The sequence below is a fragment of the Mustela putorius genome, unplaced genomic scaffold, assembly GCF_011764305.1.
Source record: "Mustela putorius furo isolate JIRA1106 unplaced genomic scaffold, ASM1176430v1.1 tig00000193_pilon_pilon_pilon, whole genome shotgun sequence".
Taxonomy (NCBI): domain Eukaryota; kingdom Metazoa; phylum Chordata; class Mammalia; order Carnivora; family Mustelidae; genus Mustela; species Mustela putorius.
Genome location: NW_025421309.1, coordinates 1,485,059 through 1,539,431, shown reverse-complemented (window position 1 = coordinate 1,539,431; position 54,373 = coordinate 1,485,059). Strand labels below are relative to the sequence as shown.

The 54,373-nt window shown below is 54.1% G+C and overlaps 2 protein-coding genes across 5 annotated transcripts; both read right to left on the bottom strand.

Annotated features, from left to right (window-relative positions):
• Window positions 1-10,927: 10,927 nt before the first annotated feature.
• On the bottom strand, window positions 10,928-29,296 carry TMEM119 (transmembrane protein 119). Of its 4 annotated transcripts, none has more exons than XM_004779084.3 (3): window positions 21,254-21,410; window positions 15,849-16,614; window positions 10,928-13,292 (listed from the first exon to the last, which is right to left on the bottom strand). In XM_004779084.3, exons 2-3 carry the CDS (start codon window positions 16,600-16,602, stop codon window positions 13,288-13,290), a joined length of 759 nt encoding a protein of 252 aa, XP_004779141.1. In that variant the 5' UTR covers window positions 16,603-16,614; window positions 21,254-21,410; the 3' UTR covers window positions 10,928-13,287. The 4 variants fall into 4 exon arrangements, with proteins under 4 accessions (XP_004779141.1, XP_004779140.1, XP_004779139.1 ...); XM_004779083.3 differs by lacking the exon at window positions 10,928-13,292 and adding an exon at window positions 14,488-15,035 and having other exon boundaries at window positions 21,254-21,409; XM_004779082.3 differs by lacking the exons at window positions 10,928-13,292; window positions 21,254-21,410 and adding an exon at window positions 29,198-29,296 and having other exon boundaries at window positions 15,039-16,614.
• An 8,079-nt stretch (window positions 29,297-37,375) lies between these two features.
• Window positions 37,376-46,444, bottom strand: SELPLG (selectin P ligand). The gene is made up of 2 exons (XM_004779085.3): window positions 46,299-46,444; window positions 37,376-39,286 (listed from the first exon to the last, which is right to left on the bottom strand). The coding sequence occupies exon 2, from the start codon at window positions 39,279-39,281 to the stop codon at window positions 38,073-38,075; it is 1,209 nt and encodes a 402-aa protein (XP_004779142.1). The 5' UTR covers window positions 39,282-39,286; window positions 46,299-46,444; the 3' UTR covers window positions 37,376-38,072.
• Window positions 46,445-54,373: the final 7,929 nt, after the last annotated feature.

Below are 54,373 nucleotides of genomic sequence, written 5' to 3'. Positions count from 1 at the left end.
CTAGGAAGTTAGGAAGTGAAAGAGACAGGATCTGAACCCAAGGCCATAAGATCCAGACTGTCGGGGCTCACTCACTGCTTCTCTACTCCGTTCCCTCCCCTGCCCTGAGTACTGCTAGCACAGGTATCGTGACCATTCTAAATGGTAACTGCTGTTACTCTTGCTTCTGTTGCTGCTACTTCTACTGTTACTCTTTTTAAGATACCAGAACTCAAAAAAAAAAAAGATACCGGAACCTCCAAGCTTCTACCCTATGGTGTCTTCATCACCAGACCAGCCCTCAGAGTCTGACCTTCCAAATACCGCAGAGCCCTCGTCGGGCTGCCCTGGTGCAGGACACACACACAGAGGACTTCTGTCCCACACAGCTTGTTGGTCAAGCTCCCTCCACTGTGCTCGGATGACCACAGGGCATGGCTCTCCCCAGGGCCCAGCCTCAGATACCACCACCACCCTCCCCACCCAGCTATCTTTGGAAAACTCTAGCTCCCGGCCTTACCCCAGAGAAACCCAGCTCCCAGAATAACTCCAAGAGGCCCCCAGGGTGAGGACAACCATTATTGTCCTAGAGCTTCTGGTGCCAGAGAAGTGGCAGGAGCCTCCTGCCCTGCTCCCAGTGCCTTGGGCCAATGCGTCGCAGGAAGCCCCAGTGGGGAAACTGGGCCGGATCCCCCCTCTGCCCAAATGCTTCCACACCATATGCAACCCTGTGTCGCTGGCTCCTTTGAGCAGGACCACAGGGCCTTAGGGAGCAGCCCTGGATGGGGACCTGGGGACATGGATTCTGATCCCAGCTCTGCCATGATCACTGCATGTGAATGTAAGCAAGTACTGAACCTCTCTGAGCCTTGATTTCCCTTCCTGAAAAATCAGCAGAAAACTAGGTCCTAAGTCATAGAATTGTTGAGAGGATTGAATGGATTGTCACAGGTCAAGTTAAAAAAAAACACAGAGCTGGGCATGTAGTAAGCACTCAGTAAATGTTAGCTGCCATCCCTTTTACCATCAACCTCACAACCACCATCGACATCATCAGCATCACCATCATCCCCTTCATCATCACCACCATCCCCCTCATTATCGCCCTGATCTCCATCATCATTTCTATCATTGTCATCTCTATGATCACCACCATTATCACCATTACCATCATCCCTATCATCACCAGCATCATCACCATCACCATCCCCACCATCACCACCAACCCCAACATCATCACCACCATCATTATCATCCCCACGATCAGCACTACCACCAACCCCATCATCATCACCACAAGCATCATCACTACCACCATCATCACCAACCCCATCATCACCACCACCATCCCCATTATGACCACTATCATCATCATCACTACCATCATGACCACCATTATCATCATCACCACCACCATCCCCATCCTCATCACCACCATCACCATCACCATCACCACCATCCCTTCCATCACCACCATCATCATCACCATTATCATTGTCATCCCCATCATCATCATTACCAATTACAGCAGCAGCAACAGTGCCATCACCATCCTGGTCATCACCATCATCACTGTTCCCATCATCACTGCTATGAACTAAATTGTGTTCCCCCCAAATTCAGACATTGAAACCCTAACCTGCAATATGGCTATCTGAAGATAGGGTCTTTAGGGGGTAATCAGAGTTAGATGAGGTCATAAGCATGGGTGGGGCCTTACAAGAAAGGTCCCTTTGCATGCTTTCGGAGGAAAGACCATGTGAGGACGACATGGCCATTGACAGGCCAAGAAAAAAGCTCTCACCAGAACCTGAGCCCTGTCCAAACCCTGATCTTAGGCTTTCCGGCCTCCAGAACTATGAGAAAATAAATTTGTATTGCTTAAGCCCTGTGGTCTGGGGTATTTTGTTATGGCACTGCAGGCCGCCTGATACAGCCGCCATTATCATCACCATCATCACCACCATCATCATCATCACTGTCATTGTTACAGGTCAGATTCCCCAGGAAGCTGACTCTGAGACGGAATTTAGCAAGAAAAGTATTTTTTCAGGAGTGTTCCTGGTATCAATACCTGTGGAAGGGTGGTAAAAAAGCAGGACTGGGCAGAAGGAGGAGATGGGTAGTCACGTACCCCCAACAAAAGTGCCTGCCGATCCTATGGGGAGCTCTAAATCGGGCAGCCCCTCAGAGTTGGCCTGCGTCTGAGCCCCTGTCATTTACAATCTCTAGAATTTATCACCATATTGGGCTCAAGTCTTCATCTTCCCATTCGTCTTCCAAAGGAGATGTGCATGTTACAAGAAGAGGAGCCAAGTGCTTACCACCAACGAGTAACTCATTAATGGTGGAATTCCAAGCCTCTGTTGGGTTTACTATCTGGGGGCAAAGGAGCTTTGTGGGAGCTTCTCACACTGTCCCACTTGCCCTGCAGCCTCAGAACCCTGCTCACTTTCCCACAACAGCGGGGCCCCTGGGACCATCTCCCTTCGAGTGGGTACTCGTCTACTCTAACCCCAAATGCTGGGGATACCACAGCCCCGCTTCCTGGCAAGATTTCTTGGGCGGCCGTCGCAATCCGTCTCCTCTTGACCTTTCCCACTCTTTTTTCTATGGAGCTGAACCAAAGGATGATCTGCTTGTGCAGGCAAGTCCCTTTCTGGCCAAGCTGATGGAGCTGAGGGCCTCAGGGAGAGGGCCTGGGTCAGGGCCGCCTACACTGCATGGCCACGGGCAAGTGTGGGCCCCTCTCATTTAGAAACCCATCGGGGCCTGTCAAAAGGCAAAATGAGGTCACATGATTAAAGTGCTCAGGAGAACCAGGCACACAGTAAGTGCTTACTAAATGCTCCTTCATCCACAGGACAGGCCCTTAGCAGGCACCACAGAGCAAGGAGAAGCCAGGATTCATGCCAAGCAACAGCTTCCCACTGAACCTCTCTCTCTGGCCCCTGAGACCCCACCTGTCTACATTTTGCCTCTGCCATCCCTCAGACCCACCAAGCTCATTCCTACCTCAGGAACTTTGCACTTGCTGGCCCCCTCTGCCCAGGTTCCCCTTCCCCAGAGCTTCCCCAGGCTGAGTCCTCCATTCGGGTCCTACCTCCTCCCATCCACTCTGGCTCACGTAGAAACCCATCCATGCCTACTCACTAGCTCATCACCCTGTTCGCTTTCTCCACCATGCATGGCACTCTGGATTCACCTTGCTCAGGGAGGGTATATCTCAGGATTCACCATTCAAGCTCCAAAGCTTAGAACACTAAATGTGTACAATACGAGAGGTGCGCCCCTAGGCCAGTTCTGGCCACAGGTCCTGAGAAACATAGAAGGGAAAAGAGATCCATTCTCATTCCCTGGGCAAATCTTTCTCCCGCTCTGTATTCGCAGGGTTTTTTTTTTGCAAAAGGAAGAGATTGGACCCAATGACTCCCTATTCCCTTCCAGCTCAAACAAAAAGATTCCACAAACTTGGACAACTTCTCATTTTAGCCAATAACCAACTCAGGCCAGAACATGATTCATCTCTGCCGATTTCGCCTAGCAACCGGCCCTTCTCCCCACACCCCGAATTAACCCCCCCAAGAAAAATTCCTCCCCCACCACATACTCGCCCCGCCTCCCCCCACCCCTCTTCTGGCATCCTGGAGAGGAATGCAAGGCTTCAAGATCCCCCGTCTGTCCGCCACCAACATTTTAAGGCAACCTCAAAATGTCTCAGGCTATGTCTGGAACAAGCTGGGGCGGGGGTTGTTCCCCCCGCCCCTAGGGATTAGTACAGGAAACAGCAGCAGAAGTCAGGCAGGCAGAAAGCGCTGACCCAGCACAGGGAGATCATTTCTATTCTGATGCCTCACCCTCCTCAGGCCTTGAAAAGTGTCTGCATTTCAGGGAGGAAGAAAGGAGAGACCAGGAAAGTGAGCAGGGTGGAGGAAGGCTCCCTGCCGGAGACAAGCCCAGCCCCATTCAGATGCCTAAGGGGTGCCTGCTTCCAGGTCCCCACAGTGAGAAAAAAGACTTGTCTCATCTTAGCAGATACCGGGAAGCATTTAATAAACTTCAATACCCGTTTGTGACACAAAATCTTGGCAATCTAAGAATAAAAAGGAATTTTCCTTAACTTGAAAAAGGATATTTACCAGAAAATGAAAAGCAAACGCTTTGCCCACTGGAAAACTTTGGAAGAACTACATTAAGATCGGGCTCCAGGCAAGGATGTCCACCACCATCACCTCCACTGGCATCACCTCCATGATTACCTCCTCAATCATCACCTCCTCAACCATCGCCTCCACCGTCATCACCTCTACCTTCATTACCTCCACTGTCATTACCACCACGATTATCTCCACTGTCATCACCACCACCATCACCTCCTCAACCATCACCTCCACCATCATCACTTCCAGTGTCACCATCACCTCCACCATCACTTCCCCCACCATCACCTCCTCCATCATCACCTCCTCAATCATCACCTCCACCAACATCACCTCCACTGTCACCTCCATCATCACCTCCACTGTCATCACCTCCACCACCGTCACCCCCATCACCTCCTCAACCATCACCTCCACCATTACCTCCACCACCATCACTTCCTCAACCATCATCTCCACCATCATTAACACCTTTATCACCACCACCTCCATCACATCCACCATCATCACTTCCAGTGTCACCTCCACTGTCATCACCTCCATAGTCATTACCCCCTCCACCATCACCTCTACCATCATCACCTCCACCATCACCTCCTCCATCATCACCTCCTCAACCATCACCTCCTCCACCATCACCACCACCATCACCTCCACCAACATCACCTCCACTGTCACCTCCATCATCCCCTCCACTGTTATCACCTCCACTGTCACCTCCTCTGTCATCACCTCCACCACCATCACCACCATCACCTCTGCAACCATCACCTCCTCAACCATCACCTCCACCATCATTACCACCTCTATCACCATCACCTCCTCCATCACCTCCACCATCATCACCACCTTACCTCCTCAACCATCACTTCCTCCATCACCACCCCTACTTCCTCTACCACCATCTCTACCTCTACTATCACCTCCACGTCCATCTCTTCCTCTACAATCACCACCACCTCTGCCACCATCACCACCCCTGCCTTTACCATCATGACCACCTCTGCCACTATCCCCTCCACCTCTACCTCTACCAGTCAATACTGATGACAGCCAGGGAACCTGGACTGGAGACCTGCATCAGCCACTACTTTTCTGGGTAACTTTAGGTCTCGGTTTCCCCATTTATAGCTTAAGTGGTAGGACTGTACCTACTGTTTACAAACTATGCTCCACTGAGCACAGGGGGCACAGGGAGGCAAACATGTGCCCTCTAGTTAACCCATTCCCCCTTCCAAAATGCAGCTCTTTCTTTTATTCAACTTCGGTTAAGATCTTTGGTAAGAGTTTATTAGAACAAAGGATTCTGTGGCTGAAAAGAGTTGAAAATCAGTGGATACACATCAGTACAAGTGGGGACTAAGGATAGAAACAGGTAATTAGAAGCACTCTGTAAGGAGAGCTCCTTCCTCACCAGCAATCAGACAGCCGTACTTAACCCAACAATGGAATGCCACTTCTCACTCATCGGGTAGGGAAAACACAACACCAGTGGTGTTGTCAAGGATGAAGGGAAGCGGGGGCTCTCCTAGACCAAGATAGGAATGGAAACCGGTGTCGCATTTTGGACAAGGCATATGGCAGCACCTGTGAAAGGCGAGGCGTGTACCTCCCACCCGGCGATCCCACTGGAAGACCCAACCGGCAGGACAGCCCCACTCATCTGCAAAGACAGACACGTGCGGGATCCCCTCAGAAATGTGTAAGAACACAGGGCCACCCAGCTCTGTGACCTATGACCGCCTGCTGTGGCCCCCACATCTACCCAGAGGAACCCCAAAGTGGCTCCATCCTGGGGACACCCAGAGCCCCTGAGAGGAAATCTGGGCTCACACCTCAAAAGAGTGACCTGCTTGTGCAAGTGTATCTCACCAGGGCTGCTCCCTGGAGCTCAGAGCTCACCCTCTTCGTGTAGACCACAAAGCACAAGTGTGACCTTGGACCCAGCTCACCTCCACCAACAATTCGCTGAGCAGGAATGGTTTCCTCATCGGCTGAATGAGGCTAATCAAAGCGACTCCATAGCGATTTTTCAAATGAAATCATTTACGTGAAAAGCCAGTTGGGAAATATTGACTCTGTCAGGATTGATATTTCCATGTTCCAGGCCCTTGCCCCCCTACAAGCAAATTCTCCCTGAATATTCTCTCACTTGGCAGGAGCGCCCCCTACCACTACTCCCCCATGGGCACTTACACGGACTCCCTTTTGTCACTTACTAACAACGCTGCCATGGGGTCCGAGCATAGGCCGGCTTCACAAGAGCCCTTCCAGGGCGAAGGGCAAGGACACGTACAATGTTGGTTGACATGGCCACCGGACCCTCCAAGAGGGTTGTTCATCTTCCCTCCAGTCTGCTGAAACCCAGATCATGCGAAGATCAAATCTGGACAAAGATAAGATGTTCTTATTTTATAAGAGATCATGAAAAATTCACAGTGTTTCTGTTTCCCCCAATAACTCGCCCGGTCCTTCCAGCCAGAGCTCTGCTGCAGGCAAGGTGGCGAGGAAAGTGGCCCGCGGGCCCACCCTGTTCAACTTAGGTGTGACAGAAGAAAGGACTTCCCAATAGGGAGGCGTCTCAGATGCTGGAGACAACCAAAGGTGCCCCACAAATTCCTCCAGGGAACTCTTACAATGGGGAGAGAGGGGTACGTTGAGCTCCCTGGGAAGCATTAAAGCGGAGGGTGGGGAAGAAGAAAAAATCTCCCAAGACCTTCCCCTCCAAGAACTGAGTGGCTGTTTGTACTTCGGGGAAAATGGCCTCCTGCAGGCTTTCCCCTAGGTGCTGACAATAATACCTCCCACAGGATCCCAGAGTTTGAAGCCCACCAGCTGGCTGAAATCCAAAGCAAACCTCCTTTTTCCCTTTGCCAGAGACACAGCTGAGGACCAGGGAGGGCAACCGACTTGTCCCAGGCAGCAAAGACAGGGAAGGAGTAGAGCTGGACGACTCAGAGCTTCTACCTCCCGAGGGCCTCCCATCTTCAAGTTCACGTCTCTGGAGAGCCTCAGGGCTGTGGGCTTGACCTCCAGACCCGGTGGACTCTCCGGAATCCCCACACATGCAGCATCCTGGGCAGGACCAAGGGCCCCAGGGTCCCAAGAGGCATCTGTCTGCTTCTTCACTCACCGTGTGACCTGGGGCTCTCAGGACTGTAGGAACAAAGGCGCCTGCGAGGTCCTGCTGCCTGGGGCTCCAACGCATGTTCTGCCAGCCCAAGGCAAGTGTGCGCATGGCCCTGATGAGCCCTGAGGGTCGGGGGCAAGCCCGGGGCTGTTGTCAGCCCTTTTTCCTCCTTTCGGCAGCCAGACCACGGTTGCCACTGTGATAACACTTGCTCTCCTAGCTGAGCTCCAGGGCCATGTGCAAGTGTGGGCGCCTTGGCCTTAGGCCTCTGCTCCCACACTGTTGTCCTGCATGCCTGAACTCATTCATTCACTCATTCACTCATTCACTCACTCACTCAGGAACAGGATTGCAGGCAGTGGTTAGAGCACGGGCCCTGGGGGTCCAAAAGCCTCAGGAGGTTCAAAAGCCAGCTCAGGTCCTTTCTGGCTGTGTGACCTTGGGCAAGTTGCTTTACCTCTCTGAGCTTCCACTCTTCCTCTGTAGAAGGCGGATATCTGTGCCTCACTCAGCTTTGTGAGGACCCAGTGTATAGAAAGCGCTTAGTGCTGTGCCGGGAACACAGTGGATACTCAAGATGTGATGGACACTGGGTCTGAGAGTGGGATTGAAACAGCGACCAAGGACAGAAGTAGGAGTGTGGGGGCCAAGTTGTTCAGAGAGCCTCATTTCAACCCTCCCTAGGGCAGGTGCAGAGATGTCCTGCCTCCCAATGTCACCCTTCCTCTCTGCTCCTCAATCAAGGAGCAACTGGAAGGAAACTCAGCACTCCTTGCTCAGCAATCATTGAGTACCTACTGGGTACCCAGCTCTGTTCTGGGCACTGACCCGCAGTGCTGGGCAGAGAAGCCGTAGAATTTCAGAGATCAGAATGGCCTGTAGCAGCCTCTTCGCTGCTTGCCAGCATTAGGAACGACAGAGATCCTTAGAAGAGTCAACAGAAATGAAAACATTTTTCCATCCTGGGCCCCGGGCCCTGAGCTCGAGGAGCATTTTCTTGTCTGAGTCTCACAACAGGACAGGACCTGTGCTCTCACAGGTGAGGCACTGAGGCTCCGAAAGGAGAGGGATGGGGTAGGGCAGAAGCTGCCCAAGGTCACACATCCTGGAAGTGGAATTGGAACTCGGATTTGACTCCGGGTCTCTTGGAATGCAGACATCTTATGTCCTCCCCCCTGCGCCTGAAGCAGTCTTCTGCCCAGAGTCAATGCTGAGAAGTATTTTGCTTGTTTTATAAATGGGAACCCAACAGAGAGGGGAGGGGAGATAGTCCAGATACCTGGAAACTAATCCAGCTGGGTACCTCCACCCCCAGTCTTTCCTGCTCCCCACAAATAGCCCTGGTGCCTGCCCATGATGGGCCCAAGTCCCTGAGCTCCCCGAACCACGTTGCCAACCACGTATCCAGCCACACTCAGCCAGACAATGTCTAAGCTCTCACTGGGGTCACCACACCTCAGAAGGGAGGCAGAGAACAGCTGCCCCGTGACCTCCCGGCCCCCATCAGGTGCCAAATCCCTGCAGAGGGGCACATGGGCTTGGGGGGGGGGGTGATCTCTGCCCAAAGGGCAGCATGAGCCTGTCTCTTCTCTCGAGCCTCATCCTTCACGCCCTCCTTGGGGTTCACGGGACTTCCCTGGCTGCTGGCCTTGTTCTGCTTTTACCAACATTTCCAGGACCCTCTGCCCTACTCCCACCCCAAGAAATAACTAATTTTTTTTAAAAAGATTTTATTTATTTATTTGACAGACAGAGATCACAAGTAGGCAGAGAGGCAGGCATGGGGGGGGCAGGCTCCCCGCTGAGCAGAGAGCCCAATGTGGGGCTCGATCCCAGCATCCTGAGACCATGACCCAAGCCGAAGGCAGAGGCCTAACTCACTGAGCCACGCAGGCGCCCCATCAATGATCTTTTGATTCTGAAGCTACTATACTTAGATCTGGAAAGAAGAGGTGACTCTCAGAACAGCGAGACACTTGAAACCAGACCTTTGCCCTTTTTCTCCGGACATAACACTTCACAGTTTATAGCTAACAGCAGCTTCCATTTATTGAGCACCATTGGGAGGCCTGTTCTAAGCACTGGAATTGAATGAACTCAACTTCCATCGCCTCTTTGACCTAGGAGCCATTATTCCCATTTCACAGATGAGGAAACTCAAGCCCAGAGAGGTGAAGTGACTCGCCCAAGGTCACACTGCCGGGTGGTGGCTGCGTTGAGATTTCAACCCAGGCCGTGTGAAGCCTGTACCCCTAACCACCACCCCGCCCTGCCGTCCTGCACATCATAAAGTACATTCACAGCATGGGGTTGGGGGGAGCCGGGGAAGGGGGTGGAAACAGGGCAAGGGCTGTGGTCCCTGGACTTTATATGTGAAGAGCCTATAGTTCAAAGTGACTTGCTCAAAGTCATGCAGCTAGGAGGAGCCTAACTGGGTCTCCTGGTTCCTTGTCTCTGTGTCTCACTATCTCTCCCCCCTCCCTTGCTGTCCCCAATTTTCCTCCCCTGCACAATCTCAGTCCCTTTCCCCCCTCCAAACCCCCTAAGTGAGTCCGGTTCTCCAAACCCTAAGGCAGAGGTCGCAGGTGGCCACCCACAGACCTGGACCCTCCAGTCTTCCAGGGCACACCCGGGGTGTCCCTGTGGGGCCCCGTCCAGTGGCAGGATGCCCATGCTGGGCACTGCAGAGCCTCTGACATCAGGGACCCTGGCAAGAGCAGATTTATGAGCAGCACTATTTTATACTTTGCAGCTGCCACTGTAAACCCGGGACCCGTTTAGGGAGGGGAGAGCAGCTGCAGAGGACCCCTGGGCCTTGGAGCCAATGCCAAATCCTTCCTGCTATTTCTGAGCAGCCGGAGGAATCCTGAAATTAAAACCACTTGAAAAAAGGACAAATCCCTGTCCCACTCCACATCAGCCTGCTTCTTCCCCAACACCAGACGCAGAGCCAGAGCTAAACAGAGAAGAGCTAGACACAGCACAAGACTGCCCACCAGAGAACTGGATTCCTGGTCAGCTCTGAATGGGTCCCAGTCCCTGTCTGGTCCTCGGATGTCTAAGATGAAATGCAGGAGGCTGGTCTAGGTCAGGATTTCTGAGACCCTCTGAGCTTCAGAAGTTCCCTACAATAAGTGATCTCAAATATTCCCACTTCGAGGTTCAGTGCTCCCACTCCTGGCTGTGTGACCTTAGACAAGTTACTTGACCTCTCTGAGTCTGTTGGTTTAATCTGTAAAATGGAGAGAAATAACAACCTTCTCATTAAAAAGGTTGGAAGGATAAAATAAATGGACATTGGTAGCTCCCAGCAGTTTTATTTGTAACAGCCACAACCTGGAAAACCATGAAAACGTCCATCAGCAGGTGAAAGAATAAACAAATTATGGTATGTCCATTCAAGGGAACTCTACTCCACAGTAAAAAGCAGTGAAATATTAATATACACCATAACATGAATAAATCTCAGAACAGTGCTGTGTGCAAAAAGCCAGACAAAAGGAGTACGCTGTGTGGTTCCATTTTTTTAAAAAATATTTTTATTCACTTATTTGTCTAAGAGAGAGCACAAGCAGGGAGAGGGGCAGAGCGAGAAGCATGCTCCCTGCCTAGCAGGGAGCCCAATATGGGACTCAAACCCAGGACCCTAGAACCCAGGACCTGAGCCAAAGGCAGCTGCTTAACCCATTGACCACCCAGGCGTCCCTATATGATTCCATTTATAAAATTTCAGAAAATAAAAATGAGTCATAAGGACAGAGGGCAGATCAATAGTGGTCTAGGGACGGAGGTTGGGGGGGAACAGCCCACAGAGATTGCAAAGAGGTAGGAGGAGATGGTCAGAGGAGATGGATATGTCTGTTATCTTGACTGACGATGGCTTCATGAATTTACTCATCTATCCAAATTATCAAGTTGCACATTTTAAATATGTGCAGTTACTGCGTGTCAATTATGCCTCCATAGAGCAGAAAATCTGGCGTCAGGAAAGCGCCAGACGCGCACCAGAGTGCATTTATATATGGCAGCCCTTCCTGTTACCAATCACCGTGACTGCATCTAGATGATTCTTTGATTCATCTCCTCCTCTCATTTACAGCCAATGATTTGTTCTCAGTACCTGGCACACAGTAGGTGCTCACTAGAGTCTGAGGCTGGGAACCAGAGTCTCTGACCCTGGCAGCTGCTCTTTGGGCACTTTGGAACCTATGTTGCTGATTAATACCCGCTGGGACAGACTCGGGGGGCCCGAGGCTCTATGCATGAGCACAGAGACAGGAGGGCCCCCCGGCACTGGGCAGTCACGGCCAACACCCCGAGGGGGAGGGTGGGCCCTGTGATGAAATGCAACAGACACCCAACACCAGTATCAAGGCTCAGCCTTTGCACCCACAAACAGGTTCTTAACATGAAGCAGGAGGCTCAGGGCGAAAAGCCCCACTTAAGGAGCTGGCCAGGCCCGGGGTTCAAATCCCAGTTATGCCCATCTGTGTGACATGGGCCAAGCCTCTGCACCCTGGTTCCTCATCTGCAAAGTAGGGGATCATGAGATTGCTCATGTCTCTGTAGAGAGTGTGGGGAGGGTTAAGAGGGGACACGGGTGCACTGGCACAGAGGGCTTCCCTCAGCCGCAGACGCATGCACACATGCGCACTTGCAGGGCACCTACTGCGTGCCAGGACCTGGCCCCGTGTTGGGGGGACAGTGGTGGACAGCCCCCCAGGCCATGACAGTTGCCCTGCCATACCCTCGGACACTCTGATGTCATCGGTCTGGGTGAGGGGGGTGCCTTGCTAATTCGGTCGGTAGAGCCCGCGACTCTTGAATTTGGGGGCATGAGTTCGAGCCCTGAATGAATCAATGAATAAGGAAGGAAGGAATAAATAAAACAAATAAATAAATAAATGGTCTGGGTGGCGCCCGGGAGTCACGACATTACAAAGCTCTCAGACAACCCCAGCCTGCTGGCTGAGACCCCTGCCAGGTAGAGTAGGATCATCTCTTTATGCTCAAGGAAATGAAAGCCCAGAGAGGTGAGGCCATTCACCCAAGGCTGCACAGCTAAAAAGGGGTAGAGCTGGCATGGACACTGGCAGTCTCCCCCTCCTCAGTCCCTACACCCCAGGCCCAAACTACATAAACCACCCCAAGAGGTTCAAGACGATGTGCCCTGAGACCTGAGTTCTGCCCCTCCTGCTCCTGCCTTAGACATCACCCCCAGCCAGCGAATGCCCAGCCCCTCGGGCTGATCAGAGAAAGTCACAGCACATGGAAGAAGTCCCTCCAGCACCCCACAGACCCCCAGCACACTTCCCCAGAAGGCCCCCATTTCCACGCTGAGCTAGAGGCTGTGTCTTTAGGTGATTTTGTTCCCCCTGCCCCTCGTTTTCTAGGGAGAGAAGCAGCAGGCCTGGCCCGGGAACAGACCCCCAGGCTGAGGGCAGCTGTGTGGTTTTACAAGCCCTGGGACAGTGGGGGCCTGTTCAGACCTGGCAGATTCCCGGATCCCTGGGAACAGTGGAGCCCCCCACACCCACCCTCCAGCTCAGGTCTCCCCCTTGCCCAGCCCCAGCCTATACAGGCCCTCAGCCCACCTCCCCCCAGGCTCGCCCTCCGCTGGTGCCCCGCCAGATGTGTGCCCACAGAAGGCCCCTCTTTAACTCTGTCAAAAATGTGGGAGCACCCTGGAGGGCCTGTAAGCAGGAGTGAGGCCTTGGTCTCTCCTGCGCAAAGGCTTCATTCATTCATCCAAGCAGCTGTCCAAGCCGTGGAGGACTCACTCCAGAATCAGACGATGGGGCTGGGATCCTGGCTCTGGGACCTAGGCAACGGACGCCCCCTCTGCGACATGAGAACAGCGGGTCCCTCTCCCCGGTTGGGAGTCTCAACGAGTAAATGACATTCAGGGCTCAGAGCAGGGCCCGGGATGTCACAGATGTTCATGAGCTGTGAACAGTTAGGAGTGGTGTTGAGCGCAGGGGAGTCTGGGTGGGTGCTGTCGGGGAGAGCAGGGGACTTCTAGGCTGGAAGGTAAAGGAGAAGGGGGAGTTAGCTGGACAAGGAGTGGGGTGGAAGGGTGTCTTAGGCAGAGGGAATAGTAATTGTTAAAGCTCAGAGGTGAGGGAGAGGTTGATGCCGGTTCAGAGCTTGAACTACCTCCTGAGTCCCCGCCCCCATCAGTCCCACAGGACACGGGCCGTAACTAAGGCCTCATACTTCATGTCCTCCAGCGGACCCTGTTGACAATTACTGGGGAGCCACTGACCTGGAAGCCGCTGATTGCAAAGTCATCCGTGCCTGTTCCCCAGGAATCTCTAACATCTGCTTCTGTCTTACCTGAGTTTTACCTGCTATGCAGAAGGTCATTGCATACCCCAGCCACCTCCAATCACCTAGGACCCTGCAGGAGCGGTCACACACAGAGAGGTTGAGTGATTTGGTCAGAGCCACACAGCATTCAGGGATTTACATTGGATTTTCCCTACATTCTTGGGCGGGAGCCGGTCTGGGCTGAGAAAAGGAGGGCCCTTCCCCGCTGCGAGAGACAGAGGCCATTGTGTGTTATGAAACTCAAACCCCGCCCCCTCTGAAGGGATGTGGGGTCAGCGGAGGAGAGGGATTGGGGGGGGTGGCCTCCCTGCCCCCATCACTCCGGGGGATCCAGCCCATGCTCCCAGCCCAGCCACATCTGGATTCCAGCTGGCAACTCCAGGGAAGGGGGCGGGGGGCCATGGCCTCAGGAACTTGCCATCAAAGGCAAGGAGGAGCCTGGTGAGTGAGGAGACACAGGCCAAGGCCGCCTCCCACCCCAGGCCAAGGGTGCCAGGAGTGTGGCATTGCCTGTGAGCCCTGTTCTAGTCCTCTGCCACTCTGCCAGAGGATGGGAGACTGAACCGGGAGACTGGGCTCGTGTTCCCCGGAGAAGGAGGCGGGTAGATCTCCTGTAGCCACGGTGCATCACAGAACTGCTCTTGGAGGCCAGGTCTGCATGGCCGTAAGCCCAGGGCTGGACTCAGCCTTGGGGGCAAGAGCTCCTGCCACATTCCCAGGGGGGATCCCGTTCTGCCCTCCTTTCACGAATCATCTCATTCAGCTTCTTGGGCCTGCCTAATGCGTCTCCCCCAGAAAGCTACCCCACGCCATGGAACAGCCCAGAAGAAATACCCCGCCCCCACCCCCATGAGCAGACTCATTCCTCCCTCAGAAAACCAGCAACACTCAGGCCAGAATAAAGGTTTATTGTGCTGGTTTGCTACATCTCAGCACCTAAAAAGTTGTGCAGAGGTTGGCAGGGGTGTGCCAGATGGAGGGATGAGGAAGAGGAACACCCCCAGAGCCTCCCCAAATCAGGACGGAGCGCAGGCTCCCTTGTCAAAGGTTTAAAAATGCTGTGAGCACAGGCTGCCAGACAACACACGTGAGCAAAGGGTTGGGGGCCAGGGCTCCCCTGCTCTAAGCTGGGCGTTAGGAACCCTTCCCTACCCTTTCTCACTCCCCCTAGAGTGGGGCCCCCTCACACACAGCCCCCTAGCTTCTGGGCAGCCTTGGAGGCCTGACAAAAAAGGTTCAATTCATTCATCCCATGCCCGTAGCAGTAACGGGATGAGAAATTCGTCCCCAGACAGAGATGCTTGGCAGAGCTTGGGCGGGTCTGAGCCCCTGGACCCACGCCCCTAACTCCAGAGCGACCGCAAACTGGGGGGCACCTTCAGGAACATTTGGGGCAGTAATTTCCAGAATGTGCTCTGCGAGACTTTACTCTGTAGCTGTAAAAAAAAAAAAAAAAAAAAAAAAAGTGCTCTGTGGTTAAAACCAGATTCCACAGGGGCGTTTACTGAAGTATTTGCAGAGCCCTGGGGTGCTCTAAGAGGGGATACAGGGAGCAGAGAGGCAGTGTCTCCTCAACTCACTGGCCCCCCAAATCCTTTTTCCACTGAGTAGCTCGGGGAACCCAGCCCTGGACAGGCTCACTTAGGGACCTGTCGTGATGTGTGCACAGGCCCCTTGGAAACTTCCTGCCTCCCCAGGCCCATTAATGCGGTCACTATCACTGCTCCCAACCCTAGGGGCCTCAGCAGGTCCCATTCACCCTTGTCCCAAACTCCTAGTTACTCTGACGTGTCTTCCCTACCTCCATGGAAAAGCGACAATGTTGGCACCGTCACAGGGGACTTGCGGCCTATGTTTGCCTGAGTGATGGGGCCAATTGTGTGGGATGCAGCATCACAGATATAATGGGGATCCTTCCCATTCCCCCTCCCCAGAGGCGCTGTTTGGAATGCAGCCCTTTGGGGCCACATGAGCAAACGGTCCTGGAGCCTGGGGAGATTCTTGGGGTACACCAGAGACCAGCATCTCTGCCTGCTGTCAGGGGTGGCCAAGGAGGGGTGTCAGGGAGCCGTAAGGGACAAGGGCCTTTCCACACCCACAGAGGTGACCACAAGGGGTCCAACAGTCAGGGCCGGCAGCCCCAGAGGCCTGTTAGACCTTGGGGACAACACTGCAAGCACAGGGGCTCTCAGGGGGATCAGCGGCACCCCTGGCATCCTGCGCTAACAAAGGAGCCTCTCCGGGCTCACCTTGGCCTTGACCGGCCTCCCACACTCCTTCCTCTACCACGGGGCTTGGCTCCTCCTGCCCCTCCGGTTTTGGTTTCTCCTCTGCTGCCGGGCTCCCGCATCCCTGGGCCTCCTGGTCCGCCTCCCGGCCTCCGCTCTCCTCTCCCTCGGACTTGCTCTCCATCCGGGCTCCGTCTCCGCCCCCCAGCGCCGCTCTGGCGGGCGACTTGAGGTTCTGGGTGGCAGCGAGGATGTCAGCCTGGAGCTGCTGGGATGAATCCAGAGCCTCCTCGGGCCGGCCATCGGGAGCCCGGTCGGGGACCTCACTGAAGGCCCGCGGGCCGCCGGCCCGGTCACTCTGGTCCACATACTTCTTCTTGGGGAAAGACGAGGGGTAGTAGGCCGAAGCCTTGTGCTTCTGGCGGGTGATGAGCGCGGCGCAGACAATGAACATGAGCAGGAACACCAGGGAGCCCACCACGGCGATGAGCATCACATACTGGCGGAAGAAGTCCACGATGCCATCCAGGAAGTTGGTGGGGGGCTTGGGGCCTGCCAGGGGCGTGGGCGGGGGCCCCAGCGACGTGGGGCTGAGGGCCGGCGTCCGGGGCGGTGGGAGGCTTGGGGACGAGGCCGACGAGCCCTCGGCCTCCCCGCTGCCCCCTGTGTCCTCCAGATAGGCGGCTTGCAGGGTTGCAGAGTAGGCCACCATGGGCAGCGCCCTGAGGAGCAGCAACAGAGAGACCACCAGCCTGGGCACTGCCGCCGACACCATCCTGTCGGAGACCTGTGGGCAGCGAGGCAGGAGAGAGTGCGGGGTAGAACTCTGGGGCGTCTGGGGACACAGAGCAGATCCTAGCCGGGGCCGCTTCCCTGGACCCCGTTCGCTCTACATGGGGTCCTTGTCTGCCCCTCCACTTCATCCTGAGACCATCCCACTGAGGCACCCCACTTCGCCCTAAGGCCCTGGAGGGTGGGGACTGACTCTTATTTACCTCAGCACCCTCAGGGTTTCCGGACCCTATCTGGCATACCGTTAAGTGCTCCATAAATGCACCTTGGCTGAATTAATAATAATTTACCCTTTCGTGGCTTACCAAGTGCCAAATACTATTTTGAGTTTCTTAAGTAGAATTACACCGAATCCTGGGAACCACCCAAAGGGGGGAGGTACTATTATTATCCCCAGGTTCCAGGTATGGAACCTGAGGCTCAGAGGAGGGAAGTCACTGTCAGGCAAGAGCAGGGGTTTGGGGCTAGGCACGGAGGGTGAAATTGTCAGTCGGGCTGGGAGTAAGTAAGAAATGGAGCAATGGAGGCAGCCGACCCCTTCTCTTCGGAGGACCCTCCCCACCCGCCCCTGGCCCTTCTGTGGTCCCAGTACCCTTCTCCAGGAGACTCGTGCATTTTGAAGCTTCCAAACTCCATGAGCTCAGCAGAGGGCTTGGATGTCAGGAGCGTGGCTAACCCTTACGTCAAGGCACAAAGCAGGGCCTGGAGGCCTGGGAGGGGGTGGAGGGACCCTCGTGCCTGAGATGAAGCTGGAGCTGAGTCCACCACTAAATGGGAACCAGATGAACCCCGCCCTCCCCCCTCTCCCCTGCTGGAAGGCTGCTCCCGCCATGAACCCCCAGACCCCATCTGGCCTAGACAGCCCGGCTGACTAATACATTCGGCATGGTCCAGGTTTGCGGAGGAAGCTGGCTCCTAAAACATGAGCTCTCCCCACCAGCCCGAGGGGGGCTGGGCCCTCAGACAAGCCCAGAAGCCCTTCTCTGTGCCCCCTGGTGGTCTGTCTGTCCCTGAGAACCCCCTTCTGACCTGGGTGGGGTTCGAAGCATCAAGACAAAAAAGCCTGGGGATCCCCTGTCTGACAGTCTCTCTGAGATGGGGGAACAGAGGCCAGAAGTAGAGCCAGGTCCTGGGCTAGATGGGGAGGGCGGGTTCCTGACACCTGCGCTATGTGTCCCTTCAGGGGCCCAGTCCTCAAGGCCTGCTCCCTAAACCTGCTGGCAGCCCCGGCCACACAGGTCACCATGGGGACTTGGGGAGTGAGGTAGTTATGATATCAGGACACTGAGTGGCTTCTTCCAACTGACCTGAGGCCCCCCAGTTAAGTAGCACTAATGGAAATTAATTGTACTGACGTCAATTTGGATACACTGGCTCAGATGACCAAGAAAACCCAAAGGTAATTAATTCCAGGACATAAAAAGAGGCAAAACTACTCAGAGGTTTGTTTTTAATGAGCTGACAATCCTGGGCTCTGACGGTGGGGGGGGGGGGGGATGCCCCCACCCTCTTTGCCGGGGCTCAGCCCTAGAGAAGCCCTAGAGCTCAACCCTGGGGTTCAATGCTGTTGAGAAGCTGGGGGTGCCCAGACAGACAGTGACCTGTCCAAGGACACACAGATGGTGCCTGTTGGAGCTGGGATTTGAACCTTCCTCTGGGTGAGTCTGAGCGTCCACATACTGGCATCACACACATGTACATACCTATGGACACACACACCTCACACAAACATACTCATACACATGCACAGACATACACACCACACACACCCATACACACATGCACACACTCACAGCATACACACACACCTATGACACACACACTCCCCTTCTACATGTGCACACACCCACATTCACACATATACATACTACACACATACACACACAGACCCGCACACAGACAGACAGACACACCCCCCCACACGTGCTGTCATGTGCCCTGGGGTGACCCCCAAGTGAGCCGGCAATCCCTGGATGACGCCATGCATCAGTTGGAAGGGTCCCTCCTCACACCCCACACTGAATGTGTTAGCAAAGGTCCCTGCAGATGGCTTTGACCTTTGGGGTCTTTTTTTTTTTTTTTTTGACCTTTGGGGTCTTGATCCATGGGTCACCTCACCTCCCTGCCTCCTGCAAGTCAAGCTTGAGAGAGATCTTCAGTGGCGGGGGCGGAGGCTCCTCCCCACCGATGACAGCTATGGGCGGACTTGGGGGGCTCCCCCTGGGTCCAGCTCTGCAGGCAGCTCCCTCTGGGCCTCGTTGTCCCTGCCCATAAATCGGGGGGTCGGTGGGGAAGTGATCACAGAGCCACACGGGCTGGGGGAGATGACAGGCAGAAAGCATCTGGCACAGGGAAGCTGTGCTCCACAGGAAAGGTCAAGCTCGAGAGCAGCCCCTTTTCGACTCCAACAGAGCCCAGCACCAGCCCCATCTTCCCACCAGGCAGGCAGACAGTTACCTTCACTCTATCTATAGACTGGCCCATCGCCCCCCGCCCCGGGCGGTAAAAACCTTTACACCTGCTGAGTGAAGGCTCAGCTCCAGCCACCCCAGAATGCAGGGTGCATGTGTGTGTTTGTGTGTGTGCACAGACACACAGACAGACACACAGATACACACACACAGAGACACACATAGACTCACACAGAAACTCACAGACACACACACAGACACAGACACACACAAAGATATACACACATACACACAGAAACATACACAGACGCACATACACAGACTCACAGAAACACACAGACACACACATAGAGACATACACAGACACAGATACACACAGACTCACAGAAACACACAGACACACAGATATACACACATAGAGATATACACAGACACAGATATACACAGACTCACAGAAACACACAGACACACACACAGATATGTATGTACACACAGAGACATACATAGACACACACACAGACATATAAATGCACAGACACACATGCACACACACATGACAATGAGCTGGACACAGAGAAGGGCCCCCTTCTCCCTGGACCCTTGGGGTGAAGGACAGAGGCTCAGGAAAGAGGCCACACAAAGGTATTACTGGCTCTTAGAGGCCAAGACCCTGACTCTCAGTCCCCCACACCCCTCAACCCGGCTCCTGGGAAAGGTGTAGGCAGAGCGTGGGGAGCTGGCCAGACCTCAAAGGCAATGGCTGTGTGGCCCTTCATGATGAGCCCCTGCCCTATTTGGCCTCAGTTTCCCCTCCGTACAGTGGGCACAGTGGCCCAGGCAGCCCCGAAGTGATGAGTGAGCCCATCAGCTGTCTCCACCTCCTTCTGGGAGACAGTTGGCCTCTCCTCCCGAGACCTAATGTTTTCCAGGGCCCAGAAACTCACAGGCCACTGGGAGCTGGGGTCATTTTAGCCAAGAGGAAAATCAGGTCTGAGACCGGGAATGGGCGGTCCAGGGTCTAACAACCAGAGGAGAGTGGGTTGGAGCTATGAGTCCTGGGGTTAGCATGTCATCTGTGAGCCTCAGCTTCCACATCTGTGCAATGGGTCTAAGGGCCACCTCCCTTGACTGTTGTTAGGACAGGAAACAGCAGTGCAGGATGGGAGGGGGTATCAACTCTTAGGCCCCACATGACGGTGGAACCGGACCTCCCTCTAGAGCCCATCTCACTCAGGGTTTGGGGTTTTGGAGATGATGAGCCCCCCCCCCCAGAGGTCAGGAAATATGCCAATGATGCAAATCCACCCCCAGGGCCTAGGAACCTGAGGCTGAAGAGCCAGAGCCTCTGCCCCACCCCCACCCAGAGACTGGTGGCCAGCGGGGGAGGGGCAGCCCACGAAAACCTGGCTTCAATTAGTGGCTTTTAGGGGAGGAGGGTCTGGCTGAAGCGTTACCCACCCCCCCACCCACCCCCACCCCGCCCCAGGACAGCCAAGGACAGGGACTCAGGCCCCTGGAAGGGAGGCCTAGAGAGGGATGGGGAGTCCTGAGGCTCAAAATATACACCCACACAAAGCAGCAGCAACAGGGACACACAATATACAGACACACAATATACAGACACACAACACAGACACACTAACCTGTCTCACAACACACACACACACTCACACTCATACTCACACTCACACAGCAACAGGGACACACAAAGCCCAGACACCTCAGAAAGTCCGCAGAGCCCACCAGCACAGACACACAGAGGAGGCACAGCAGACCCACAACGGACTGATTCTCTGGCTACTAGAGCACAGACATAGTCCCCTGACACACACTGGGGCCCCCACAGACCACAGACAGCGGACAACGTGGGCCACACGACCCTCCTGCTGACCCTGGGACAGCCACCCTGGTATCCACTTTTCGAGAACACAGCTGCTCCCTTTAGGCCACAACTGCACGCATGTCCCCATGCACGCGGGAACACACACACACACACACACACACACACACACACACACACACACGGGCGTGCTGCCCCACACACCGGACACATTCCACCACCAAAACCCTGAGCACAGAGCCCAAGCATGCACACACAGCCTCCAGCACACGCACTGGAGGCACTGGAACTTAGAGAAGCCGGCAAAGTGAGGGCACCGGCTCCCAGTCCCCAAACCCCCAGCGCCCCCAGGCTCCCGGGGAAGAGGGGCAGCAGGGACTCACCAGTCCGTCCTTCCGCGCTCAGGCCTGGGTGCTCCCACCAGGTGGAGCGACAGAGAGTGCCAGCTGCCGCTGCTCCGGCTGGCGCCGCCGCCCCCCTCCTGCCCCCGCCTCCCGCCTCCCTCCTCCAGCCTCCCCGTCCCGGGCTGCTGCGGGGCCAGCTTGATTCCATTAAGAGGGTTTGGGGTGGGGACAGGGGAGGGGCAGAGCTGAGCTCGGCCACACACGATCCACCCCCTGCTCCCCGCTCCCGCCAGCGCCCCTCCACTGCTGGGGAACTCCAGATGGGGCACTTCCTCCCCCACCCAGGGTCCCCAGCGCTGGCCCAGGCAGACAGACAGACAGGACAGACAGGGCTGTCCTGCAGCACAGCCCCTCCAGAACAGCAAGCTGGGGGGCTGCCTCCCTTCTGAGGGGGCCAAGGTCAGGGAGGTTCAGGGGCCCCTGCGGGTGAGCAGGAAAATCCCCCTGCCCTGGTTCCAGCTGTGACTCGGGTTTTCCAGAGGCTGGGGTGCAGGGTGAGAGCAAGCGCCCAGCTGGAGGGTACGGGCCTGGGCAGGGAGCAGAGCCCAGCCACCCACTGTCAGGCCCTGGTCCGGCTCTTCCCTTATCCGGGCCTCAGTTTACTTATTTGCCAGGTTGGGCAGGAAGCTGTCTGGGCTCCCTCTGGCTCTGACACTCTCACATCCGTGGCCTGAAGCCACCCCAGATGGAGAAGCCACAGCAGGAGCCAGGGGCCCCATTTCACAGGTGGGCCCAGTGAGGCAGGGTGTAGTACAGGGGCTCAAGCAGGAAACGAAGGCAAGCCAGTAGTAGCCGCGGGCGCAGGGACCGCTGGCTGACCTGAGCACTCCGGAGGGTCAGCGGATCTTTGCATTCATTCATTCACGCACCCCTTCATTCGTTCGCTCAGCACACGCTCCATGAACATCTATAGCGTGCCAGGCGCCGCGCCAGTGAGTTTCAGAGGTAAATCAGACACATGCCAGCCCCCGAGGAGCTCTCACGCAGAGGCATTATTACTCTCTTACAAAACAGAAAAGGGTCGATAGCAGGAGAGGCATCGGGCCAAGAGCTTGGGGAACCCCAGAGCAGGCAGAGGTCCCCTGAGAGGAAGAGGCAAGGAAGTTGTCCTGGAGGATGTGGCTGTGAGCCAGCAGAGTCTGGACAGGAGACCCGGGAGAGGCATCCTGGGTGGAAGGACCTGCATGGATGAAGGCAGAGGGACCAGAAGGCCATACTGTGATTATCTGAGGTTGGAGCATGAGGTGGACAAGAAGGGAGAGCAGGTAGGGCTGAAGACAGCGAGAGCCAGGCTAAGGTGTCAGAACATCACTCATCCATGAGGCAGTAGGGAGCCACAGAAAGTTATGGGGCAGGGAGAGTGCCTGAATCCACAGCTTCGGCCCACCCTTCAGGAACCAAGACTCCAGATTACTGTCATTCCTTCCAGCGGTCCCAGCAAGCCCTACTCCTCCAGAAAGGGGGACAACAGCTGTTTGTTTGGAAAATAAAACCGGAGTTCCTATTTTTTCTCGGGATCACCCCCAAACCCTGCATCCTCAAGGAAACAGATGACTGCCCACCAGGGGACGCACACTGACACATGCACCCCCAGGTGTGAGATGCCGCCCCCACACAGGACCGCATGTTGCCCCCACTGTACCCACTTTCCAGGTGGCCAGGGGATATCCAGGGCACCAGGGGAGGAGTCCCTCTGCTAAGTCTGAGGGGCACAGGGGCTCTGACCCCAAGAAATCAAGAGTCAGGGGACGCAACCCTCCCAGGCAGGGCCTGCCCCCAGTTGGGACAGCCCAGATGCCCCAGCCTGAGTCAGGGTCCTGTTCTGTGCTCCTCTTTTGGTAGCAGGCACACAGACCTGGGCCCAAATCCTGCCTCCACCGAGTCCTGCCTCCCACAGAGGCTCTGTTTTGTCATCATCTGTAAACCGAGGAGAGAGAGTCTCTTGCTCACAAGGCTGCTGGGAAAAGTCAGAGGAGCGGGAGGGCAGGAAATTGCCTGCATGCCAAATGTATGAGTCTCCTACAGTTGCTGTAACAAATGACCAAACTCAATGCCTTAGATCAACACACATTCACTATCTTACAGTTCTGGCCGTCGGAAATCAGAAGAGGGTCTCACTCAGCTGAAAGCACAGTATTGGCAGAGCTCCATGCATCCTGGAGTCTTCGAGGTGGAGGGAATCTAGAAGCCGCCTACAGTCCTCAGCTTCTAGGCTCGTCCTCTGGAGGGGGGCTGAGTCCTCAGGCTACTGTCTCTCTGGCTCTCTTCCAACCTCTCTCCCAATTTCAAGAACCCTTGGGATGACATTCAGCCCATGTAGGTAGCCCAGGATGAGCTCCCCATCTACTCTCCTTAACTTAATCCCATCCGCAAAGCCCTTTGGCCATGCCGGGTGACACATTCCTATCCACAGGCTCCAAGGATGGGGATGGGGCCATTTCTGGGGGAGGGTCATACTTGGTCTCCACACTGAGATTGAGTATTATTACTTGTTTCCTGCACAGATGGAGTCATCCCGCCAAACCCACCAAAGTGCAGTTTTCCTCCCCTCCATGAATGCTTGGGGAAAGGTGGGAAAGCCCATTGGACAGATGTGTAGACTGAGGTTCCCAGCAGAGTGACCTCATCGGGATCCAATGCAAGTGGGGACCTAGACCCCTTTCTTCTTGACCAACCCCTGTGTCTTACCTGGAAATGAAACTGCCAGGCCAGGGACCCTCCCACCACCAAGGGGCCCATTCCCCACAGGAAGGCCCCTGTGCTCTCAGACCTATCAGATGCGACAGTACACATGCACACGCACACAGAGACACATGTGCTCTCCTGAAGCCAAATGTCCCAACCCTCACTGTGAACACAGCAAAAATGTCGGTCCCTGGGAGAAAAAAAGACCCCTGTGCTCCAGCCCTAGCTCATGCGTCAACTGTGGGGGTCCGGGCAAATCCCTGCCCCTCTCTGGGATGCAGCTAAATGCGGGGTTGGACTCCATGTCTGCCACCAGACTGCCAACATTGAGGTTCCTATGTTCTAACATTCTGCCCTTCCTCCGTTCTAGAAATTTCTCTTGACATTTGCTTTATCTCCAGCCAGGATCAGGCTCTGGGAGACAGTGACAAGCAAACACAGGCACAGAGCTTACAGAGTCAAAGGAGACCTGCAGTAAACAAGTAAACAAACAGAGAATATCTAACTGCACATTGCGCTAAGAGTTTGGGATGGGGCAGTTCTGGTGCTGTAGGGGGTTAGTCTGGTTCCAGAACTCATGGGATCCTCCATAAGGAGGTAACAGCAGAGCTGCTCATGAAGATGAGGAGGAGGTGGTATCTAGCAAGGCAAGGGTGCAAGAGGATTCCCAGCAGGGAGAATAGCACATACAAAGGCCCTGAGGTAGATGGTACCCAGCACCTTCAGAACAGCTCCTGAAGGTTATTATCGATTAAGAGTAGATGAGCCATAATAATACATTATATGTTAATAAAAATAATTTTTTTAAAAAGCCTGATGATTCACAGACCTGTACCCCTGGGGCAAATAATACATTATATTTTAATAAAAATATATATATTTTTTAAAGAGAGTAGATGAGCCAGGTCCGCGGGGTCTGTTTTGTGCATGGCCATAATGCCAGCATCTAGGACAGTGCCTGGCATACAGCAGGTACTCAATAAATGCTTATTGATATGTGCTCGACCATTCTGACCTCCCCACTTGCATTCCCAGGTTTGACAACCATACGCTCTGAGAGTTTGTTCTTGTCACTCTCTCCGTCTCTCCGAGGGTCTCACATTCTACACTCTCCAGTCCTGGGACCTGCTGTGGGGCCCAGGCATGGTCCCTGTGCCCCACACCACCACGGCTCCAAGGGGCGCGGGCAGGCCTGTGGCACCAAACAGGCCAGGCCACTTGTTTGCAACCTATAATCCAGCCTCAAGGCAACTCAGAGACCCCACCCTGTGCCCGCCATGCAATTAAAAGCTTGCTCCTGCCCAGCTGAACAGCCGTGGCTGAGGAGGCAGAGAAGGGGAGGGAAACCCCCCACACCCCGAATCTCTGCCAAGGTCCTCCCCAGTGGAGCCTGGGGTGGCCTGGCCCACCACAGCCCCCAGCTCCAGCCTCTGCTAGGTTCAGAGCCACCTCTAATTACCCAGCCCTCAGGCCACTGGGGCCTGCCCTCCTGGCAAAAATATCTGAAGCCTTTCATGTGGCTGGAGAGGTCTAAGCTGTGGCCCCTTCACAGCAAAGTCTGGGCCTTTAGAGGGATACTCATGGCGTGGCCTCCAGTGGGATGCTCCAAGGAGGCAGAATCATTTGGGCAGGCCAGAGCTCTAGGTGTGCCGTGAAATCTCTCTGGGCCTCAGTTTCCCCACGCATAACCTAGAGAGGTTCACTCACTCCCCAGCTATTTACTGAGCACCTACACATGCCAGGACCTGTACCAAGCACAGAGAACCATGATGCATTGTCCTGCATGCCTCCCTTGCCTGACCACACCCCTGTGTATCTTGTAGCTCAATCGTCACCACCTCCAGGAAGCCCTCCCTGACCCCATCCTCTGGAAAGGGAGATCAGCAACCTCCTCCCTGCTCCTGCACCACTCAGTGCTCCTGCACCACTAGGCTCCCCACTTGGAGCACTGAGCTCACTGGGCCGTCATGGCCCTATCGGCATAGGACTCTATTCAATCAGCTTCTGAAATCCAGAACCAGGGCCTCTTATCCCCAGTCCCAGTGCCTGGACACAGCAGGTGCTCAAAAAATGCCATCCACTGGCTAAATGGTTTTACAGATGGGGAAACTAAGGCCCAGGGAGGGGAGACACTGACATTATTTTGCTCTGCACCAGCTCCTGCATGGGGGACGAGAGAGACCAGGCCCCTTCCTCAGGGAACCCCTAGCAGAGGATATAGCTGAGACCGAGGTCAACTGGCAAATCAGGAAGATAGCTCAGCACTGCAGAATGCTACCAAGGACATAGAAAGGATATGGAGTAGCTTAGAAGCAGGTGGAGGCAGGTGCCTGGGGATCTATTTTAGTAACTATCTATGGTCAGCGTCTCCAAAGAAATTTCTAAACTGAGGCCTGCAGGGTAAAGAGAAACTGGGCACTCGAGGAGCAGGAGGAAGAGCTCCTTGGGCCAAGGGAACAGCAAGTGCAAATGTCCTGTGGTGGGAAATGGCTTGACATGAGGCCTCTTCCAAGAAAACAAGACTGGGTGCTGACCTGATAAGACCAGGGGGTAGTTAGAGCTTGGAAATGGGGGGACCTGCATTAGCTCCCAGCTCTGCACCCCACACACTGTGTGACCAAGTCTCAGTTTCCCTTCCTGAATCAGGAAGGGTCAGGGGAAGCTCTTCCAAGCTCTGTCATTCAGTGATACTGAGTAAATTCTCCACTCATTTCCCCTTGTTTGCCCACCCCAGCCAACAACCAGACGCTCACCCACTATGGATAGGAGAGAAGAATAGCACAGTCTCTTTGGAAAGCAATCTGGCAATTTCTACGAAGTTAGCCGTCTACTTTCCAGATGGTCCAGCCATCTCTTTTGTAGGTATTTACCCAAGAGAAATAAAAACACATCCACACAAAGACAAAAATGTCCTTAATTGCTTTGATCCCTAAAAGCAAAAAATCTGGAAGAACCCTAACGTCCACCAAGAGAAAAATGGATGCATAGATTGTAGGATGTCCATACAGGGGAGCACTTCTCTGCAAGGCAGGGAAGAGGCAGGAGACCTCGGCTTAGAGAAGTCCCGTAAACACAGCAAGCAGAAGACCTGGACCCAAAAGAACGCGCTCTGGGTGATGCCATTTACATGACCTTCTGGAACAAACACAAAACTCAGCTATGAGAACAGAAGTCGGAGGAGCAGTTATCCTTGGGGGGCTGTTGGCTGGGGAGGGGCACAAAGGGACCTCCTGGGCTGGAATTGTACAATATCTAGACCCAGGTTGTGGTTACGCAGGTATGTGCGTATGGAAAAATCAAGGTGCATGCTTCAGCTGCGTGCGGTTTACGTAGGTTATGACTCAATTAGAAGTTTTCTTTAAAAAAAAGAAAAAAAGACCTCTGCATCCCTCTATTTTTTTGAGGGGTGCAGGGGGAGCCTGTTGGATCTCTGGCTTCCTGGGGCCAAAATGGCCAGTGGCCGGCCAGCTGCAGTTTGCCTTATAAACATTTACATTTCCCTACGTGGCTCATTAGTCCCGCAAAGAAGCCAGATCTGAGGGCAGGAATGTAAACACGGGCCACCAAATGTCTCCTCTTCCACCTACTGCCCACTGGGTGCCCTCCAGCAGATCTCTCCCCAGGAGTCCCCGCCACCCCTGCCCCACCTGCTATGACATCACAGGAAGGAATCAAGAAGATGCTTCTGAATTCCTTTGCAGCACTTTTGGAAATGGGGCCCCTGCCCAACTTTGAGCAGAAGGCTGCTGGCTGAGAGGGAGAAGTGGGGAGGCTTGGGGAGGCTTGGGGCTGAACTTCAGGGGGTCTAAAGACATCATCAGTTCATCACCCACATTTCTCCTGCTTTCTTTTTGCCCACCTTACTGTATACTAGGACCTTCTGTCCCATCTTCCTTCTCTCCCTTTTTTTCCTCCCTACTTCCCTTCCTTCTCTCTCTCTTTTACTCTGTCTCTCTCTCTCAATATATACTGAGCACATACTACATGCCAGATGCTTCCCAAGCCCTGGGGCTACAGCAGAAAACAATGCAGATAAAAATCCCTGTCCTCACGGAGCTGACATTCTAGTGGGACAAGGAAGACAATTAAAGTGGTAACTTAGTAATGTTTATATGGTCTGGCCAGGAGAAGAGTCAGAGAGAGGGTGATGTTCCAGCAAAACCCTGAGGGTGAGAGAGACTGACCCAGAGATGATCAGAGGAAGATCATTACAGGTGGCAGGAAGAATGAGTGCAAATGTCCTGAGGTAGGGGGTACCTGGCATTTTCAAAGAGTGGGAAAGTGTAAGTGTCTGGTGTGGCCAGAACAGAGTGTGAGGAGACAGTGGGAGGAAATGAGGTCAGAGGGCACCAGGGCCAGATCACGCAGGGCCTCTGCGGGTGTCGGCAAGGGATTGGGATTTTACCGTAGATGCAGATGGCCAACCACGGGTTCCTATGTCTACAAAACCCTCTACCACTTCTCTCCTTGCATCAGACCCTTCTCCACACTCAAGGACTCTAAAAGGTGGTTCTAGGTCCATATGAGGTCCCCACGAAAGCCACCCTGATCCCCAGCCCTCCCTGTGGCTCCTTCCACCCTGACCACCAGCTTCTGACTCCACTGGGGCCAGAAACTTGGCTGGTGAGGGCTCCTGCTGGGCCACTCCCTCCTGGCAGCTGCCATAAGTCCATCTTCTGCAGCCAGGCCCGGGGACATCCTCACCGAGAGGGTCCTTCCCCAACAGCCATGTGGGAAAGGGCCACAAGGAGGGTGACAGCAAGGAGGTACACCCAAGACCACCTGCCCTTCAGGGACCTCTGGGTTCTGTGGCTTTGAAGCTGGGCGACCTGGGGTAGATTACTCAACTCCTCTGGGCCTCAGTTTCCTCATCTGTAAAATGGGAGTTATAGTAATTAAAAAAAAAAAGCCCACATCCCTAGGATTATTAATAGAAATTAGTGAGCCTCGGCACCTGGCACTAAATAAAGATGCTAATAATAATAATAATAATAATAATAATAATAACAGCAACCAAGTGACACAGGATGGAGAATGAGAATCACACCATCTGGACAGCAGCGAACACAGAAGCCTGGCATACCCCAGGCGCTCCATAAGGCTACTAGATGGAAAGGGGCAGAGCAATTAGCCCCACTCCCCTACCCCACCCGCCATTAGGCCAATCTGCAAGGGGTGCCCCCATCCTTGGAGGGGTGTGCATGCAGGCCCGAGACTCCCCTCCACACTCCTACCCACCTCACGCAGCCGGGGCTCCTGGGAGCAGGAGTGGGGCCTTCTCGCCGGGGGTTAAGTCAGACCTCCCTGAGCAGGGACACACGTGGGCGCTGGCGGGGGGGGGGGGATGGGCCCCAACAGCTGGGAACATCTGGTTTGAATTGTCGGTTGGAAGCCCTGGCCAGGCAGCCAAGGAATTTGCGAGCTAATTTTAGGCCAAACGACAGAGAGCTCTGCAGGGCGGGGGTTTGCTCCCCAGACCACAGGGGCGGGGCTTCGAGGTTTAGGGGGGACAGGGAGGCCTCCATGGTGTGGCTCAGGTGGTCCAGGCCTGCCCCAAAGCCAGGGACCATCTCTCCCCAGATGGGCCACAATTAGGCACTGACAATGTGTCAGCTACATATGTGGTTACCTCCTTGGCCTTAGGGTTAGCAAGGATTCATCTCCCCATTTCACAGGTGTGGAAGCTGAGGCCCCCAGGGGTTAGAGAATTGCCTACCATCCTGCAAACAGTAAGCAGTGGAACCAGGATTTGAACTAGGACTGCCAGACTCCAAGCCCTACACCGAAGGGTCCCTTGGTCTCTACCCACAGTGCTTACATTTTTGTCAGTCCCATTGATTTGCCTCCCTCCCCACACCTTCGGAAATCCTCCCTTGCTTGTGTGTTCATTCAGTAAATGTCCCCTGAACCTCTACTGTGTTCCAGGCACTGGGCAGTGACGAGGGGAGAGTGAATGCGAGTGATAGGCACTGCTGCCCTTGCACAGCAAAAATTGGTATCTCAACTTTCCTGCAGACCGTCATCAGTGCCTTGAAGGGAAAAAGGGGGTTGTTGGAATGAAAACCTATGGACAGGGCTGCAGAGAAGTCCTCTCTGAAAAGGTGACATCCAGCTGAGACCAGAAGGATAATACAGTGCCAGCTATGCAGACATCTGGAAAGAGAACGTCAGGTAGAGGAAACAGCAAGTGCAAAGGTCCTGAGGCAGGAGCATGTGAAGAAGAAAGAGCAAGTGAGCACAGTGAGAGGGAGAATATTGCCCTACACTTCCTAAACTCTGCAGGAAATCATATGAAGCCTCTCCCTTCTGGGGGACCCAGTGGTTGGACAACGGGGTCCCAAGAAAGAATCACCCCCAGAGAGCAGGAGGGCAGCCCAGAATCAGCGCTGGAGGGGAGGGTGGTTCACGTGCACATGGCTTCCCTGGCAGGGTTGATGTGCCTTGGAAAGGGCTCTGTGTCTGTGACACTTTGGCACCCTGGTCTCCTGTCCAGAGGCCTTTTTCTTCCTCCTTTCCTGGGGAAGTCAGCCCTGGGCCTGTCCCACCGCAGGGCCCAGGGACGGCGTTCTCACTCCCCCAAACTCAGATGTGGGCAGCATCTCTGCAGGCTTCTGGGCACAAAGAGTGGGGGCAGCTATAGCTCCAGCCTTCCAGCTCCCAGGAGGCTACTCAAGGTTGCTGGCACACAGAAGCCCCTCTGGGTTTCCAGAAAGCTCTGAGAAGGGGCCCTCTGTGGGGACAGCAGGGTGTGTCCATCTCAGCACTACTGGCCTTTTGGACCAGACACTTCTTTGCTGTGGGGTGGGGGGGCTGTCCTGGGCACTGGGGGAGGGCAGTAGCAGCAGCCTCAGCCATGTGCTCGATGCCAGTGCCAGGAGCATGACCCATGTATCTACAGACATGGCCAATGTCCCCGGGGAGGGCAAAGTCGCCCCCAGGTGAGGACCGCGGGCTCAGAGTCTTCCCATGTGGGCAGCAATAAGTCGAGGATGGTTTCCCCTTCCAGCGGGGAAAGCTGGGACCCCCAAGTTCCCAGCACTTATGGATTTGTTCCATTCGCTGAACAATACAAAGGAAACACAGAAAAATCTGAAAGGAACAAAGAAAATTCACCTCTCATCACACAGCGGGTGGCTCGCCTCTCAAAGATTTGGTGCACCTCCTTCTAGTCTTCCTTCCACTCTCGGTAATCCTGCTGGCTGTGATTTATGGAGCACTTCCTCGCCTCCAGCCCCGTCTCATTCAGCCTCCTGACACCCCCCCACCCCCGTGGGATGATACTGTTATTATCCCATGTCCCAGAAAAGAAGACCGAGGCTCCGAGTCCACGTGATATTACATCACAGGCATTTTCCCCTGCTGTCCTTCGAAAACACTTTCATGCCTATCCCGGCTGCTGGAATATTCCACAAACGCTGCCCCTCACCTGCTTTGTGCCAGGGTCATGCTGGAGGTTAAGTCCTGATCCCTGCCCACAAGCATGTAGCATCCCGGGCCAGGGAGGGGGCTGTGTGCAGAGTCAGTGCAGGAGCCAGAGGCCAAGGCTGACAGCCAGGTGGCGGGGGCAGAGCCACCTGAGGAGCCCGCCTGACCTCATGGCCAACCGTGTTTGGACCCTGAATCCGCACACCACCTTATACACAGTGGTTTCAACTTTTGTGAGCTGCCTCAGGGTGCAGCTGAGCTACCCACGGGAAAATGCATTGGGAAGTGTTGTTTCACAGGAGCTGTGTGTCATTCTGTGCTCAATCCCCTGCCACCCGTGGGGATTGAGAGCATCCTGGCCATTACTAACCAGTGCCATGTTGGAAAAGAACCACACTCTCTTCAGGGCAATCCCATTCCTGCCCCTGGCTTCAGGTCCCACCACCCCTTTGCAGTCCCTGGCACAGCAGGACACCAAGGATGGGCACCCAGTGGCTGCTTCCCAGCACCTCCCGTCCTCCACTGTGGGTTCACCTCCAGGGTGGACTCCGCTCTGTGGCAGAGGGAAGGTCAGTCAGGTCAAGGGTATGGCTTTGAGCTCTGGAGATTTGGGGGGATTTTCCCAGCCCTTCCTCAAGGAGCCAGCTTCTTGCCCTTCCAAGCAAGTCTAAGAGTTTAATCCCAGATCTGTGATTTTTTCAAGCTGTGTGTCCTCAGGCAAGTCATGGAACCTCTCTGAACCTCAGTTTGTTCATCTGTAAAACGGGGTTAAAGGTAGGACCTACTTCACAGGCTGAGGATGAAATGAGGAAACACAGACAACAAATCCAGCACAGAATAAGCTCACGGTTGGCACCTGGGAGTGAGCGGCTGACATTACTTCTCCTGCCTCTGTAAGGTTAATGGCACCCTTACCATTCACTGTGCCCGGGGCACTTGACTGTGCATAAGTTAGACTGGGAGGTTCGGAGAGGCTACGTGGCAAAGATGATACATGGCATCATCTTGACTTCTGTCTCCTTCCTGAGCCTTCTAGGGCATGAAAGACCCACAGGACCTGGCCTCGTGAGACTCCCACCTGAGCGGGAGGAACAGGCAAGGGAACAGTGGCCACTCAGTGGTATGAGCGGCCACGCAGACACCCATTTTACAGATGGAGAGATGGAGGCCCAGAAGAAAGGAGAACAAACTAGAGTTACCTTTTGGCCAGGCAATCTAGTCTCTGTCCCGGGGCTCAGGGCAAAGAACCAGGAAGAGGAGGGACAAACAAACAGGGAGCCCAGAGGCGAGGCTAGATCAACCGTGAGCTCAGAAAATGCCTGGGGGGGCCTGGGGAGCTGAGCCCCAGAGAGGGGTAGTAAGGTGGTGATGGATCAGAAGCAGGAAGCATGTGTGAGGAGGAATGAGGAGTGACGAGGTCAGTCTGTCCAGATCATGAAACATTTAGGCCAGCAAATGACAAGACTGGAAACATCTTCTGTCGTCGGGCACCAGGGAGTCGGGGACGGTGTCTGCGCACAGGAGAAGCCACTGAAGGGAAGGAGGGTTGCATCTAGGCAGGACACCAGTGGGGTGACCCCAGAAACCGTGGTATCTTCCGGCCTCCCTGGGGCAGATGTCCAAGCCCTCCCCCAACACGTGTGCTCCTTCATCCGAGCCGACCCGCAGGCATGCCCAGGCTCAGGAACCCGCTGCCTGCCTGCTTGTTCGTTTGCTTGCACCGGAGTGAGCTTCCCACACAGTGAAACCCATCAGTCAGACGAGAAGAGTTGAGGAGGATCCCGTGCGACCAGCACCCAGACCAAGATCGAGCACGTCCCCATCACCTCACAAGCCTCCTTCCAGGCCTCCTAGATCATCGCCCAAAAGGGTGACCACTGAGCTGATTTCTACCACTCCAGATCGGCTTTGCTTGGACTTTTTATCATGGAAGCCACATAACATTCAAATAGCTCTTTGTGTCCAGACTCTTTAACTCACCGTGTGTTTGAGATTTGTCCCCATTGGCTCATGGATCAACCGCTCGCCCCTTTGTATCCCGAGTAGCGTCCCACTGGTCACGCGTCCATTCACCAGATGATGGATCTTTGGATTGTTTCCTGCTTTTTGGCTACTATGAGTAAAGCTGCCATACCCATTGCATGCAGGTCCCTGTAGGGACACACGTCTTCATTCTTTTGCAGAAATGCCTAGGAAAAGGATTTCGAAGTCTCCCGGATATGCACCTTGGGGCCGATACACAACATGGGGAATCCACATCTAACTTAAAAGGAACCCGCCACACTGATTCTGGCGTGGCTGCGCCCTGCTGCACTCCCGCCAGCCACGTGGGGAGTGTTCTGGCTTCTCCCCGGCCTTGTCAGCACATGGTACCTTGGGCCTTAAATGGTAGTCCCTTCCGGAGCCACGGGGTGACATCTCACCCTGTGAGGCTGTCATGGGCTAATCATGTCGAACACCTTTTCCACCAGCCTTCTTGACCCTTCTGCCTGGAGATGGACCAGACCGGAGCCTGGAGACTCTTCAGGGCCGAAGCCCATCCCACCAGCCAGCCTGCTCCTTCCACTGATGATGCTCACGTAGGACACTCGAGATTTCCATTCTCTTCCCTCCTCCTCACCTGCCGGTGCATCACCAACTCCTACCCTTCCTGCTTCACAGTCATCTCTCGATCCCCCACCTCTTGTGCCCCCCACGCTGACTCAGGCCCTCTTATCCTCACGCAGCCTTGTCTACCCTCCCCCTCCCCTGCCGCCACTCTGGCTCCTTCCTGCCGCCCGAGGCTCGACCATTCTCCCAAAGCCCCCACCCTGCTCTCTACACTGTCCTCAGTCCCTGGGACATTCTCCTCTCTACAACCACCCTCAACAATTTTGCACCTGTCCAGCCTCGAACATTGTCCTGACCCCTCCCCAGCCCACACCCAAGGTCTGGCCACATTGCACATGCTCACAGCCCCCAGCACCCCTTCTTTCGGGCTCTGGGCCCCACCACGATCTTCTATTTTTCTAGGTGATCTTTGATGATCTCTAGTTCTCCCTCCAGGCCAGGAGCCCACATGGCATCCCCGAGAGCTAGCATGGTGCCCGGCACAGGAGGGACACACCATGATATCTGAGTTATGTGGCCTGGCTGCGTGGCAGATGGGGCAGGAAAGAGAGGGCAAGTCTGAGGCAACTCTGCCCAGATCAGCTGCCGGATAAACCACCGCAGGGCTGGCAACCCAGCCCGGGAGACCCAAGAGACCTACAGTAAACTTAGTATGCATCCCCCTCTCCCGCCCCCGTCTCCTGATTTCCTGTCTACCCTCCTTCCTTCCTTGCCGCCAGAGCTGAAGTCAGCAGAGTCTGCTTTCTTAGCAATGCAACCTGCTGGCGCAAGTGATCCAGCCTCCTGAACCTCAGTTTCCCCAGCAGAAAAATGGGATAATAATTACAGCCACGTCCCGGGAGGCCTGAATAGATCATGCAGCTGAAGTGTTCAGTGTGGGCCTGGACATGCACTAAATGCCCAGGACATGCCGCCTCCACTCCGCAGCCCTCTCCCACTGCCATCTCCCTTTGGGTCCTGGACTCCCAGCATTACTGCAACCTGCTCTCGTCCCTGTCACCTTCGCAAGTACCAGTGCCTTCCCTCAGCCACCAGGAGATGCAAGGGTGATTAATGGGGACTTCCAGAAGTCAGGACAGGTCAGCAGTGGGGAGAGCTTCAGGCACGGCATTCCCCCAGAAGCCTGCTGTGACCTTCAGGACAGCATGACATTGTGGTAGGAACAGGGTTTTCTGATTCAGGTCTGGGTTCCAGTCCCAGATCCTGTGTGTGACCTGAGATAGGTGACTGCCTCAGTTTCTTCTTCTGTAAAATAAGAAGAATACAAGTCCTCCTTCCCAAGCTGTCTGAGGGGACTCGTGGGCATGTTGTTGATGTTCATGCTCAGAATATATGTGCCCAATGGAAGATGGGTGACTCAGGCAGTGAAGTCCAAGGTCAAGGGGAGGTCGGGCAGGAGGAGGGCACAATGGTACGAGGGAGACAGCCTATAGCCATCTCCAAGGGCCAACTGTTGGATTTTTCAGAATTTTGTGAGCCAGTTGTTTCATAAGTTAAATTATATATAAAAAAAAAAAAACCCTCAATACTCAACACTCATCACTTCCTAATTATTTTACAACATTCTGCTTTTATCTATGTTCTTCAGAGGATTTACCTTTGTTGTATCATTTGTTTTATGCATAGTTGATGTCTCAAAATCAGCCACGGGAGTATTTCCACCAACGATGTTGGTGTGCACCACAGATCACCGCTTGGGTACAAATCCACCCCAGGAGCCCTCGTTCTGGGTCTGCAGCCGGTCTCTATTTCTGCAACCCCTGCTACTCCCAAACCGGGAAGCTCTGGGCTCTCAACAGCTCCAAAAGCTGGTGGCGGGCGCCTCCTGGTGGCTTCTTCGAGCACCTGTCATCCCCAACGCCCACTTCAGTCCGATGGCCTTAGGGAAAGCCACCAAGGGGCTCTGGGGCAGCAATGTCCTCCAGTGGAGCGGGAAACGTGGGGACCTGCTCCCTGCCCAGAAGTACGGGGTGACACTGCTCAGATGTCCCCCTAGTCCTTCGGCCTTGGTCCCCCGCTCCATGATGTCGAGTCCCCCATCACTTTCTCATCACTTCCAAAGGGCAAGTAAACCCATGTTTCTCCTGATGCATAATCCTGCCTTTTCCAGGGTCAGCTGCCCCGGCCCAGGGTAGACACCCCTCTCCCACCAAAGTGCCCTGAACGCCTTCCTTGCGTGTCACACTGGAGAGTTGGGGGCAGGAGCCGACATCCCTCCACTTCTGACTCGGCCCCCAGGGCCTGCCACGTTCCCTCCTGCCGGGCCAGTCTCCCATCCCATCTCCAGCTGCAGCCGATACCTACCGGGACTCAAGCCTGTCTTTGAACTCTCTCTGCAGGCCACACCCTGAAGCAAAGGGATCTGTGGCTCCCAAGGAGGCTGCTGGAGGTATTTTTCTAGAAGAGAAACAGTCCACCAAGATGAGCTGTATTCCCCTCCCAGAAGGTAGAACAGAGTGCTTGTCACAGCAGCTCCTTTTTTTGATCCCAGAGTGATGGAAAAGCATCAGGAGGCGGAAGATCCCAGGTCTGAATCTGGGCTCCCGCCACTCTGGAAGCTTTGGCACACTGGTCCGACCCTCGGGGTCAGCGTGGATCCAAAGGCGGTGGCGCAGGCACCGGCAAGCCTAGCTTGAGTAGGGCAGCCAGTGGTCCTGATTTGCTGGGGCTGCAGAGTTTCCCCAATATGGGACCCCTAGGGCTAAAATCACAATGTCGCACACTACCGGGGTGCTCGCTTAAATGCTTAAATTGGGGGTCAGCAAACACAGAGCCTGCCGCCTGCTTGTAAATAGAGTTTGATTTAGAACCCAGCCCACCCCATTCATTGGTGACACGCCGTCCAGCACCACATTCGATCTACGAGGACGGAGGATGGGGTTGAGAAGTTGCAGCTGAGACCACGTGGTCTCCAAAATGTAAAATTTTTTTGGTCTGGCCGTTTAAGAAAAGGTTTGCTGGCCCCAGACTTTGTACAGAAACCTTATAGGCTGCAGCTGTGCTCAGCCCTGTGAGGGGTGAGTGTTCAATGGGAGACAGGCCCCCTATAGAAGCCAGAGGTCATGGTGGGTTTCCAGGGAGGATGGCCTTGACGTTTGTCTGAGATTTGAGGGGGTGGGGGACAAATTCTGTAGGCCAGAACTAGGTCACGGGGTGAGTTGAATAAAATAGATTCAGGGAACAGCCTCCGTGTCCCCATGACAGCCTAAAACCTTCCCCAGCTGCCCTAGGATGTACCAATATGTCCCAGTGTCTAAGAGACAATGCTGAAGGCAACTTTAGGCCTGGACAGGGGGCTTCCTGGAGGGGCTGGGTTGAACAGCAAAGGAACAATCCCCACCAGAAGGAGGCACCCTGACACCCTGAGACATTCAGGCATCATTTGTTCATCAAATATTTATTAAAGGCCTGCGCTGTACCAGGCTCTGGGCTGGGAAGTAGGCCACGTCAGTGAGTAAGACAGAGCCCTCCCTAAAACGTGGGCACAGGGGCAGACGAGAGAGGGCAGGAAAGGGGTTATTCTGTCCCCAGAAGGAAGCTCATTGGTCCACACAGCCTCAAAGAAGCCTCTCCAAGTACACCCCAGACCTCGGGCCAGGATCTCACCCTGGGCTCCCTGGGGAGACGCCCAAGAAAAGCCAAGCTGCCCTCAAGTGCAGGGGTGATTGCGAAAGGCCTGCGGAACCTGGCACCCCTCTCCCAAATGCCCATTCCCGTACAGTGACCAGCGCAGCCAGAAGACTCTGGGTCTTCCCTGGGTGCTAGGGAAGGAGACCTCAGTGGCTGGAGGCATTAGAGGGAGCCCAGACAGGTGGGAGGTAGGGCGGTGGGGGGACCTCCCCAGCCTCCACTGGAGGCAGGAGGGAGACCAAGGCAGCTCGCTCACCAGTCCTGCTTTGGCTACAGGAGTTCAGCCCCTTTGGGGCCTGTGGGGCAACCCTGTCCTAAAGATCCCCATCCCTGGGGCCCCCAAGGAAACCAAGACCATGGAACAGAGCCTGGGTGCTTGGTGGTGGCCCGGTGGGCCCTGGAGGGAGTGATGAGGCCAGGGTCCTGCTCAGGTGGACGAGCGGAGGAGTTAAGGGAGGAAGCTCTGCAAGGTGAGGTCGTCCCCATCTCGGCCCTCCCCAGGCTCCGCCTTTAGGCCCTGGCTCTTGGCATGGGGCAGGCCCCCATTGGCCGTGGCAGGGGGCAGCTCGCCCCCCTCAGGCAGCAGGGATGAAATGCAGACCATCTCGGTGGGGGAATAATTGCGCACGGGGTACGTGTGATTCTTGCGGGAGAGGCGGACGGCCAGCACTACGGTGCACACGAGAAAGGTTGTGGCTACCAGGGCCAAGATGAGGATGGCCAGTAGGCACTGTTTCACAGGGATGCGGTCTGGGGCCCCCGTGGGGATGGGGGCCACGGAGCTCTGTGGGGAGAGACGCTGCCTGTTTTTCCATTGTTCAGTGAGAACAGCGGACAAATTGCCCGCTGCCACAGTGGTGCTGTTTTGAGGATCAGAGGTCACAAGAGGGACGGTGGTTAGGTGCCCTATGGTGGTGGCTGGATCTGTGGACCGGGGCTCTGTGGCAGTTGGCTCCGTGGACAGGGCGTCTGTGGCTTCTGGCCCTGTGGACAGCATCTCCATGACAGTAGACTTCATGGACGGGGCCTCTGTGGCAGTAGGATCCGTGGACAGGGCATCTGTGGCTTCTGGCCCTGTGGACAGCATCTCCATGACAGTAGACTTCATGGACGGGGCCTCTGTGTCCGCAGGTTGCGTGGTCAGTGCCTCTGTGGCTGCTGGCTCTGTGGACAGGGCCTCAGTAGTGGCCCACTCTGTAGACAGAGCCCCCTCTGTGGATGGAGCCTCTGTGATGAGAGGTAATGTAGTGGCCGGTTCTTTGGTCAGTGGGTTCAGTGTGACAGGAATGCCTTGTGTGGTCAGTTCCATGCTCATATTCCCCAGGGTCACCCCTCCTGCATCCAGGCTAGCCGACTTCCCTGTGGCCACCTCCAGAGTGTCTGGCTCAGGATTTCCATGCCCCAATGTTGCCAACTCCGCCAGAAGTTTTGGGGTCAGGGCCAAAGACGCAGGGTTATCTGTAAGCATTTCTGGAGGGCCTGTGCCTTCTGTAACATAGTCATACGAGTCCTCTTCCTGGTCCTCATCCACCTGTCTCCGGCCCCGGGCAAGCAGGGCATCTGGGGCCTCCTCAGTTCCATTCTTCCCTATCCCCCACAGCTGGAGGCTGCTGTCAGGGCCCAGCAAAATCAGAAGAAGGAGGACTTGCAGAGACATGGCACCTGGGGGGAGACATGGACAGAGGGACATCAGGACAGCCTCACCCCTGGGCTTGCCAAGCCCCCTCTACTGCATTGGTGGACAGCCAGAGCCAGGAATATGTCTGATGGGGCAGGCACCTAGCGTCAAGCATCTACAGGACCCAGCGCATGCCTGGTACACAGGGCCTCCCCCACAAAGAGCAACTATCATTGTTTAGCAACATCCATAGGCCCCTCCGGAGGGCCCCGCCACTCTCCTCTATGGTGCCTAGAAATTTTACCTCCCTACCCTTGGTGATTCAAACTGCAAAACTGTAGGCAAGACTCCACTGAGCTATAGAAAACAACTCTCAGAGCTTCTCATTAAACAGTTATGTCACCCCTTGTGATTTCTAGTCTTGCACACATTCATCATCTATCACGAGCCCAGTAGTGCCTGCTTACAATTCATGGATAGAGCCATGTACATATATTGTCCACGGATGGGGTCCACAAGCCAGCGAGTCTGGAGACCATGGGTCAACAGGATCAAGCTGCTTGTTCGGGCCTTTGGGGCCTTTTGGAGTCTGCTCCTGACCCGTGTCTCCACATCCCTCTCTCCTACTTTCCTTCGAATTGTCTCCCGCCCTGCACAGGGCTGGCCTGTCCCTCAGATTCTCGTTTTTTCCCATCCTCTCTCAGTGTCTCTGCTTGGTTTTGTCCTCATTTCCACAACTGGGATGACGGTACCTACCTCATAGTTTATTGTGAGGTCAAAACAGGCAGTGCCTACGAACGAAGCCCTTAGTCCTTCGTTCCCATTGCAAGCTCCAGCAAAGGGCAGCTACTTGGGCTCCATCAGTAAGCCTCTCCTGTAAGTCTGTAAGGGCCCAGAGCCTTCAACTGAACCATTTGGGGCCAGGAGAAAACTCCCATCTCTTCAGAACGGTCCTGCCCTCCAGGAGCTGACAGTCCCCTCACTTGCCTGGGGGCCCATTCTCCTGGAACGCTTCTGCCCCCTGACCAGCCCAGAAAGAAGAGTGCCTCTCCTTTCAACCCTCCCCTTGGTCTTTCTTCCTGGCATTGTGAACACCCGTGCTCTCCTCATGGTCCCCCTGCACTAGCGGGTTGTTTGCGGGATTCAGAATCGTGCACTTGAAGAACCTGTGGGGAGTGACAGCTGTGCTCTGGGCCAGGATTGAGGTATTCCTGGTTTTCTTGGACCTTATACCCTCAGCAGGGCACAATCCCAAGCACTGTGTCTGGAGCAGAGCCTGGGTCATTTCCAATATTTCCCTTGTACCTCACATAATTTAGAGCAAACCAGTTGTTCTTCCTCCTTTGAGTGACTGTAGCTAGTACTCAAGCAGTAGGGGCTTCCAGGCTCAACTTGATCTCCTTCACCTGTTAGTTGACGTTAGTTTCTAAAATGTCACTCTGGGGGCATCTGGGTGGTTCAGTGGGTTAAAGCCTCTGCCTTCAGCTCAGGTTATGATCTCAGGGTCCTGGGATCGAGCCCCATATTGGGCTCTCTGCTCGGCGGGGAGCCTGCTCTCCCACCCCCGCCTGCCTCTCTGCCTACTTGTGATCTCTGTCTGTAAATAAATAAATAAAATCTTTAAAAAATAATAAAAATAAAATGTCACTCTGATCATGTCTTAAAATAATTCCTTAAACGAAACTTCAGGATACCGGCACCAGACACATCAGGCCTTCACAACTGTTTTCATTTTATTGAGGAGGGATAAGGCTCAGACAGGTAAAGCAGCTTGCCCAAAGGCACACAGCTGGCAAGTGGCAGAGATCTGACTGGAGCCCAGGGAAGATTAAGGAAGCTCTGTGGAGAAACCTGACCTAGCTGAATGGCTTGGAAGAGACCTTAGCTGGCTGGTTTTGGTTTCTGTGGCTGGGATTGGGGATCTTAGCTGGCTGGTTTTGGTTTCCCAGTTGAGAGAAGGAAGGCAGGGTAAGAATAAGAAGGACCTTGGGGAAGCTGGGTGGCTCGGTCGGTTGGGCATCTGACTCTTGATTTTGGCTCAGGTCATGATCTCAGGGTCGTGGGATCAAGCTCCCGGTCAGCTTAGCACTCCACACAGAGTCTACTTGAGATTCTCTCTCCCCTTCTCTCCCTGCCCCTCCCACCTCAATAAATAAATAAATCTTGAAGAAGAAGAAGAAGGAAAAGAGGAAGAAGAAGGACCTTGAGGGCCATCTCATCCAGAAAGTTCTGTCCCATATGAACTAGGTGCTATGCAGGGCACAGGACTGAGACACAGACCTTGTGGTCAGACAAAAACATGTTCATATCCCAGCACTGTTCCTTCTAAGCTGTATGATCTTGAATTTCTGAGCCTCGGTTTTCTCATCTGTAAAATGGGGATACCGATCTGCATCTATCTCATTGAGCTATTAAAGGAATGATGGACTCAGATGATGGACTCCAAAGCTCCAGGCTTGCAGTAGGGGCTTAATAAATGTATCCCTCCCCCCCACACATGCGCATGTGCATTTTTTTGCCTCCCAACCCGCCTTTAGGAGGCAGAGTGTCTTTGCACAGGGGTGGAGTTCCTGCTTGGGGGTAATCTCTGCCTTACTTTGCTTTTGGGGGAGGCAGGGTGAACTTTAGGATCTGTATTTCAAAATTACCAAGACTTGTACCCACCACCCCCACTTGGCAGTTCTTGGTTCCTGGAAGGCAGAGCCCTCAGCCACTTCCTGGAAGCAGAGAGGGTGGGGACAAAAACAAAAGGCCCCACCCCCGGTTCCTGGGTGGAGGATGCACCTTGATGAGTCAGGACCCAACTTTCTGTAGTCTAGAGACGGGGAGGAAGGCGTGGAAGGGGCGGCTGCCCTCTCCCTGTGCCCATCCCCACTGTGCCCAGCATGTACAGGCAGCTTGGAGGGGAGACCACTCAGCAGCAGGGTAACCCTAGCAGGTTGCCTCAGTTTCCCTAACTGTAAAATAAGCAATCTGGCTTGAAAGAATACGTCTGGATGGCTCAGTCGGTTAAGCCTCTGCCTTTGGCTCAGGTCATGATCCCAGGGTCCTGGGATCGAGTCCTGCATCAGGCTACTTGCTCGGCAGGGAGCCTGCTTCTCTCTCTGCCTCTGCCTGCCACTCTGCCTGCTTATGAGCACACTCACTCTCTCTCTCTCTGACAAAGAAAGAAAGAAAGAAAGAAAGAAAGAAAGAAAGAATCTGAGAATCAGATAGCATGCTGCAGGGAAGGTCTCTGATATCTGGCATCCAGTAGGGGTGTTTTACTGGGGAACCCTCTTCGGGGCTGCGGACAGAGATGCAGAGGAAAGAGAAAGCTCAGGGTCAGGGAAGGTGTGGCCGCGGTGGCCTCTCTACCTCCCCCAGGGGCAGTGAGAGATGCCATGGGGTCCTGCAGGAGAGCAGAGAGCGCCGTGTGTGTGGAGATAAGACAGGGCACACCAGGAAAGCCCCATCTCCCAGCCCAGGTCTATTTGGGGGCGACAACCTCGTCCAGGGTGTTCCCACTGTTAGCGCTCAAAACCTCTCATCCCCTTACCCCTGGCCTCAGTCCCTCAGCCTCAGGCTGGTCACCTCAGCCTGGTGCCTGCCACTCCACGGGCTTCAAGGGAGAGGGATGACAGGGACCATGAACACCACAGCCATGAGCCAGGCTGCAGCTGGGCAGGCATCCGCTCATTCTACAGGAAGAAAATCCAGCTCCCAGGGTTTCTGGGGCTCTGAGGGGGCTGTGCAGGTGGCAAGGAGAGGGGCGGAGTGTGAGCACTGTGTCTGGCAAGTAAGATCCTGACTTTAATATTTGCTAAGATCAATGTATTGTTATACAATGAGAACGGCGTATCAGAAGGCTGGACCATTCCACACCTGCACTGGGTGCTACGATTCCCATTACACAGATGAGGACAGCAAGGCTCAAAAGACTGAAGGCAATTCCTCAGAGTGGTGAAGCCCTCCCCTTACACCTTTCTCTTCCCAGAGGCAGGAAGGCGGTCACTCACCACAGGAGAGGGGCTCTGAGAGAGGGAAAGAGCTGCTACGTCCTGTCTTCCTGCTTGTCTAGCGGAGTAGGTCAGATATGCCCCATTTCCTGTCTTTTACCCTAAAACCAGGTTGCTTTGCTGGGGCCCCACCCAGGCTGCGGAGGGGCAGGCTGCTGGCAGGGGCAGCGGAGGGGTTGGGGGGCCCTGCCCTGCTCCAGACACAGCTGCAGGCGGCAACCCCAGCGCTGCTCGGGAAGGACACCATGGCAGTTCCAAGAAGCTTGGGACTTCACAGTCAGAATCTTGGATCCTGGGAATCCCTGCACTCAAGAGTTTGTAAGCTTGGGACTGGAAAGACAAAGCATCTCAGGGTGCGGATTGAACAGCAGGCCGAGAGAAGGGGAGGCTCCAGATCAGCAATTAGGTCAAACCGAGCCCCAGGTGTCCCCCACTCCTTCCACCCCACGCTGACCCCAGGGCAGTTCTCAGTCCTGGCAGCCAGGACAGGCCCTGGCCCAACTCGGCATCAGGTCCAGCGTCAAACCGGATCAAGGCTCAGCTCTGGCATGCACAAGCTGTGTGACCTTGAGCAACTGAACTCACCTCTCTGAGCCCCAGGGCCCACATCTGGAACTCAAGGACAATGATAGCACATACACTTTGTGGGGTGGCTGTGGGTCGAAGAGAGCTGGTTCAGGTTGAGTGTTTAGCACACAGGAAGTGCTCCATAATGGCAAGCTGTTGTCTCTGTCATTCTGCAGAGACACTGTGCCCCGTGTTCCTGCAGAACCCCACCCTGGAATAGCATACCTCTGATCTTGTCTGACAGCGAGGGCGGCCTAGGGAGCCCTAGAAAACTGTCTCTACACCAAACCCCGGGCCAACCCCAGCTTGCAAATCACAGGAATCAAGTGTAAACCATGCTCCAGGGACTGATCTAAGAGCTATGCATGAATCACTGGCTCACCCAGGCCCTAGCACCTCCTCTACTAACTGCACGTGAAAGATGCGAGAGAGAAACCGAGACCCACTTGGCACCTAGCGTCAGGAACCCAGTAGGAGAGGGCTCAGCAACTTGCCCCTGGCTGTTCTCATTCCAGATCCAACTCACAGTCACCTCCTATCATCTGTTCTCTAGAGCTGAGCAAATGATGCCTCCTCCAAGAAGCCAACCTGGATTGCCTCAGGCACAATTGTTTATATCTTTAAAATGTTGTTTACTATCTAACACTCCATTCCCATTGACCCATAAACTTCAAGAGAATGGGAACCACAGATGTCCTGCTGCTCACGCCCCATGCTCAGGGCTTAGCAGACAGGCAGGTACTTAGATGGTATTGTGACATTTGCCCAGTGGGGCACAGGCACAGTGCTGCCCCACCCCCACCCCCACCAGACTGCAAGCTTTCAGAGGACAGGGTGTCCACCGGGTCCCCAGCACTGGCAGGCCTGGCCTCCTGGGGGCTCACCAAAGGCCCATTGCAGGAGGGGACTCAGGAATGGGGTAGAGGCAACCGACATGTGTGTTCTTGCACTGGGCTTGCTGTCCTGCCCTTCCTGACTTTTCTCATCATCGCCACTGACCCCATCAGGGAGCCCTTTCTGGCTGCTTTTTTACCTAATTACCACCCATCCCCCTAAACTGATACCGCAGATACGCCTGTTTACGGTTCCGTAGCCCTGTGCAGGAACACGGGGCACAGTGATGGCTAAGATTTGTTCTCCTTCATCCACCAAAGCAAAACAAAACAAAACAAAACCAACTTTTACCATCCGGACCCTGAATTCGGCAGCCTAGCATAGAGGAGGCAAGGTATTTTGCACAAATGAATTCAAAGAGACCCACACTTGGTTTTAGTTTACCAACTGAGAATTGTCTGGAGAACTGTGTATGGACAGGCAGATGGACCAGCACACAGACGCACCGACACACTCCAGCCATCCTATCTCCTTCTAGCCTGAGCCCCAGGTTCCACTGCCATCCTTTTGTTCAAGCTCAGCAAAGGAGACCAAGAGACCACGGCTGGGGTCACCCTGGGCTCCACGAGGGTTCTGCGGCTAGATGGGGGCGGGCAGTGAGTCCAAGGCCAGCCACCTCCCATCCAGGCCACGATGGGGCTGCTTCTCCCCTTTGAGCCTCAATTTTCTCATTGACAAAAGGGAGGCACAGCATTCCTGGATGACTGCCCGGCCCCTCAGAAGACCCTGCACCTGCCTGTCCGAGCTTCCCGGGAGATGCTCAGCCTGGCAGCCCAGTCCCTTCCGCCATCCGGGCTTCAATCTCTGCTGGCCGCTGGCCAAGCCTGGTGAGGGAAGCATCTACCATTTCGGGTGTGGCCCGGCAGCCCCAGAGGAAGCGGCTGAGGGGCCTGGGGCCAGGAGGGTCACCTCTTGAGCTCCCTGCCCACCCAGAGACCAGGTCTCAGGAGGCTGGAAGTCCGAGATGGGAAAAGAAGAAAACAAGAGGGTCAAGAAGAGGAAGAGAAGTACAGCAACCGGAGCCCTGATCATTGTTTATGTATTCTAATTATGATTATTTTCTCTTTCGCTAGCAGTATTAGTTAGTATCCTAATTCTAGTATTTTCATGATTTGCTACAGACCAGTGTCATCTTCTCAACTTTATAAAAAACATGAAAAACATGACTTTGGAGATAATATTGTTATGGACCCATAGCCTAAGAGGCCTCAGGATACAGCCTGCACCTGCCCTCTCCCTTTCGGGAATCACCCAGATCTACACCTACCTCTGCTCTGAGCCAATCCCCTCACCTCCCTGTGCCTCCCATGAAAGCAGGGCTCGTATGATTTTTAGGGACATCTTCCTGATTTCTGCGATTTTTTTCAAATTTAGAACCCCTCCCCCTCCCTCAAGCCGGCTGGTGCTGGCAAGTCTGCTGGGAGGGTAGGACGGAAGTGGAGGGAGGGAGCGGGATCCAGAAGACTGAGTGGAATAAGGCCATGACCTTGATCCTGAGCCCCTGGGCTCAGGTTCAGAGCTCAGGCCCTGCCCCAGGCTGGTCCCAGGCCACCGCCCTCCCCGACTGCTCCCCGCGGGTGGGTGAGCAGGCACTTACCTTGCTCAGCAGAGCATGGGACGGCTGCCTCGAGGGCCCAGGAGAAGCGGCTTCTCTGCCGTAGCAACCCGGGACGGAGCCCACACAGCCAGAGTACTGCTGTGGCACCCCGGCTGTGGTCCTGGACCCCGCCAACCCTCAACGGTCTGTGTGAAAGAAGGAAGCGAGAATGTGGTTACTCAGACAGGGCCACGTGACGGCCCACACCCCCTTGTTTGTGACAGCTTTGGTGGCGGTATGGATTGAGACCGGGTGGGTAGTAGGAGAGCGGGACCTGCAGAGCCCTCTCGGGTTCCGGTGACCGCGCACATGCTGAAAACCACACGGAAGCTTTCCTGGGAAGGGCTGCTTGAGAGGCACAACCCCACTGTGATGGGAAGAGGGGTGAGGAGGGCCCCACCCTGGACAGAAGGGAGTGACCGGATGCAAATGAGGATGGTTCTAGATTCTTGTCTAAGGCGGGAAGGGAATCCGGGTGGGAGAAGCCATGGGACACAGACTTCCCCGAGGTTTGCAGATCGAGGTAGCCGTTCTTTCAGGGTCCACCTCCAGGGGCACAGGTGGTCTTTTTAGCCATAAGCAGTACCTGCTCTGAGGAGCTACATGGCAAATTCCACTGGGGTAAGACCTGCTTATTTTATCTCCCCAGCCTGACTCGTTCATCAGGCTGGGTGCTCTGAGGTCCAGAAGGCAAGCTCTTCCGGGCTCCGGTCCTCGTGGAGCTCTTCCATCTGGTGGGGAAGCCGGCAGGTGAACAAGGGAACAGAGTGTCACCCTGCGGTGAGCTAAGGAGGGGTCCCTACCCTACGCTGGGCAGAGGACGGGGTTGTCAGGAGAATCTTCCAAGAAGTGGCTCATGATCTCAGGGTCTTGGGATCGAGCCCCCCATTGGGCTTCCTCATTGGTAGGGGGTCTGCCTCTCCCACTCCCTCTGCCCCTCCACCCAACTTGGGCTTGCTCTCTCTCTCTCTCTCTCTCTCTTTCTCTCTCTCACAACTAAATAAATGAATAAAATCCTTAAAAAAAAAAAAAAGAACCTCTATTCTGGAAGCTCCCCCAAACTTCCCCAGTCTGTATAGAGAGAGGAACACTGAGACCCCCAGGTACATCAGAGATGGGACAGTCCCTCTGCTGGGACTGCCTTGGGTCCCCACCCCTCAGCCCTCAACCCAGCTCATCCTGAATCAAATCCACAGTTCTGAAAAAAACGGAGAGGTCCTAAAGATACAGAAGACAAAGGAGGGGGACTTACCTTCCCAGTCTGCCTGCGACTGAAGGACCTCTGGGGATTCAAGGCTTTCAGGCTTAAAACTGGGCAAGTCTCTGGCAAAGCAAAATAAATGACTTGGTCACCTTAGAGTGGGGACCGGCCCCTTCCAGGCCACGGGGCCAAGGGAGCTGGCCATTCACTAAATTCTGAATGGGGTGGCATCTGAAGCTGTTACCCCACCTGCAGCGCTGGGGTGGGAGGACTAGTGTTGGGGGGTTCCGGAACAAGCGGAGGCAGAGTCCCACATCCCCCAGATGCATCCCTTCCTCCCCCTCCCAGAAGCAGCCACAAGCTTCTTCTCGGGAGGGTCGGGTACAACCTGGGGAAAAGGAAACTGTACCACAGACCCGCCCCTGGTCCTTTATGCCATCTGTGAGCTTTGAAAACCATCCTAGAGCAGGACCCTTCGGGGGACAACAATCAAGGCCAGGGGGCTGATAACGGGCTGCATGACCTTGGGCAAGTGTCCTCTCTCAAGCCTCGGCTTCCTCGCCTGCAAAGCCTCATAATACAAATGCCTAACATTTCCTTGGCCTCTGCCACACTCCAGATACTGCATCATATCAGCTCATAGAACGCTCAGAGCAGTCCTTTGGGGAAACTGAGGCTCGAAGTGAGGCTATGCCCTGCTCAAGGTCACGCAGAGTAGGGGGCAGAGCCGGGTCCAGGCAACAAGAGGAAAAAGCCCAGCCTCTCACCCACGATGGTCCTGGCTGAGTGGCCGCACGCAGCCTGTCTCCTCTGCAGGCCAGCAAGCCCCCAGCAAAAGGAAAGGGGATAACTCAGGGGCAGGTACGTGATTTCAAGGTAAGACCAGAGTGTTAAGCCTGTGTTTTCACGCTGGAGAGACCACCAAGGAGCCAAGCACCGATGCAATCACACGAGGGTTTTTTTGACAAGCTTAAGCTTGGGCCCAAGTATACCTGGCACAGCGGAATAGGGACTTGGACCCCGAATCAAATTACAGTCCGAGTTTTTAAAGGCAGAATAGGGATGGACTTGGCGGTGGGTGAGGACAAAGGGGATTAGGGATGATGTTAGTCTCTAAGGAATTTTGGAAGCAAGGTCTCCAGAACCTTGAGGGGCTAGCTATTGTTGGGAGAAAGATTTTTTATTCCCAATAATAAAAATCTTCTCATGAGACCGTTTAGATGTGTATCAGTGGGCCATATGCTTGGGAATGATTGTTGACACTATCTTGGAGGTTTAGAGATTAAGTTTCCTAAAGGAATTGTTAAAGTAGACTTACAGGATCCTGGTCGGACCTGTTGGGGTAGGGGGTCGGTCAGGGTAGGATTGTCCTTAGCAAAATCTCAAGGTGAGGGCAGTTGAGTCCCCAGGGGAGAGCCACTTGGTCTGTTTCAGGGGCTTGTCAGTAGGTAAGGAATTTTAATGATTTTCTTCTGCCTCTTTTTCCCACATCAGCTAAACTTGAGGTGGGATGGCCTTAATTTTCTCGGCCTCCACACAGAGCAGCTGAATGGGCTTGCCGAGGAGCGACGACCACTATGGCCCGGGCCATCCGCGCGAAGACCAGAACAACCACCTCTCGTGAAACCTAAACCCTGTGAGATTCAAGCATTCAAAGTGAGCAGGTTTCTATGTCTGCAGGCGGAGCCCAGGAAGGGGCTCCTCAAATGCCTTCAGAGAGCAAAGCGATGATACTTGACTTGAGAGGAACACTCGAAAAAAGAGACCGGTTCCATCCTGATGGAAACCCGCCCCTCGGAGCTCGATCCGGGCGGGCGTGAAAGTCGCACGTACGCTGGGTGTGCACAGAGCACTCACGGGCAAAAGTAAAGATGTGTAAACAGGGTACTTTCAGGTGCGGGCCGGTGCTCAGAGGAGGCACCGAAGGAAAGGCTCCGGGCTCTCATCTCTGGGTGGCCCAAGGATGGGCAGCCCCTTCTCTTTTCCCATACGTCTTCCTGCCCCATATTTTTAGATTAAAAAAGTGTCTGTAACGACGTCTATGTCGGCTTTATGACCAGGAAACAGAGATGTTAAGCAGCACGAGGACCTGAGAGATGTCCTAGATTTCAGGGTGACTTGACATTTACCCTCTGTCTTTACTCGCCCAGGGGGCTTGGAGGACAGCCCCTCCCACAGCCCAGCCCAGTGTTTCTTGGGGTTTCCCACAGCCCTTTGGCCACAGCAATGAGACCAGTCCCATCACTTCCTCTAATGCTCAGCCCGAATCTGGAGGATTCTCTTGGGTCGGGGGGCGGTTAGGAACCTACTCAGATATCATAGAAAGCCCCGGAGGGCAACTCCTTCCCTAGAATAGGATCAAGGAGCTTTTTCTGTAAATGACCAGAGAGACGGCATCTTTTCAGCGTTGTGGATCTGTCCCAAATATTCAACTCCGGGATGGAAACAGCCATAGTCTATATGTAATAAATGGGTGTGGCTGTGAGCCAATAATATTATCTTTAAAAAAGTAGGTGGAGGGCCAGATTTGTCCTACAAGCTGCGGTTTCCTGGCCTCTGACCTAGAAAAATGAGACACTGGCTATGGGGAGAACCATTTGGACTAAGGAATGAATGGGTCCCCACAAATGGGCAGAATGAAACACGAGTCCCCTTAAGACAATGCCATGGGCTTTCTCAGGGTAGGGCACATTTAGTGTGCTCTAAGTGCCAGGCACTCGGATGAGCTGCACACAAGACACATACTGTTCTTGCCCTCTGGGGCCCTACAGATAAGTGTCCAGGTCAAAAGCCATCATCCAGGGCCACCGAATTAGCCAGGTGGAAAAACGGGGGTTGGAGAGTGAGGAGAATTGAACCCTTGCCTCCAGGCTGTTGTGTAGCTTTAGGGAATTCACTTGGCTTCTCTGAGATTGTCTCATCTCATTCCTGCTTAGTGCAAAACAGCGCAAGGAATAATCAGAGTCTAAGGGGAGACTGGGTTGCAGATGTAGGCAGAGCCCAATCGCTTCACCTCTGACTCCCTGAGTCCATCTATCCTAAAACTTAAGAGCAAATCCCACTATGGGTCTCAGGCCCCTTAGCCCTCAATGAATAATCCTTGCTTCAAGTGTAGGAGCTCTCTCCCTATGCAGGATTCAATGACTACCCATTGTTTTTATTTTATTTTTCAAAGATTTTATTTATTTATTTGAGAGAGAGAGAATGAGCAGCGGGGAAGAGCAAAGAGGAGGAGAGAGAGGGGGAGAGAGAAAGAGAGAGAAGCAGACTCCCTGTTGAGTAAGAAACCTAACTCAGGGCCTCATCCCAGGATGTAGAGATCACGGCCCGGAACTGAAGGCAGACGCTCAAAGGACTGAGCCACCCAGGCACTCCTCCCCATGGCTTTTTTTTTTTTTTTTTAATTTAAGATTTTATTTATTTATTTGATAGACAGAGATCACAAGTAGGCAGAGGCAGGCAGGGGTGGGGGGTGGGAAGCAGGCTCCCTGCTGAGCAGAGAGCCCGATGTGGGGCTTGATCCCAAGACCCTGGGATCATGACCTGAGCCGAAGGCAGAGGCTTTAACCCACTGAGCCACCCAGGTGCTCCTACCCATGGCTTATAGAATAAAGACTCAAATGCCCAACACGGCAGCCGATGCTTTAACCCTTCTTCCTCTCCAGCCTCATGTTGCTCACATGCGCCCTTGCTCTCTGCTCCAGTGCCTTCTTTTTGCTCCTCTTATGTTTCCTCCTGACACAGGACCTTTGCATATACAGTTCCTTCTGCCTGGAGCATTCCTTACTGCTCATCACCTGAGTAACTCCTACTCACAATTTAGACCCAGTTCACCTGCCATCTCCATGGGAAGAGCCTTTCCTAGCCCGTAACCCCACTCTGAGATCTCAGAACACTGCCTCCCTCTCTGACATGCATGTCATTCCTTGATACCTATCTCTCTTCCTGGAAGCTCCAGAAGAAACCCACTGCCCACGATTGCATCTCGTGGGCCAAGCACAGCTCCTGACATACAAGAAAAACAATGGCTAACATTTTTCAGGAGCTTCTTCATGCCAAGCACTGTCCTAGGATCGAATTAAACAATTAAACAATTTAAACAAATTGGTAATTTAATTTGTCGCAATTGTCTCATGAAGTATTAATAGTATCCATATTTTTGGATGGAAAAAACCAAGGCCCAGAGAGGTTAAGTAACTCGCCTGAGGTCACACAGCTAGTAAGTGGGAGAGCCAGGGTTTAAGCTCTCTGATTACAGAGCCTAAATTCAATCACAGTGGACATTCATTGAATAAATATACAAATTCTCCTGCTTCTCCTGGCACACCCTGCCCATTACGATTGGTCCACGGGAATGCCGTGGTCCCCATGTGAACTGCTGGTGTGTGGACTCAGAACTGCAGTCAGCAAAGTGTGTGAGTGTTATCGTCCTCTCTATACAAAACCAAGTGATGGGGCTAGCCTGGGACCCGAGGGCCACTCACAGGCCTTTTGGCAAACATGTGCTCCCAAGGGGTTCACTGACCCATTACTGCTGGAGCAGCCCTCTCTTAAAGCTCACAGGGCCCCCCACTTGGACAACCAAAGATCTGATATCTGAGCAATCTCCCACCTCCTTATATTTGGACCTTCCTAAATGGTCTTCCACACACTAAATGCAGTCTCGCTTACATGAGCTGATGGGTGAGAATGCTTGCCGCTGTCACATGGTGGAGTTCACTCTAGTTGGGTGGCAGCCTGTCTGGTTGCATTTCGCTCCACTTTTGCTTCTGGGTGGGCAGCGGAGGAGGGGAACTGTTCACTCCAGTGACAAGTACGATCGCCATATAGAGACAAGAAAGCCAGCAAAGCTTAACTTTGACCTGATATTTACCAGGCGTAAGCTGGTCAACCATGCATTCGGCTATTGAGGAAAATGAGGGGAAAAAAAAAATTAAATACTTGTGAAATCCTGAAATTTTGTGAATGGGCAAGACTGCACCTGATGAGATCTGAACATCTGTTTGTAATTTTGCTGGGAACTCACCATGGCCCCTCTCCGCCCCCCCGTCAAGACATCCATTTCCCGGAAAATGGGGGGAAACTGTGGGGAAAATGGGGTCACATCTCCTAGAATCATGCCTGCCTTCTACAGTAGCCATTCTGCCTCCTAGGAAGCTGAGGCTTAGGGAAGGGCCCAGGTGTATTTGAGCCCGGGTTGGCCAGACCAGACCACAAAACCTACAGCTTCCTACCAAACAGGCATCCAGCTAGAAAAGTCTCCACCATGAGGATCCTCTGTTCAAAGGAAAGCAAAGATCTCATAGAGAACCGAGCTATTTTAATGAAGGGAGGTGGTGGGGGAGGGGTCATACCCAAGGGCCTGCCCTCCCCCCCTTCCCAACACACACATCCTCTTTGATTGAAAGGAGGGCTCACAGGCTGTGATTTGCCGATTTGAACTATCTAAAGAGGAAATGGCCACTTTGGGGCCCATCGCAGCTGGGACTCAATTCCTCTTCTCAAATGAGAACAGAACCTTGGGGAGCCCTGGATTCTGGCTGTCGCTCTGGGCAGCCCTAGGAGCAGTTTCTGGGATGAAGGCCTGCAGAGCGAGGCTGTCCCTCCAGAGTAAACGAGAATAGGGGCTCTCCAGGGCTCACTGTGTCAGCGCGGGTGCTGGAGAGTGGCCAGCGCAGGGGCTGGTCCCCGACCTGGAAGGCCAGAGGGTCATCAAATATAGAAATATGTTCCAGACTCTAGTTTTTCCAACAGTAATAGTTGAAGGAATCAATGCCCCTGATGGCCACCCCGAGCACTGGGCATGGTGGCACAGTGATGGAGAACTACGGGTCTCAGACCTCAAAGGGCTCTGACGAAGGAGAAATACCAGCACAAATATGGAGTCTTGGTTGCAAACTCAGCTCAAGCTGACTTAAGTGGCAGTAGGATTCCTGAGATAGCTCACGGATCTTCTGCATGGATTCAGGGAACTAAAGCGACCCAGAAGCCTTTTCTCCATCACTGCACACCTGCTCTGCCTGCTTGCTTGCTCCCAATATCCCCACAACTCAGGCCTCTGTAAGGGGAAACTCAAGATTTGGCACCGCAGGAGGTGGCTCCAAAGGGGACATTAGCCCAGCCAGGGGAGGGTCACATTCTGGAAGCAATGTACTATCGTGCAGACCATCCGTTATGTGTCTCCATCCCCAAAATGTGTTTTCATTCATTCACTTAGCAAGTGTATATGTATTTTTTAAAGGCTTTTGCTTTTGTTTTTGTTTTTGACAGAGAAAGAAAGAGAGAGCACACAGGCAGGGGAGTGGCAGCCAGAGGGAGAGGGAGAAGAAGGATCTCCAAAGAGCAGGGAGCCTGACGTGGGGCTTGACCCCAGAACCCTGGGATCATGACCTGAGCCAAAGGCAGATGCTTAACCGACAGAGCTAACCAGGCCCCCCTAGCAAATATTTTTCTTTTTTTTAAATTTAAATTCAAGTAGCCAACATATAGTACATCATTAGTTTCAGATGTAGGGCTCATTGATTCATCAGTTGCATAGAACATCCAGGACTCATCACATCACGTGCCCTCCTTAATGCGCCCATCACCAGGTTACCCCATTCCTCTACCCACCTCCCCTTCCTTCATCCTGTTTCCCAGAGTCAAGAGTCTTTCATGATTTGTGTCCCTCTCTCATTTCTTCCCATTGTTTTCCCTCTTCCCCTATGATCCTGTGCTAGTCCAAATATTCCATGTAAGTGAAACCATACAATAGCGTTTCTCTGATTGACTTACTTCACGCAGAATACCCTCCAGTTGCATCCACATCGATGTAAATGTAAATGGTAAGTATTCATCATGATGGCTGAGTAATAATCCATTGTACATATAAACC

Bases quoted from the DNA above. Each gene is read 5' to 3' on its own strand.
- TMEM119 (XM_004779082.3), bottom strand. From the start codon at position 16,602: ATGGTGTCGGCGGCAGTGCCCAGGCTGGTGGTCTCTCTGTTGCTGCTC.
- SELPLG (XM_004779085.3), bottom strand. From the start codon at position 39,281: ATGTCTCTGCAAGTCCTCCTTCTTCTGATTTTGCTGGGCCCTGACAGC.